We start from the raw sequence: 56,791 nt of genomic DNA, 5'->3' as shown, positions 1-56,791 counted from the left end.
CTGCTCCTGGGCTGCCTGGGGAGGGGGTTGATTCTTCGTAGGCGGTGGTGACTGGTGAGCCTCTGGAGTTGTCTGTAGCTGCGCTCTGGGGGATCTCTGACCTGGCTTCTGATGAGGCCGTGGTTGGGGCGCTGTCCTGTGGATGGCCTCTGGACGTTGAACTGAGCCCTCCTGTCGTGGCCGTCAGTCCCTCCTCCGTGGATGGGTAGGTGTGTGGGGAAGGCGAGCTGGCTGGGAGAGATGAGGAGGAGATGTGGTCCCGGCCAGTGGTTTTGGAGCTTTCGTGCTCCACTCCCGAGACCGTGGACATTCTTGTTGTTGCCTCAGTGAAGGCTGTGCCTGAGGAGCTGTCAGAGAATCCTGTTGTTTCTTGAGAAGGTGAACTACTAGGAGAGTCTGTGGACAGCACAGCTGAGGTAATGTCTTGGAACACAGTAGAGGGCATGGTTGTACCCAGTGGCTGTGAACTGTGTGGACTGGGTGTCCACCCTCCCTGTATGGAGGTGGTTTGGGGGCTCCCATTGGGTCCCGAAGTTTGTGCTGGATTTTCTGAGTCGGTGTTCGTTTGGGAACTTCCTTCCCCTGTGGTGCTGGGGAGGCTTTCGGTCGCCTGACTGGTGCGGGCTGAACTTGGCTGTCTCAGATTAGTCGTGGACCCTTCAGGCTGGACTGTAGTTGGGGGGACCTGTGGTGTCGTGGACACAGGTGTCTCTGAGGAAGCCGGCTGGCCTGAGCTGCTTATGGACGTGGCAGCCAGGCTCTCTGATGTCCCCCGTGCGCTGCTCAGGGGGTGTGTCGCTGTTGTGGACAGTCCTGTGTGGTGAGACCTCGTAAGTGGGTCGCTTGTAGTTTCTGTGTAGAGTGCCGCACTTGGGGAGCCGTGGGCTGTAACAGTCGGAGGAGAGGCCCACGCGCTGCTCGGGGGCGTGGTGGCTTCCCCAGCTGTAGTCCTTGAATCTGTGCTACCTGAGGTTCCACCCGAGGAGTCTGTGTTCCTGGAGGTATGGGGAGACCCAACGTCGGAGGTCCATCCTCGGCTGTCTGAAGGCTGGGAAGTGCTGCTTGTCTGTGTGGGCCCAGAACTTGAACCTCCTTCCTGTGGTCCCTGGCCTGAGGATGCTGTTTTTGTTCTAAGGGACGAGGTTTCGGCTGAGGCGGACACCAGCCTTGCTGACTGAGTGGAGTGGCTTATATTGTGTGGAGATTTTGTTATTTCACTGGTATCAGTTGATCTGGTAGTGGCTGCCTCTGCTGGGAGAAAAATCAGATGGTACGGTTGATCATTTTCTCATGGAATTGCCCACGTATTTGGAGGTGGGCTGGGAGACAGCTCGGTAAGCAAGGAAAGTGGAATTACACTTTTTCTTTTTCGCCAGTCCTGGGGCATGAACTCAGCATCTAAGCTCTGTCCTTGGGCTTTCTCAAGGCTAGAGCTCTGCCACTTGAGCCACAGCACCATTCCTGATTTTTTTTCTATGTATGTGGTACTGAGGAATCGAACCCGGGTCTTCATGCATGCTAGGCAAGCACTCTACCAGCAGGCCATGCTCCCGGCCTGGAATTATACTCTTTCCTTCCAATATCTAGGTTATCCAGTAGATTTTCAATAGGATCATACACGGTTTGTGGAACTTAATAACACTTTGAGCCAGACACTGTCTGCGCATGACTATAATTCTTAGAGGCTGAGATCTGAGGATTGTGACTTCAAACCAGCCAAGGCAGGAAAGTTATCTTCAATTAGCCAGCAAACACCAGAAGTGGAGCCGTGGCCCAAGTGGTGGAGTGCTAGCCTTGAGTGGAAAAGCTCAGGAGGCCCTGCACCTCAGTACTAGCAATAAACAAATAGATAACATTTTATCTAGTAGTTTTGCTGTTACTCGATCACTTCCTGGCACTAGATTGTAAGTTGTGACTTGAACTATTTGTAGTGTGGCTATGGGTTTTGACAAATCTGTGTGTGTGTGTGTGTGTGTGTGTGTGTGCGCGCATGTGCGCACGCCTGCCTATGTGTATGCATGCGGGTGTGTGCAAGCTGGTCTTGGGGCTTGAACTCACGGCCTGGGTTCTGCTTGAATTCAGGACCTGGGCTTTGTCTCTGATCTTCCTGGCTCAAGGCTGGCACTCTACCACTTGAGTCACAGCTCTACTTCCAGGCTTTGTTGGTTCATTAGAGAGAAGGGTCTCGAGGACTTTCCTGCCCATTCTGGCTTTGAACCATGACCCTCAGATCTCAGCTTCCTGAGTGGCTGAGATTGCAGGGGTGTGCCACACTGCCTATAAACCTGTGAGGTTTTATGGAACGCTATGGACTCAGGCTCCACCTGGGTCCGCCCAGGCCCTTTCCCCTAGTACAAGTATCTGTTCACTGCCTCGAGTGCTCCGGTGTGATTTCTCACGATGGGTGCATTCCAGGGTTCCGGAAACGCAGCTCACATTCTGTGATTTATATCTCACACTACCACTTCATATCCTCTGATTTGTACTCAATCTGACAAATTCCCCCCCCCCGCCTTTTTTTTCTCCCCACTAGGGGCCTTTAATCTAGGGCCCCACACTTGCTTGCCTCGCTCAACTCTGCCTCTTGAGCTGTGCATCTAGCCCAGCTTTTTTGTGGATTAACCGGCGATGAAGTCTAGCCTAGACTCGAAACCCAATCCTCTGGATCTCAGCCTCCTGAGTAGCTAGGATGGTAGGTGGGAGTTGTTAGTGCTCAGCTCCTTCCCATCTTCACATCTTAGATCCTCCCGCCTCCTGTCTCAGCCTCTCACACTCTTCACATGAATACATGAAGGTGCTACGGCACCCGGCCTGTGTTGCTTCTTGCTAGGGCGATTACCACTAAGATTCACCCCAGCCAGCGTCCGCTTCTTTGTTTAGAAATCATATGTTGGATTTGATCCAAATTGTTTCTCCCTGAGCTGCGTGCTGACTATAGAAGAAAGGCAGGGGGAGAAAAAAGAAAAGGAGAGAGAGAGAGAGAGACAGAGGAAGAAACAGAGGGAGAGAGAGATACAGACAGATGGACAGAAGAGAGAGACGGAGAGAAACAGATAGAAGATAGAGAAAGAGAGAGAGAGAGGTAGACAGAGGAAGTGACAAATACAGACAGATGGACAGGAGAGACAGAAACAGGAAGAGAACAGAAGAAAGAGCGACAGGCTGGTAGCTGTGGCTCATGCCTGTGACACTAGCTACTCAGGAGGCTGAGATCTGAGGATCCAGGTTCAAAGCCATCCAGAGCACGAAAGTCCAAAAGACTCTTATCTCCAATGAACCACCAGAAAACTGGAAGTGGTGCTGTTGCTCAAGAGGTAGGGTAGTAGCCTTAAGCTGAAGAGCTCAAGGACAACGCCCAGGCCCAAAGTTCAAGCCTCACAACAACAACAAAAAAAAAAAAAAAAAAGAGGGAGAGAGAGAGAGGAAAGAAAAAAGACATGAAATGGGGAAAGAGACCGAAGAGATAAAGGGACTGAGGGACAGAAGGGAAAGATAGACAGGAGAGAGCGTGTTCTGATTCACATAAGGTAGAGAGCAGCCGAGGGACCTGGGCCCCCATCTCGGTCAGGGGCCCTACCCTGTCCCTCTCACCAGCCACCTCTGCCTGGCACCCCCCTGCAACCCCCCTGCAGCTGCAGGAGGAAGTAATAACTAAATTAATCCCGTTTCCCTCTTGTTCTTTTTTTTTTTTTTTTAAGGAGTTTCTTTACTCATAAAATTTACTGGACTTTTTACATTGTAGCAGTGCCACATTTGCGGTGACCAATCAAGCAATAAAATGGAATATAAAGGCACTTTATGGCCATCACGCCAACGGACCAACACTGAACATGACCTGCTGCCCCTGTGGCAGCCATCTCTGCCCAGCCCAGGACACTTTCTCATGGCTTCCTGAGGGTCAGGATCCGCCCCCCCTCCTCCCCGTTGCGGAGATATATAAGGTTCAGCTGCCCCAAGGGAGACATTTAATTTTAAAAAACTGCCTTTTGTAAGTGTCAGTCCTGGGGCTTGAACTCAGAGCCTGATCTACACTTTTGCTCGAGGTGGGCACTCCACCACTTGGGCCAGACTTTTTTTTTTTTGGTGGTGGTTCACTAGCGATAAGAGTCTCTTGGACTTTCCTGCTGAGGCTGGCTTTGAACCTCAATCCTTAGATCTCAGCTTCTTGAGTAGCTGGGAAGACAAACATGAACCACACCACACCTGGCTTGGAATATTCTTGTGTGGCGCTGGGAAGGTGGCCTCCTCGAGTGCTCGCCTGACATGCATGAAGCCCTGGGTTCGATTCCTCAGCACCACATAAACAGAAAAAAAAGCTGGAAGGGGCACTGTGGCTCAAGTGGTAGAGTGACAACCCTGAGGAAAAGAAGTTCAGGGACAGTGCCCAGGCCCTGAGTTCAAACCCCAGGACTGGCAAAAAGAAAAATAAAAAGAACATTCTTGGGTGTTCCAGTCCACCTTGGCACACGTGAATTTATTGGTTGGGTTCTGCCTCCTGTGTCATTTGTGCCAGGCAGAGTGAGGGACGCAAGGCCACCCTAGCTCTCTCCCTTCCCTCTGCCCTTTAAGATGATGCAGAGCCACCTTGCCCATGTCCTTGAAAGCTGGAGCCTCTGACTGTTTCCAAGACATGGCTTGAAGCACCGTGCAGCCCCCCCCCCATTCCCCGCCCGGCCTGTCTGAGTCCTGGAATGACTGCCAGAGCGCAGGAACCTTGAATTGCCTATAAGAGTTTTGCAGGTGTAATTCATGATCAGATTTTGGGTGGGCCCTAAATCCAAATACTGATGTCCTTGTAAATGAATTCCATTTCCATCCCATGAAATCCGCTATAAACTTTTTATTTGCCTTTCCAGAGTACCTGCTTGCGTAGCCCACGTACATGGGTGAGGTTACACATACATACACACATACACACACACACACACACACACATAGAGTAAACTGAGGCAGATAGTGGCTTGGTGCTGCCATGAGCCAAGCAAGGGCTGCAAGGTGCTACTACAAGCTGCAAAAGGCAAGAAACTGTCCCTGTACCCTTGAGTCTTTGGGGAAGGGGTGCCCCGCAAATGATGCCTTGATTTCCATATTCTGATGTCCCTAATTTAGGAGAATACATTTTTGTTGATTGAGTTATCAAATTGAGATGATCTGAGATTTTAGTTATAAGAAATTAATAAGAAAAATAAAAAGCCGGGTGTGGTGGCTCACGCCTGTAATCCCAGCTACTCAGGAGGCTGAGATCTGAGGATCACCATTCAAAGCCAGCCTGGGCACTAAAGTCCATGAGACTCTTATCTTCAATTAACCACCAGGAAACCAGAAGTGGCACTGTGGCTCAAGGGATAGGGCAGTAGCCTTGAGCTGAAGAGCTCGGGGGCAGTGCCCAGGCCCAGAGTTCAAGCCCCATGACTGAGAAAAATGAAAAAGAATAAAGCAAATGTGGTGGCTCAGGAATGTGGCCTAGTGATAGTGTGCTTGCTTAGTATGCATAAAACCCTGTGTTGGAGTACTTGGTACCACATACGTAGAAAAAGCTGAAAGTGGTGCTGTAGCTCAAGTGACAGAGTGTTGGCCTTGAATTCAAACCCCAGGACTGGCAAAAAGTAAAAATAAATTAAAAGAATTCCAATTCTTCTCGAGTTCATACCCGACTTGTCCCATGACTGAGAATCATTACTTATCTCTCCTTACCACCGGGCCTGCCACCTCTCTCCAGGCCTTGGGGTCTGGGGGGGGGGGGGCAGAGAAGCCTCCAAAGCCTTGTCCGACCCTCCCTTCCCCAGGCTGAGTCACACCTTTCCGATCTTGTTAAATCATTTATAAGTATTTTATTTATCCTGCCTTCTGCACAGCTGTCGCTCTATCGAGTGTTTGCTAAGCAAGTTTACAACTCTGCGTAAAACAGAACTTCCTTTACCCTCCTCTCAGCTGACATTGGTGAGAAAGCTTGTCCCTTTGTCTATTGTGACAAATCTGTACACACACACACACACACACACACACACACACTGTCTAATCCTCCCTTTCTTTGCATCCACAAGACAGGACTCAAGCTTCAGCCTTCTTGTGTGGATTTCTAGCATTTTCTGGTCGTTGAGTGGAATGATCTAGACCGGGCCCCTTCTTGAGTTTCAGGCCTCCAGTAGAGCTCTACAGGAAACCCCATCATCACCCTCTAACTCAACAAGGCCCATTGGAAATGCTTGCCTTCTACCAGAAAGGTGCCTCTAACCCTCTTCCCCCCCCCCCCCGCCCAGGTTCATAGCCCCTCTTGGACCACCAGTGACCTTGGGATCCACTCTGAGTGAAGCCCCCACCGCCCACCGTGCTCCCAGTCCCCTCTGCCCCAGGCATCTTGAGCTCTGTGCAGGTCTAGAGCTTCCTGCAGGGCCCCCGCTCCCAGGATGGGATTTGCTCACCTGCCCTCTTAGCTGAAATCTGAGGACCTCGTTGGAAGCCAGCCCAGCAAGAAAGTCCACGAGCCTTTCATCGCCAATGAACCACCAAAACAAGCCACAGGTAGCTGTGTGGCTCACGCAGTAGAGCACCAGTCTTGAGCTAAAAATAAGTTCAGGTACAGCACCCGGGCTCCGAGGGTAAACCCCGGGACTGGCACACACAACGAAACAGTCGGGCTTCATTTTTCTGTTCTTCAAACTTAGGCCCTGCCCCGTCCATCTGTCCCCTCACCTTCCGGAGCCTTCTCATTCCTGGGTCCCCTGCACACCCCGGGATGTGTTTGCTCTGCCATCTCAGGTGGGTCTCCCTTCCTTCTCCCTTCTCATAACTTGTCCAAATCTCTCAGTCCTCATTGTCAGTTGATGTCAACAACAAGGAGGTCACAACCCCAGGAAAGACATCCAGTCAGACTGGGTGGTCCCCCGTCTGGTCTCCGAAATGCTCCCCAGAGACTGCTCCTCAGCCCGTCTTGCTCCCCTGTCACCGGCCTTGGCCCTGGCTGGGCTCCTTCACCCCATGTTTGTGCTTCTCCCTGGTTTCTGGGAAGCTGAAGGAAGGATGCAGTCAGGGCATCTTGTATTTGCTTCTGGTTGGATTTCTGTATGTGTGTGTGCATGCGTGTGTGTGTGTGTGTGTGTGTGTGTGTGTGTGTGTGGTGTGCCTGTGTGCGTGCCTGTCCTAGGGCTTGAACTCAGGGCCGCTCACCCTCACTTTTAGCTTTTCCACTCAATGTGCTTTACCACATAAGCCACATCTCTGCTCCGACGTTTTGCTGGCTCATTGGAAATCAGAGTCTCACAGACTTTCCTGTTCAGGCTGGGTTCAAATCTCAGCCTCCTGAGTAGCTAGGATTCTAAGCATGAGCCACCCTACCCAGTCACAGAGTCCATGTTGATGACTGGCCCATCTTCGTCATCGTCACCATCATCATTGTCACCGTCATCCTTCTCAGATAACCCAGAGGGTGGTCCCTGCTCTCCTGAGACCCCCAGGTCTGGGAATCAGGGACAAGAGGACCCCTCCTAAAGATGGAACCCCTTTATCACTCTTATCACACTGTGAATGGATCTGACATCGATATCAGATAATGCCCTCCCAAATCTCCCTAGCTCCATTCAGGGTGTCTGCCTGGGGAGAGGAGGCATGGGGGTCAAGAGCTGGGTGACCCTCTGAGCTCCTGCCTGAGGCCAAGAAGCTTCCTGTGGGGTTATGTGAGAACTGTCTCCCCAAGTCCCTCACCCCAGCAGCTCTGTTCCTGTCTGTCCTCCTCATACCCCTGGCCTTCAACTCAGTCTCCCTCCTCCTCCTCAGACCCCACACACACACATCCACACCAGCTCTTCCACGGCTCTCCTCTGAGTCAGGAGAATCTGATTCTGAATCTGTATGAGAGCTGAGTACTGCTGCTCATGCCTCTAACCCGAGAGACTCAGAATGCCAAGGACGGTGGCTCAGAATCCACCCAAGCAAGAAAGGCCTTGAGAACTTCGTCTCCAAGCAGCCAGCAAAAAGCTGGAAATAGAGGTATGACTCAAGTAATAGAGCACCAGCTTAGTGAAAAAAACCAAGCAAGAGCAGAGGCCCTGAGTTCAAGCCCCAGTGCTGGGGCACGCACAGACCCCCACACACATCAGCTGATACCCAGCCACATCCCAGATATGAGATGATAAAGCTTCCCAAGGCCCCTCAGAGCCTGCATCTCCCCACCTAGTCGCTCGGCCCTTCCTAACTGGAAGGCTGGGCATGGTGGCCCACACCTGGTGGCCCACACATCGTGGTACTCAGGAGGCTATGGCAGGAGCAGGTGTCACAAGTTCTAGACCAGCCTGAGCTACCTAGCAAGACCCTGCCGCAATCAACATAGAACAACAAGAAAGAAAGATGGGGAGGCTGTCCCAGCAGGCTGGGGCTGGCTTACCCTGTGTCGTCGCTGCCACGAGCTGGCCGGCCAGCAGCAGAAAGCTAATCACCAGCATCTCCCGGGGAGGGGGCCCTGGCTGGAGGGTCTGCCCTCTCCCAGAAGGGCGCACAGACTCAGGGCCTCCCGGAGAAGCACGCTGCTATATAAAGGACCCTGGAGACCTTTGCTTTGGGGAAGAGCAGGGTGGGGGGTGGCCTGATGTGAGGGCACAGTGACCAGGACCACAGATGGTTGGCCAAAGGGCGCTGGTCCACCCTCCTCCCCGCTCTTATCCCAGCCAGCCGTGGGTCATTGGCAGTCAGGTCCTGAGTGGGTGGGGCAAGGTGAGAGGGAGGGACCAGTAGACAGCTCGTGGTGGGTGGGGCCTGAAAAGCCAGGGAAAAGGAACTCTGGAAGGAGGGGTGTCAAGACCTCAAGGTGGGGGGGGGCACAGGCAGCAAGCCAGGGAGAGGAGCAAGGAGAACCCATCTCTCCAGGGAACCCCCTTTTTTCTGGTCCACTGCCCACCTCCAAGTAACCTCTGTAAAATTTCCATTGCTTTCCTGTCTGGTGGAGTGCCCGCTTTTCCTGTCAGGTGGGGTACCAGCTCACACCTCAGACTTTATGGTCTGCTATCCAGCTCTGGCCAGAGTCAAAGGTGAGGAAAGGCCACGGGCCGGTCCCTGCCCAGGACAAAGGTCCAGCCCCTCCCAAACCCCTACCACACAGGCTCAGAGCCAGCCAGGTCCCCAGCCGGCAGGACCCACACCCCGACAACTGCAGCAGGAGGGTCCCTGCGCCCCTGTGCCCACGGCTCTCACCTGTCATCCCAGCTACTCAGGAGGCTGAGATGTGAGGATCACAGTTCAAGGCCACCTGGACAGGAAAGTCTGTGACAGTCTTATCTCCAATTAACCACCAAAAAGCTGGAAGTGGTACTGGAGCTCAAAGTGGTAAAGTACCTGCCTCGGGAGCGAAAAAGCTCAGGAACAGTGCCCAGGCCCAGACTTATCTCCAGTGAACCACCAGAAAACTGGAAGTGGAGCTGTGGCATAAATTGTAAAGCACCTTGAGTGAAAAAGCTCAGGGGCAGTGCCAGGCCTTGAGTCCAAGCCCCAGGACTGACAAAATAAAAAGGGAAATGTCATGTAAGGGTTCTGTTTGGCTCACAGGACTGCTTTGCTGATGCACATGAATCTCTCCATTCACCGCCTTTACAGAAGGGGGCACTCAGGCTCTCTAGTTTGGGGTGTGGAAGAGGGAAGTGCGAGCAATACAGGGTGTCTGAGGTGCGTCTCTGGGACTTGTTTTCTGGGGAGCTGTCCCGGGTTCCTTATGCACTTGGATGGGGCTCTGTCAGTGAGTTCACCCCAGCGCTCGTCAGCCCTCCCCACCCCAGTCCTCCGTCTTCTGGGTTCTCCCAGCCCCAGCCTGGAGACACAGTGCCCTCCCCACTCCTCCCAGCCTGACAGCTTCCCGTATGACACAGTCATTTTCATAGCTGGAGACAGACATCTAACCATGGAAACACACAAAACTAAAGACATGGTTTCCATCTAGCTACTTAGCAATGACTCAGTGTACATCCAGTCAGCAAGGGCCATAGCAGGCTTAAGACTTCCCGCCCGACCCAGCCCAACCCAGCCAGCGCAGTGGAGAGGGGTTGGGTTCTTTTGAAAAGGTGATTGGAGCTGGGTGTCAGAGGCTCACCCGAGTTATCCCAGCAAGTCAGCAGCTGAGACCTGAGGATCATAGTTCAAAGCCAAGCCCAGGCAGGAAAGCCCCGAAGACTCTTACCTCACTGACAAGCCAGAAGTGGCAATGTGGCTCAAGTGACTCAGGGACAGTGCTCAGGACCAGAATTCAAACCCCAAAACGGACATAAATAAATAAATAAATAAATAAATAAATAATAACAGGGGCTGGGACTGCGCCTTAGCGGGAGAGTACTTGCCTAGCATGCATGAAGCCCTGGGTTTGATTTCTCAGTACCACATACACAGAAAAAGCCAGATGTAATACTGTGGCTCAAGTGACAGATTGCTAGCCTTGAGCAAAAGGAGCTCAGGAACAGTACCCAGGCCCTGAGTTCAAGCCCTAGGAGTGGCAAAATAAATAAATTAAATAACAACAGAAAATATATATGTGCAGGGCTGGTGGTATAGCTCAAGTAGTAGAGCACTAGTTGTGAGCAGGCAAGCCGAGTACATTTTCAAACTATTCCCATGTAAGATTTATCACAAACAAAGCTAATTCCCCTCCCCATACTCTCCTTCTCCTTCCTTTCATTTATTTATTTATTTATTTTTTGTTTCCTTGATCTTGGGGCTTGAACTCTGGGCCTGGGCGCTGTCCCTGAGCTCTTTAGCTCAAGGCCACTGCCCTACCCCTTCAGCCACAGTGCTACTTCCAGTTTTTTGGTAATTAATTGAAGATAAGAGTCTCACCTGTAAAGCCCAGGCTGGCTTTGAACCGTGATCCCTAGATCTCAAACCCCCTGAGTAGCTAGGATTACAAGTGTGAGCCACTGCGCCCAGCTCCTCTCTCTTATTTTATACATACGTAAGGCTAAAACTATAATAAATTCAACTGCCTAAGAGCCAAACTTCAGGACAGTAAGATCCCAGGGTAGTATTTCAGTAAAATCTCTTCTTGCCATTTTTCTTTTTCTAGTACTGACACTTGAACTCAGGACCTTACAGCTTCTGTATAGGTATTTTTTTGCTCTGTGCTGGAGCTCTACCACTTGGGCCACAACTTCACGTCTGGCTTTTCCCTGGATTGGAGATAAGTTTCACTGCTTTTCCTGCCCTGGCCGGCTTAGAACCTGGATCCTCAGATCTTAGAGTCATGTGTAACTGGGATTATAAGATCTGCACTGAGCTGATCTGGACTTTCTTTGGAGCCCTATCATTTCTGAGCACTGTGTAAAGCCAGTGTCTCTGCTTCCCCGGGGAGGGGCTTGGCACCAGTTAAGAGTACTGGCAAGCTGCTCTGCCAGGTTATGGCTCCTGATTCTAATGAGAGTTAATAACCTTGTAAATGTAAGTAGGAAAACAAACACTCTCATTAAGCGTCAGTCATTAATGGCATCATTTATGAATTTACAAGGCTAGGAAAAATAAAAAAAGCCCCAAGAAGGCTTGTGCAAACATTTCTCCTAGGGTTAATGGTTTTTTCCTTTTGTGTGTATGTGTGTGTGTTTTGTTTAACAATTGTGTAAAAGATTCCTGCCCTCATACCCCAGGTCTAGCACAGAAAAATCATACTGGGGAAACTTGGCCTTAATTTTCTCTGTTATTGACTTTCTTTTTCCTCTATGACTCCAACTTCTACTGAGTCTGGGGACACCAGCCTGCTCCAGCCAGCCTGTCTCAGGTGACAGGGCCACGACCTGAGCAATAAAACTCGTAGAACCAGCCAGGATAAAGTCATCAAGACCCTAGCTCAAAAAACAAAAACAAAACGAAACAAAACCAAGATGGGCTAGGAGTGAGGCCTAGTGGCAGAGTGCTTGCCTACCTGCACAAAGACCCAAGTTTGATTCCCTGGTACCACACGTGTAGAAAAAAAGGCAGAAGTGGTGCTGTGGCTCAAGTGGTAGAGCATTAGCCTTCAGAAAGCCCAAGGACAGTGCTCAGGCCCTGAGCTCAAGACCCAGGACTGGCGAAAAAAAAAAAAAAAAAAAAAAGTGAAGTAAACAGTTAGACAACAAAATTAGAAAAGCAATCCAATAAACCAAAATTTGATTCTATTTGTTGTTGTTGATCATAGGGTTTGAACTCTGGGCCCGGGCACTGTCCCTGAGCTCTTCAGCTCAAGGCTATCTCTCTACCCCTTGAGCCACAGCACCATTTCCAGTTTTCTGGTGGTTAATTGGAGATAAGAGTCTCACGGATTACAGACGTGAGCCACCAGCGCCAGCAAATTTGATTGTTTGCCTCATCAACAAATGCTTTCTTAGAGGTACTAAGTCACTAAAACCAGAATTGGAGACATAACAACTCTGCTGAACTCAAAAGGCTGATGAAAGAGTACTGTGAGAAACAGAATGCCAACATACTGGGTAACCTAGATCAAAATCCCACAATTCCAGATTCTACTGAAACTAAATTACAGAGCCAGACATCATAGCACACATTTTTAATTCTAGCATTCAGGAGGCCGGGACAGGATGATTACAAATTTGAGGCCAGGATGGGTTACATTGTGAAACTCTGACTCACGGTGGCTCACGCCTGTAATCCTAGCTACTCAGGAGGCTGAGATTTGAGGATCGCTGTTTGGTTCAAGGCCAGCCCAGGCACTAAAAAAATGTGAGACTCTTATCTCCAATTAACCACCAGAAAACCAAATGTGGTGCTATAGCTCAAGGGGTAGGGTGATAGCCTAGAGCTGAAGAGCCCAGGGACAGTGCCCAGGCCCAGAGTTCAAGCCCCATGACCCACAAAAAAGAAAAAGAAAAGTTATTTTTTTGTATGTTTGGTTTTTTTTTGCCAGTCCTGGACTTGGTATCAGGGCCTGAGCACTGTCCTTGGATTTTCTCAAGGCTAGAGCTCTACCACTTGAGCCACAGTACCACCTCTGGCTTTTTCTATTTATGTGGTACCAAGGAATTGAACCCAGGTCCTTGTGCCTGCTAGGCAAGCACTCTACCACTAGGCCCCAATAAAAAGAAAAGTTTAAAGAAAGTTAAAATATTAAATTAGAAGCCAGGTGGGGCCAGGAGTTTGGCCTAGTGGTAGAGTGCCTTCCTAGCATGTACAAGGACCTAGGTTCGATTCCTTGGTCCTACATACATAGAAAAAAGCTGGATGTGGTGCTGAGGCTCAAGTGGTTAGAGCTCTAGCCTTGAGAAAGTCCAAGGACAGTGCTCAGGCCCTGAGCCCAAGCCTGGGACTGGCCAAAAAATAATAATAATAAATAAAATTAGAAGCCAGGTGTCAGTGGTTCACCCATATAAACCTAGCTACTCAGGAAGCTGAGATCTGAGGAATATAGTTCAAAGCCAGCCCGGATAGGAAAGTCCATGGAACTCTTAGCTCCCACTAACCACCAGAAAGCCAGAAGTGGAACTGTGACTCAAAGTGGTAGAGTGTTAGCCTTGAGCAAAAGAGCTCAGGGACAGTGCCCAGCCCTGAGTTCAAGCCCTACAACCAATAACAACAACAAAAAGTGAGGAATTCTGACACAAACTCAAACTCCAGTGAACCCTGAGGTCATGAAGCTGAGTGATGTGCGAGTCATAAGACAAACAGTGCATGACGCCACGTGTGTGAGCTGTCCACTGGGGTCCTGAGCATCGTAAACTGCAAGGGTTATTGTCACCGGGGTGGGTGGGGGAGGCTGTCGTAGTCACGGCTTAATGAGTGCAGAGTTTCAGTCTTGTCACCATAAAAAGTCGCAAAGATCGGTAGCACGGTGGTTGTATACAATCTTTGGAGTATAATTCATGCCAACTAACAGAATGCTGAAAACGGATCAAGCCAGCCTGGCACAGTAGCTCATGCCTGTAATCTCCAGAGGCTGAGATCTAAGGATCTCGGTTTGAAGCCAGCCTAGGTAAGAAAGTCTGTGAGTCTCTTATGTCCAATAAACCACCAAAAAGCCACAATGGAAGCTGGGATCAACTGGCTTGAATGAAAAACAGCTCAGAGACAGCACCTAAGCTATGAGTTCAAGTCTAGAACTGACAATAGGAGCGGGGAGCAGAGAGAGTGGTGGGAGGGAGACTTGTGGTGTTAAGTTTGATGATGTATTTTAGCACCATAAAAACCTGGTGTGGAGGGTGAGATGCACCTGTTACCCCAGCCCCTCGCCAGCCCCCACATGCAGTTTGCTGTCTCTCGTTCCTGATACACTCAGGGCAGCTGACAGCAGTGAGTGAAGCCCCTGTGTGCTCACCGCAGTGACACGAGGGACACAGAACAGACAGGCGCCACCGCTCCCGTCCTCCTTGAGTGCCCGGGCTTCCGTGCCTCTGTGCCTCTGGCAGCCAGCTGGTAGGGGTGGAATCAATGTTTAATGAATAAATGAATAAGCTCGCCTCTGCTGTCTGAACTACTCAGGGGGCTGAGACCTGAGGATCATGGTTCAAAGCCAGCTCAGGCAGGAGAGTCTGTGAGGGCCTTACTTCTACTTACTTAACCACCAAAAGGCCAGAAGTGGAGTGATGGCTTACGGGGTAGAGCAACAGTCGCGAGCAAAAAACACCTCAGGGACAATCCAGGCTCTGAATTCAAGCCTCAGGACTGGCGAAATCATCATCATCATCATCATCATCAATCATCATCATAGTTCATTTGACAGGGAAAGAAGTTAGAAGGTATTTAAGTATGTAGCCTTTCTCTCCTTTGAAAGCTGATTAAGCAAGTAATAAATGCACTAAAATATTTCAAGTACAAAGGTAAATACTTGGCAAGATAATAAAAGTAGGTGGGAGGGAGAAGGAACTGGCACAGGAATGTGTGCTGGCCACATTATCACAGCAAGACTCAGCAGATAGTCCTTATAAAATAGGATAATTATTTAATGGATGATAACAAAAATAGAAGCCTAGCGCCAGTGGTTCACACCTGTATCCTAGCTACTCAGGAGCCCGAGCTATGAAGATCATGTTCAAAGCCAACTTGAACAGGAAAGTCCATGAGACTTTTATCTCAATTAACCAGCAAAATTAACCAGCCTTGAATACAAAAGCTAAAGGGATCACACTGAGGCCTAGAGTTTCAAGCCCCCAGGACCGGTACATACACACACAAAATAAAAATAGAATTAGAAAGAAAAAAAAAATATATATATATATATAAATAGAATTATAAGTCAGGAACTCGTAGCACATACCTTTTGCCCTAGCTACTCAAGAGGCTAAGATCTGGACGACCCAGATTTGAAGGCAGAAAAGTCTGTGGGATTCATGCTGGGAATGTGGCTTAGTGGAAGAGGGGCTTGCCTAGCATGCAGGAAGCCTTGAGTTCGATTCCTCAGTACCACATAAACATAAAAAGCCAGAAATAGGGCCGGGAGTTTGGCCTAGTGGTAGAGTGCTTGCTTAGCATCCACGAAGACCCGGGTTCGATTCCTCAGTACCACATACATAGAAAAAAGCCAGAAATAGTGCTGTGGCTCAAGTGGTAGAGCTCTAGCCTTGAGAAAGTCCAAGGACAGTGCTCAGATGCTGAGCTCAAGCCCAGGACTGGCAAAAAAAAAAAAAAAAAGCCAGAAGTAGTGCTGTGGCTCAAGTGATAGGATATGAGTCTTGAGCAAAAGAAGCTCAGAGACAGCCCTGAGTTCAAGTCCCAGGACTGGCAAAAGAAAAAAAATAGTGCTATCAAGAAAAAAAAAAAGTCAAGGGCAGAAAAATGCCTTCTGCTGCTAATCTGTATTTAATCACACAGCACCACAGACTATGTTATAAAGAGATTTATTTTGCCGGGTGCAATGGTGTAATCCTAAACTACTCAGGACGCTGAGATCCGAGAATCAAGGTTCAAAGCCAGGCTGGGCACTAATGAACGTGAGACTTTTATCTCCAATTAATCACTAGGAAACGGGAAGTGGGGCTTGGCTCAAGGCTACCCTTGAGCTGAACAGCGCCCAGGCCCAGAGTTCAAGCCCCGTGACCCACAAAAAAAAAAAACAAAAGAGAGATTTATTTTTGGTCAAAGTTCTGCTCCACAGGACTGTGTGTGTGTGAGAGCACGCCTGAGCCCTGCTCTTAAGGGTAAGGGTGAGAAGTGGGGTGAGATCAGTCATTCCTCTCACCAGGTACCCGCATTCCCAGAGGGGGTCCCACCCAACCCATGAGAGCCATGAGTCCCAGGAAGCGGTGCATTGTGGGTGGAGGACAGGGGCTGAGGTGAGGTTTAGGGTCAGGAGGACACAGGAGGTGACAGCTGGTCGGTGGGCCCAGGACAGGATGTGGTGACCGAGAGGGCCAGCAGCTAGTGGCCTCGGCCATGGAAGCCTCTGGGTGCCCTGCCGTCGGCTCCCGGCCCACCCTGCTGTCCAGAGGATCTCTGGTCTGGGGAGAGGAAGAGACTGGGAAGCTGGAAAGCCTCAGCCTGTCCTTTGGTACCTAGAACTGGGGATCCTGTGCCTGCTCCCCCATGATGCACAGGAGCCCCAATCTCCCCAATCCAGGATGGCTGGGCTCCCTGCCACCCCCCCACTGAGGCCTGAAAGAGGGAGAGGTTGATGGAGAGACCGGCAGAAGGGCAGGAGGATGTAGGAAGGAAAATAAGAGGAAGGAAAGGAGGGAGGGAGGGAAGAAAAGGAGGAAGAGGAGATGGGAAGGGAGGAGAGAGGGGGAGGAAAGGAAGTCCCAGAAAGGCTTAAGTGAAACCCACGCAGGGACCCCCACAACCCCTCTTTAGGAGGGTCTGGGGACTTGGGGAGATACTTCTCTGAAGTCAGTAGGAGGGGGGTGCATGGCTCTCAAACACCCCATCATTGAAATCAAAGTTCACCTCCAAAGTCCAGGCCCTCCCAGGAGCAGGCAGGGTCTCTGGCACCCTGCCTGCTCCCTGGCCATGATAAGACAGCTGACCTTACGGGAGCTAATTGAGCCAGAATCGGGAAATGAGAGTGCAAGGTCCTGGGTGTGGTGAGCGAGTGTGCACAGGCACCCCCACCCCCCATCTTATGGGGAAGTTACACTGGACCCGGATCCGGGCTACTCATCACTCCCATCCTGGTGTCTGTCATTCCAAGGCAGCCAGCCACTCCAGCTGGCCCCATGGCCACTCACAGCAGGTCTGCAGGATCCCCAGGCCAGGTGGGGGCTCCCACATAGCCCTCCCACTCTGTGCCACCCTGGCCATAGCCGGAGTCCCCGGGCACTCTCAGGACAGCAGTCAGGAAGGAGTGTTTCAGACCAGCCTCATCCAAGCTGCTGCAGCCCGGCAGCCCAGCGGGTAGAGGTGACAGAGAGCCCAGTTTTCCTGAGGGGAGCAGCCTGGGGGCTGCTGAGAGCTGGGGCTCCCGCCTGTCATCCTAGATGCCCGGGAGGCTGAGATCTAAAGACTGAGGCGCGGAGCCAGCAGGGGCAGAAAAGTCCGTGAGACTCTCATCTCCAGTGAACCACCTGAGCAAAAACAGAAACAAGAAAGGCCAGATGTGACATGTGGCTCGAGTAGTAGAGGACCAGCCTTGAGTTAGTAGGCTCGGGGACAGCGCCCGGGCGTGTGCACACACACACACACACACGCATGCGCGCACGCACGCGCGCACACACACACGCACACACACACACACACTGTGGGTTCAATTCCTCAGTACCACATAAACAGCTCAAGTGGCAGAGCACTAGCCTTAAGTAAAAAGTGTCCAAGGAGGGCCGGGAGTGTGGCCTAGTGGTAGAGTGCTTGCCTAGCATGCACGAAGACCCGGGTTCGATTCCTCAGTACCACATTGCCGGGGCGAGCCGGCAGCAAACCAGGGTTCGCAGATTGGGGTTCCTGAAATAGGGGGCAAGGACTAGGAAAAAATAGGAGACAGACACACCGGGTCCGGGATGTCTGTAGTCCAGGTAAAGACTGCCCCGTTTATTTTCCACTCCAGCTTCTTCCCTTCTTGAGACCCAGGGAACTTCCAGGTGTCACATTCATATGGTAAATCTCAGGTCATTTAAACAGAATAAGGCCAGAAAACAATAAGACAATAAAGCCATTGTCTGATGCAAATCAAGGTACAGTTTGATTCCACTCTGGCTCCCAACACCACATACATAGAAAAAAGCTGGAAATGGTGCTGAGGCTCAAGTGGTAGATCTCTGGCCTTGAGAAAGTCCAAGGATAGTGGTCAGGCCCTGAGCTCAAGCCCAGGACTGGCAAAAAAAAAAAAAATCAAAAAGTGTCCAAGGACAGTGACTAGGCCTTGAGTTCAAGTCCCAGGACTGGCAAAAAACAAAATCTTGGGAGTTGAACTCAGAACCTCATGCTCTCTCTTGCTTGTGTTCTCATGAGTGGAGCTCTGCTGCTAAGCACACCCCAGCCCTAAATGTTAGAACAACTTGACTCAGGGCACACAAGAAAGGGTCACCAGAGAGAGAGGTGGTCAGTTTCCCCATTGACCTAGGGACAGCCCAACAGACGGGCCTAACCCCAGGACAGACAAGGGCATGAGCCAGTTTCGGGTCGCCCCCTAGAACTGTCAAACCCTATCCAGGATCCTTCCCCCTTCCTCTCACCTTCCCAGGGCCCCCCACAGCCCTCTCTGGGACACTGTTCCTCCCCTGTACCCATGGTGCCCTTTAGTTGATACGCGCGCGCGCGCGCGCGCGCGCGCACACACACACACACACACTCCATTGACAAAGGGTTGAAATTCTCGGTTTTCATGACCAAGGTGAAATTCTGAGCCACCTGATGTCCTGGCTGGTTCTACTACCACAGCCCCGCTGTTGGTCTCAGCAGCCTGTGACCTGCGGGGAGGGCAGCCCTGGACTCCCCTGACTATACTGTGCAACAATTCTCTTCTGTAGTCTCCAAGGGCCCCCTCCTGGGACGCCCTGAGCCCTTGCTAAGAATGCAAGTGTCAGAGCCAGGTGTGGTGGCACATGCCTGGAATCCCAGAATTCTGGTGGCCGAGGTAGGAAGATGGTGAGATCAAGGCCTGCCTGGCAACACAGAGAAAGACTCTTTCAAAAAGAAGAATTAGAAGGAATGCAGACTTCAAGGCCGGGAGTGCTTGCCCAGCATGCACAAAGACCTGGGTTCGATTCCTCGGTACCACATACATAGAAAAAAAGCTGGAAGTGGTGCTGAGGCTCAAGTGGTAGAGCTCTAGCCTTGAGAAAACCCAAGGATAGTGCTCAGGCCCTGAGCTCAAGCCCAGGACTGGGGAAAAAAAAAAGGAATGCAGACTTTCACCCAGCCAGGTGCTGGTGGTTCATACCTACAATCCCTGCTATAAAGAGGCTGAGATCTAAGGATGGTGCTTCCAAGTCCTGGGGACTTTCCAGAAACCCAGGGGTGGACCTGTGACTCCAATGGTAGAGCGCCAGCCTTGAGCTAAAAAGGTCAGGGACAAGCAGAGGCGCAGAGTTCAAGCAGGAGCTCACGCGCATGTGAGTGTGTACGTGTGTGTGCATGTATGTGCATATGTGTGAGTGTGCGGGCACGCGTGAGTGTGCATGAGTGCGTGTGCATGTATGTGAGTGTGAGCGTGCATGAGTGCGTGTGCATGTATGTGAGTGTGAGCGTGCACGAGCGCGTGTGCATGTATGTGAGTGTGAGCGTGCACGAGCGCCTGTGCATGTATGTGAGTGTGAGTGTGCACGAGTGTGTGTGCAGGTATGTGAGTGTGAGTGTGCACGAGCGCGTGTGCATGTATGTGAGTGTGAGCGTGTACGAGCGCGTGTGCATGTATGTGAGTGTGAGTGTGCACGAGCGCGTGTGCATGTATGTGAGTGTGAGTGTGCACGAGTGCGTGTGCATGTATGTGAGTGTGCACGAGTGTGTGCATGTATGTGAGTGTGAGTGTGCATGAGTGCGTGTGCATGTATGAGTGTGAGTGTGCATGAGTGCGTGTGCATGTATGTGAGTGTGAGTGTGCATGAGTGCGTGTGCATGTATGTGAGTGTGAGCGTGCACGAGCGCGTGTGCATGTATGTGAGTGTGAGCGTGCACGAGCGCGTGTGCATGTATGTGAGTGTGAGTGTGCACGAGTGTGTGTGCGTGCGTATGCGTGCACGGTGCATGCGCGTGTGTGTACCCACGCACAGGTGCACACACCTCCACCAACCTCCACGTCTCGCGGCCCCCACGACAGACCCAGTCCGTGGCGGGGCCAATGGGGAACCGAGGCCCGGGCAGAGGGTGAAGGGATTCCGGGAGTCTTTCAGCCAACTGGAGGGAGCCGGAGCCAGGGCCGGCCGCGCCGTGTCTCCGTCCCAGGGCAGGGCGCCTCCTCCTCCCGCTTTCCCTTCCCGGGCTGGCTTCGAACCTCCGCCCGCCGGCCTCCGCCTCGGGGGCAGCTGGCGCCCCGCGGCCCTGGTCCTCACGGCGCCTGACGACCCTCCGGACCCCGCCGGGACCCGCTGCCCAGCCCTTCCGACTTTCCGCGCCTCCCTCGGGCCGCAGCAGCCGCGGGGCCGGACAGGGCCGGCTCTGCGCCCCCGCCCCGACCTCCGAGGCCGGGCGCCCGCCTTTGGCTCCACCTGGCGGCGGCGCGGCGCAGGCGGCCGGGGAGCCGCGGGCGAGGCGGGTGTCCGGTGCGGGGCGCGAGGCGCGGGGTCAGAGCCCGGAACCGCGCGGCCTGGGACTCCGGACGCCCGCGGACCCCGCCGCCCGCTTCCCAGACCCCGAGCCGGCCGAGCCGGGCGGGGTCGCCACGCACCGGGCTCCGCCTCCCCCGGGGCTCCGGAGACCGCATCGCCCCGGCCTGGGCCCCGGCGCCTCCGCGGCCACGCCGTCCCGCGTGACCCCCACGCCGAGCCCAGGGGCGCCGGGGCCGAGCCGCTGGCCGTGGTGGCCAATGACAGCCCGGCCCGGTGATGTCATGGCCCTCCGGACGCGGGGGACGGCGCCCGTGTCCCGTGTCCCCCGTCCCGCAGCCGGCGCCAGCCCCCCGCGGGGACGGGGCGGGGCGGGCGGGGTGCGGCCGGGCCCCGCCGCCCGGCGCGTGCTGCCTCCTGGGTCTTCCCTCTCGTGTCCCCGCGTCACCCGGGTCCCCGCAGGTGTCCCGCACCCGCAGGGCGCCCCACGTCCTCTCGCCCGCCGGAGGGCGCAGCCCCCCCGGACTTGGGCCGCGTCCTGGCCGACGCCGACGCGCACGGCCCCGGCCCCAGCTAAAGCTCTCAGGCAGGGCGAGTCCGTCCCCGGACGTCGGAGTGGCCGCGGCGGGGTGCGGGGTCGGCGGGTCGCGTGGGGTCGGCCCCGCCGCCGCCGCCGCCGCTCGGCCTCGGGGCCTCGTTCGGCCCTGCGCGTCTGCGCGTCCGTCCGTCGGCGTGGGTCACCTGGGGCGCGTCGGGGTCCGGGGTCCCGGGCGGGGGAAGGGGGCGGGCCGGGGCGGGGCGGGGGCGGGGCGGGGGCGCTGCGGCCCGGGGCGTGCGCGGGGGGCGGAGGCGGCGGCTGTCACAGTCGGCTCCGCCTGCGCCGGGAACACCGGCCGCCTGCAGCTCCCGGCGCGGCCCGGCGCGGCCCGGCCCGGCCTCAGGTGAGTCCCCCGCGGCACCGGGACCCTGCCCGGGCCGGCGATCGCTCCGCGCGTCCCGGAGGACGAGCAATCCGAGAGCGACGTGCGCCCCCAAACCGGGCGCCCCGCGGCCTCCCCGTCCCCGCCGCCTCTCCGCACCGCCGCCGCCGCCGGCTGCGCACTCACCGCCACTGGGACCCCCGTGGGGACCCCCGAGCGCCCCCCCCCAGTCTGCGGCTGCAGGAAGACTCCCTGGGCCTGGAGCTGCACCCACACGGTGCAGGCTTCTGGCGCCCGGCTGAGCCCCGCACGCGCGCGCCCCGCCGCGCCCCGCCGGCCGAGACCCCCTCCCGCCCCGGCGCGCCCGCCCGGTGTTTGGGCAGGGGGGCTGGCGGAAGCCCCGAGCTATAATTAGCCCCCGCTCGGGTTTCCTGGTTCACCTCCAGCGCTGTCCCCGGCCCGAGGCGCGGGGCCTGGGAGGTGGGGGGTGGGGGGGCGAGGGGCGCCGCCCGCCCGGAGACGGGGAGTTCCGACCCGGGGAATGTTGATCCCTTGGCTGGAGATGCCGGAACCGCAGCAGCTGTCGCCCCCAAAATAGCGGCCCTCCCCCCCCCCCCCGCAGACGGGGATCTCCGGAGCTCGGGCACACGGGCGTCCTGGCCCGCCCTTCAAGCCCCGGCGATGCCCGAGCGTCCCCGACCCCCGCCCCAGCCCCGGGGCCGCAGGGCGGGGATCGCGTCCTCGCCTCGGCCTCCACCGCCCCCTGCCGGCGGCGGCGGCCCTGGCCGGGGGGAGGAGGGGCGCGGCGCGGCGGACGGGGACTGGCAGGTACCAACGCGCCTGGCGGCGGCCGAGCGCGCGCAGGGCGTGGCCGCGTGTGGGGTGGGAAGGTTTTGGGGTGCCCCAGGACCTAGAGTTGCCACACCTCGGACTCCCGCTGCCCCAGGCTCCGCACGCCCGCCGCAGAGCCGGGGGGGGGGGGTAAGGGGGGCGCCCCGCGTGTGTGTGTGTGCGTGCGTGCGCTGGCACGTCTGCTCGGTCCCCTGCTGCCTGCGCCCCGGCCCCGGCCGGTCCCTCCCCGCCTCCCTCGCTCCTTCTGCATCCCCGCAGCCTGCTCCACCCCGGCTGCAGCCCCACCATAACCCCGGGCGTGCCCTCCGCTCCCCGCTGGCTGTCCGCAGCCTGCCTTCACCGGCCTTCTCTCCCCGGCAGACGCCCGGCAGCCATGCGGCCCCCGTGGAGTCCCCCGCGAGCGCGCTCCCGGCCTCGCCTCCTGCTCCTGCTCCTCCTCCTCCTCGCCCCGCTCCTGGGAGGAGGGCGCGGGGTGGAGGGCCGCGAGGACCCCGAGCTGCTGGTGACGGTCCGCGGAGGCCGGCTGCGGGGCATCCGCCTGACGGCGCCGGGGGGCCCGGTCTCCGCCTTCCTGGGCGTCCCCTTCGCCGAGCCACCTGTGGGGCCCCGGCGCTTCCTGCCGCCCGAGCCCAAGCGGCCGTGGCCCGGGGTGCTGGACGCCACGGCCTTCCAGAACGTCTGCTACCAGTACGTGGACACCCTGTACCCCGGTTTCGAGGGCACGGAGATGTGGAACCCCAACCGCGCGCTGAGCGAGGACTGCCTGTACCTGAACGTGTGGACGCCGTCCCCGCGGCCCGCGGCGCCCGCGCCCGTGCTCGTGTGGATCTACGGCGGCGGCTTCTACAGCGGGGCCTCCTCGCTGGACGTGTACGACGGCCGCTTCCTGGCGCGCGCCGAGGGCGCCGTGCTCGTGTCCATGAACTACCGCGTGGGCAGCTTCGGGTTCCTGGCCCTGCCCGGCAGCCGCGAGGCCCCGGGCAACGTGGGCCTGCTGGACCAGAGGCTGGCTCTGCAGTGGGTGCGGGAGAACGTGGCGGCCTTCGGGGGGGACCCCGCGTCGGTGACCCTGTTCGGGGAGAGCGCGGGCGCGGCGTCGGTGGGCCTGCACCTGCTGTCCCCGCCCAGCCGGGCGCTCTTCCACCGGGCCATCCTGCAGAGCGGGACCCCCAACGGGCCCTGGGCCACCGTGGGGGCCGGCGAGGCGCGGCGCAGGGCTACGCTGCTGGCCCGCCTGCTGGGCTGTCCCCCCGGGGGCGCCGGCGCCAACGACACGGAGCTGGTGGCCTGCCTGCGCACGCGGCCCGCTCAGGACCTGGTGGACCACGAGTGGCACGTGTTACCTCAAGAAAGCATCTTCCGCTTCTCCTTCGTGCCCGTGGTGGATGGGGACTTCCTCAGTGACACCCCCGAGGCCCTGACCACCACCGGAGACTTCCACGGCCTGCAGGTGACTGGGGTGGGGGGGGGCGCGACTGGCTCCTCTGGGTCTCACCCAACCCTTCCCCTCGCCCCAGGGACCCCTCCAGAGCCCTTCTCAGAGGTTCAGGCTTAAGAGCCCCAGGGCCACTCCCACTCCCCCAAAAAAGTCTCAGAGTGGGGGGGGGGGCCAGGAGGGACCTATGGGTATATTTTCTCTTTTTCTCCCCATCCCTCCCCTGATGCGTTCTCTGCCTCCACGGTCCCAGGGCTATAACTTCATCTCTCTGGCTCTGTGTCTGTCTGTCTACTTGTCTGTCTGTCTGTCTGTGCCCCCACACTTCCCATCCTGTCCTTAACCCCCAGGTGCTGGTGGGGGTGGTGAAAGATGAAGGCTCCTATTTTCTGGTTTATGGGGCCCCAGGTTTCAGCAAAGACAACGAATCTCTCATCAACCGGGCCCAGTTCCTGGCTGGGGTGCGGGTCGGGGTCCCTCAAGCGAGTGACCTGGCAGCGGAGGCTGTGGTCCTGCATTACACAGACTGGCTGAACCCCGAAGATCCGACTCACCTGAGGGAAGCCATGAGTGCTATCGTGGGAGACCACAACGTCGTGTGCCCCGTGGCCCAGCTGGCTGGGCGGCTGGCTGCCCAAGGGGCCCGCGTCTATGCCTACGTCTTCGAGCACCGTGCCTCTACGCTGAGCTGGCCTCCTTGGATGGGGGTGCCCCACGGCTATGAGATAGAGTTCATCTTTGGGCTCCCCTTGGACCCTGCGCTGAACTACACCATAGAGGAGAGAGTCTTTGCCCAGCGGCTGATGAGATACTGGACCAACTTTGCCCGCACAGGGTCAGCAGCACTCGGAGTCCCAGGGCGGGCAGGGGCAGCCCTTGGAGAGAGGCAGAGAAGACAAAGAAAGATTCTACAAAGGAAAGAAAGCAGGGAACCGAGAAATGAGAACCAGGAAGGCAGGATGGAGAATCCTGAAAAGACAGGAATGGCCTTAGTGGAAATCTCCCAGTACCTGGGGGACCTGGGTTCTGTCCCCAGGAGCAAGGGAGAAGAGAGGTGGAGGAGGAAGAGGAGATGGAGGAAGGCAAGAGAAGAGGCAAATGAAAAGAGTCTAATCAGTCCTAGCTATTCAGGAGGCCGAGATTTGAGGATTAAGGTTTGAAGTCCCTGGGACTCTTTATCTCTGAATAACAAGCAAGAAGTCAAAAGTGGAACTGTGGCTCAAGTGGTAGGGCATTAGCCTTGGACAGGAAAGATGAGGGACAGTGCCTAGGTCCTGAGTTCACAACCCCGGGACCAAAAGAGGTGTGTGGGGGGGGCTGGGAGTGTGGCCTAGTGGTAGAGTGTTCACCTAGCATTCATGGAACGCTGAGTGTGATTCCTCAGTACCACGTACACAGAAAGGCCGGAAGTGGTGCTGTGACTCCAGTGGCAGAGCACCAACCTTGAGCAAAGAAAAAAAAGTGTCCAACGACAGTGCCCAGGCCCTGAGTTCAAGTCCCGGGACTGGCAAAAAAAAAGAGAGAAAGAGAGAGAGACACACACACACACACACACAGTGTGTGTGGAGCTGTAGTTAGGAGTGGGTGTGCAGCTGAATGAAGTGTTGGTCATTCTCTACCCACATCCACACCGACTGAGCCGGCCTTGTCCAAAAAGGGGACTGATAAAGGCAGCGTCAGATGGATATCACCCCAAATAAGGGCGATGTCTAGAGGGACCAGACAGCACCTGGTTTACACTGTAAGGGCTCCGCTGAAGCTTTTTTAAGTTTTTGTTGGCACTGGGGTTTGAACTCAAAGGAGTTATGCACTTGTTAGATAGGAATTCAATTGCTTCAAGCTACACCTTTAGCCCTGGGGATTTAAAAAAGAAAAGAAAAGCGGGAGGAAGAATAAAAAGACCAAGGTGAAACACCAAGGAAGGAGAGGAAGAGAGAGAAGGGACCGAGATGGGCGGCAGGAGAGGAGACCCCGCGGTGAAGGGCGCCCCCCCCTCCCCGCCGCACCTCCATCCCCCGGGGGGCAGGGCCCAGGGGCGGGGCTGAGCGTTCCCTCTCCTCCCGCAGGGACCCCAACGACGCCGGGGACCCCCAGGCCGCGGCGTGGCCGCCCTACACGCCGGGCGCGCAGCAGTACGCGGGCCTGGGCCTGCGGCCGCTGGAGGTGCGGCGCGGGCTGCGCGCCCAGGCCTGCGCCTTCTGGAACCGCTTCCTCCCCAAGCTGCTCAGCGCCACCGGTACGGGAGGGAGCCGGGGCGGGGCGCGGGCGGCCGGGAACCCCGCGCTCGGCCCCGCGCTGCGCCCCGCGGGGGTCTAACCGCCCCGCGCCTTCTCTTCCCGACCCCCCCGCCGGCCGCAGACACGCTGGACGAGGCGGAGCGCCAGTGGAAGGCCGAGTTCCACCGCTGGAGCTCCTACATGGTGCACTGGAAGAACCAGTTCGACCATTACAGCAAGCAGGACCGCTGCTCGGACCTGTGAGGACGCCGGCTGTACATACTCTATTTATTGACGGTCTGGGCTGTAGCCCTCCAGGCCCAGGCCGCGCCGCCCCGCCCAACCCCGGGCTCCCGCCCTCTGCATGTCCCGGGCCGAGCTCCCTCCCCCGCGGTGCCTTCGCCCCACCGGGCTGCCAATAAACTGTTAGAGCCACGGCGCGTGCGCGACTGGGAACCGGGCAGGGCACCGGCGAGGAGGGAGGGGGGCGCGGAGGGTGGGGAAGCGCGCAGAGCGCAGGCGCACAGGCAGCCGCCCCGCCCACCCGCGGAGCCCGCGCCTGCGCAGTGGCGCGCTGCAGCTGCGCATGGCGGGAGCGCCGGCTCGGCGGGTCGGCGAGCTCCTCCCGGGTCGGCGAGCGCCATTCCCTCCACTCCCGGCCCTGCGCCGGTCTCCACCGCCCGAGCCCAGAGCCTCCGATCGCATGGGCGCCGCCGCGCCGCTGCGGGACGTCCACCGGGGCCTGGCCCCGCCGAGCGGCGGCCCCGCGCGCGTGGCCCTCCTGTCGGGCCACTACCTCTACTACCACTACGGCTGCGACGGCCTGGACGACCGCGGCTGGGGCTGCGGCTACCGCACGCTGCAGACGCTGTGCTCCTGGCCCGAGGGCCGCCCGGCCGGCGTGCCCGGGCTGGACGCCGTGCAGGCCGCCCTGGAGGCCATGGGCGACAAGCCCCCGGGCTTCTGCGGCTCCCAGAGCTGGATCGGCTGTGTGGAAGCCAGCCTCTGCCTGGACCACTTCGGGGGCCCCGTGGGGCGCCTGTGCCACGTGCCCCGCGGGGCTGGGCTTCGAGGAGAGCTGGAGAGGCTCTACGCCCACTTCTCCGGAGGCGGGGGCCCCGTGATGGTGGGAGGGGACGCGGACGCCCGCTCCAAGGCCCTGCTGGGAGTCTGCCTGGGGCCCGACGCCCAGGCCTACGCGCTGATACTAGACCCGCACTACTGGGGCACCCCGAAAAGCCCCAGTGATCTACAGGCTGGCGGGTGGGTGGCCTGGAGAGAGGTGAGCACAGCCTTTGACCCCCACTCCTTCTACAACCTGTGCCTGACCAGCCGGAGCCCGGAGAAGCCACCCCCACCCCTGGACTGAGGGCCTGGGCCCAGGACTGAAGCGCCCTCACGTGCTCCTACTCTGCCCTCCCCACAGAGCCCACCCTTCCCGGTCAGTAATAAAGTGGGCCCAGCAGGCCCAGGCCTTTGGGCTGATCAGGGAAGGTGGCGCAGGACGCGGAATCACTACTTGAAGTGCTTTTATTGGCAGTAATGCTAACGTACAAAAAGTTCTCGGCGGATGGGACGAGGTGGTCACAGTATAGACTAACACTAGTAGGGGAGGGGGCTCAAAAGAAATCCACATCATCAGGGGCGTCCAGGTCCCGGTACTCCACAATGGCCCTGGGGTCTCCTCGAACCATCCTGTGAGGTTTGAGAGGCAGATGAGTGAGGGCCCCCGAGTGTGAAGGAGGCAAAGACAGACATCTGGGCTCTGCTCACCTGTTGCGAGGTTTTCCAGGGTAACCTCCCTGGCCTCGGAAGGCGTCATAGTTCCCGCGGCCAGCACCATAGGGAGCGTGGGGATACGGAGGCCCTCCTGTGGGGACTGCAGGCCGCACGGCTCCTGTTAGGAGAAAGCCACAGCTCACCCACAGCCTTGCTCAGCCCCTTCCTCCAAGTCCCCTTTCACACAACCACCAAGCCCCTTCCACCTCCCTCCCGAACGTACCTCCATAGCCCAAGATGGGAGGCCGGGGCTGGCCATAAGGCATCAGGCCCTGGGGTGTCTGGTGTGGGTAGGGGAGTCCCGGGGTCAGGCCTGGGGGGAGTACAACATGGACAGGGACATGAATTACTGCGTGGGGGGGATGGATGGATGGATGCACAGCACAGTTAACATAGGCTGGGGAAGCCTGCCAGCCCCCCATGGATCGTATCTTACTCTGGGCAGGGCCAGGAGGCTGAGCTGGCTTGATCTCAGGGAGAGCGGGGCGCTTGGCATCCGTGAGGAAGTTGTTAAAAAACGCCACCTCCTTTTTCACTTCCTCAATCTTCTCGGCATGCTTGTTGAAGATGTGTTTGCGCACAAACTCTGGACCCTGGGTGCAAAGGGGAGGGTCGGTCCAGGGCAAACCATGTGGGTTTCCCGCTCCCATACCCCACCCAGAAGGCCCCGCAGCCCCTCCTCCTCCCACACCACCATCGAGCCCACCAATTCTCCCAGGCATCCCAGACCTTGAATTTCTTGCCACTGAGAGGACATAGCCACTTATCCTTGCCCAGCTCCTGGGTGTTGGAGGTGACAAACTTTTCCACTTCCTGTTCGGGGTCTTTGCGCCCCATCTTCTGGGCCTCCTCCTCTGAAAGGGATTCCCGCACGCTCAGCAGAGGAGTCAGCTTCTCCTCAAAGGTCTTCTGCCACTCCAGCACTGGATTGGAAAACAGAAAGCAGGTTGGCGGAGGGAGCGGGGGACTAGCCAGCAGAAAGGAGGTTGGTGTGGGGACGGGAGCTCACCCTCTCCATGACTGATGCGGTTGGGAGGCATGGGTCCCCGCACGTGGATGATGCCACAGCGGTTGGGCATCTCATCCTCATTGGGGTACTCGCAGGTGTTGTAGTAGTCCAGGGAATGCACAATGCGCAGGTAGAGGAGCAGCTTGTCCAAAACCTACAGGACACGAGAAGCCTGTCACCACCCCGCCAACCCTCCTGCCAAGCTTCACACGCCCCATGCGGGACCACGGCTGGTACCTTGATCAGCTTCTCATCACGCTCCACGTTTATCTCAGCTGGGTTCCCTTCCTTGGGCGGCTCCTCCGGGGGGGCCCCCCCGCTGCTGCCCAGCAGCTCCTCCTCCTCAGCACTAACCTCCTCTATCAAGTAGTCAGTGATGTTCTTCAGGATTGGGTTTTGCGAGGGCAGACTCTGGTGACGAGACAGGGAGCTGAGGCAGAGCCCTCGGGCTAGGCAACCCGAGCCCTGCATTTAAGGCACAGAGTCTACAGTGGTGTGTGGTTCCCCTCCCCCCCCCCCCCCCCCCCCCCCCCGCCACCCAGACAAGACAGGGAGGACAGGTCGTGTCCCAGGAGACTGACTGTGGGCAGAGATGGCGGTGGAGGTGTGCTGGGCTCCGAGGCCCAGAGCTGCGTCCTGTCATCCAGCGTGTGGATCAGCTTGGCGGCCAGCTTGATGTCATTGCGCACGATCTGCTTGTGCTGGGTGATGCCATTGATGTTGCGGACGCGCCGGGTCAGGTCCCTGTTTACACCGGGGCTCAGCTCGCACTCCCGGAGCTAGAGGAACACAGGGCACGAAGCTGACCACCTGCCCGGGAGCAGAGCTCCGTCCGTGCCAGCAGGCCTCGGCAGGGACAGGAGAGGCCGGGCCACACGCCGCCCAGCCAGCACTTACTCGAATGTTCTGCAGGTTCCAGCAGATCTCCTTAATGTTAACACTGCGGTCAAAGGTCACCCAACCACGTCGGAAAAACCTGGGTGAGGAAGGGACGTGAGCACAGTCCTGCGGGCCACCCCCCCACACCCCCCCCACACCTTCCCTCAGCACCAGTGTCCAGTCTCACCTCCTTTCCGGCTGCGGCTCAGACAGGGCCACACGCATAAAGCCCGGGTACCTCTTACACAGCTTTGAGGAAGGAAGCACATCAGCCATGAGTGATTCCAGAACCAACCTCCTCCTCCCATCCGCACCGCCCTCGGAACCCTGAAGAAACGGTTTCTTTTTCGCCCTCTTTTTTTGATGATCGTGGGGCTTGAACTCTGGACCTGGGCACTGTCCAAGCTCTTCAGTTCAAGGATAGTGCTCTACCACTTGGAGCCACAGCACCAACTCTGGTTGTCTAGTGGTTAACTGGACTCTCATGGACTTGGGGCTGGGCCTGGTGGTAGAGTGCTTGGCTAGCATGCAGAAAGCCCTGGATTCAATTTCTAGGTACCACATACACAGACAGAAAATGCCGGGAGTGGTGCTGTGACTCAAGTGGTAGAGTGCTAGCCTTGAGCAAAATGTGTTCAAGTCCCAGAACTGGCAAAAAAAAAAAAAAAAAAAGTCTCATGGACTTGGAGCCAGGCTGGTTTTGAGCCATGATCCTCAAATCTCAGCCTCCTGAGTAGCTGGGATTACAGGTGTGAGCGGCCAGTGCCCGGCTCTTTTCTTTTTCTTGGGCTTTCTTGAACCCCAGGCTTCCATGCAAAATGCCATTTAATTTTCCATGCTGGGTCAAGCAAAAGCTGATGAGCTTAACAACAGTATTGCCCAAGGACCCTCTCCAAATGTGGGGTGATGGGAGTGGACCCCTGCCCACAGGACCTCTTCCCCACTCACAGACGTGATCTCTGCCCGGGAGATGTTGGGCGCGATATTGCGCATGAAGAGGGAGCAGGTCTTGTGCAGCGGCCGGGGCTTGCACTCCAGCCCCGCCGCATCCTTGGGTTTCTCCTTCTCCTCTTCCTTAGGCTTCTCCTTCTCCTTGACGGCATCTTCTGTGCATGAACAAAGTGGTATGTGTTCAGTGGCGGCTCGGAAGCTGGCACTGGGCCATGGACACAGCTCCACATCCTCCCTTCCCCAGCCCACGCAGCACAGAGACTCACCGGCCTCCTCCTTTTCCTCCTCTGCCTGGCCATTCTCGGACTCGGACTCGGACTCGGACACGCTGCCCTCATCAAAGCTGTCGCCACCACTGTGCTTCCGGTTCCGCTTCTTGCTCTGCGGCGCCATAACAGTGGGCAGTGTTAGGCTTTTTCCATGGCCTGGCCCCCAAATGCTGGCCCCGGATGCAAGCAACCAGATCATTACCTTTTTGGCTTCCTTCTCAGAGTCTTCTTTCTTCTCCTCGTCTCCATCCCCTTCAGACTTCTTAGTTTTGTCATCACTTGAATTGTCATTTTCCGCCTATAAGTGGAGACAGTCACTGGACCTGCCTTTGGGAGGTTCCCCTCCTGCCACCCAGTAAGCCCAGCTCCTGCTCCTTGGAGCCATCAGACCACCTGTTTGCCATCCTCTTTCTTATCATCCTTCTCATTGGCCTTGCGCTCTCCGTCCCCCAGGCCTGGGCCTGAGCGGCCTTCCTCCTTTTTGTTGGGCTCTCCGGGCTTTCCGGCCTGCTCCTCCTCCTCCTCCTGCTCCAGGATACGCAGATCGTTCTCTGTGCCTCCTTCCATCTTAATCACAGCTGCCAACAAAGACAGGTATGGTCATAATCCCAGGATCTATCTCACCAACCCACAGGCAAAGTCTGGGGAGCACTTTACCTGCATCCAGCATCTTCACAATGGCATCGGCCTTGTCTATATCCAGAAGGAGATGATCAAACCAGCCAGTCTCCATGAGGGACAGGAAGACCCTCAGCCGGTTCTGCAGGCCCCCCCGGGCCTCCTGCCGACGTTTTCCTACCTCATCTGGGTGGTACTTAGACCGAAACCTAGGAAGGAAGCAGGAGGCAAAGGCAGCAGTCACCAGAGGCCCAGGCCAGGTTGTGGGGAGGGGCCCAGGAAAGGAAAGGCAAAGCAAAGGTCCCATCCTCTCACACCCACAAAAGACCATAAAAGCAGAGATTAGGGGAGAGGGGTGCATTAGAACCACCCCACACCCCAAAGGGAACCACAGGTTGTGCTCCGAAGTGATCTGGGAGAAAACCAGGAGCTAAGAATCTGGGTGAGGGAAGACAAACAACCACAGGGTGGGCCAACCTCTGGGGAGCACCGACAGGAAAGTTGTGGTCCCCCAGAGCTCGAAAAGCAAGGAAACAACAGGCCCCAGAGAACCCCCTCTCCTAGCCAACCCCACTACAGTCACCAGAGGTGCTCCCGCCAGCTCCCTCCACCCAGGTGGAGACCGAAGGAAACCTGAAGTATACTGGATAGAAAACCAAAGGCAGAGTGCCTTCCCCTTGGGAAGATAAGCAAGAGGTAAAGGGACAGGAAAGACAGAAGTGCCCAGAGCCTTGGGGACTGCCCACAGAGAAGAGAAGGCTGCTAGGTCAAGGTGGAGGGTGAAAAATGGACTGAGGCATCGGTGCAGAGTGTTGGGATACCAGAAGCATAAGAAAAAGAGGAATGGGGAAGTGTGAAAAGACCCACAGATTTAAAACGAAAGGAAAATCAAAAAGACCAAACAGAATAAACAACAGAGAAGGGTTAGGCAGAACAGGAGCAGGGGCCAGAGAGAACAACAGGAATGTGAGAGATCCAGACAGACACACAGAGTGAGCAGAGAGGGGACAGGAGGACAGAACAGAACCACAGTTGAGAGAGGAAAGGAAGGCCGCAGGCGTCACCTCCACGATCTTTACCTTGGCTGCTTGGTCAAACAGAGCTCAAGATTTAACTAGTGGCGCCCAGGGCCCATGCTGGCTGGCGAGCGGGCGCCGGCTGGCTCCTGGCTGGGACTCCCGGCCCAGACGCCCCAGCCCCGCGGGACTGCGCGGTGGGGGCCCTGACTGACTGACTGCCTAAGTGATCACATTCAGCTAAGCTGCTGCATTGTGCACAGCAGCGCCCTGCCTGTCTGCCTGGCCGGGGCCCAGGGGCTCATGTTTGGGCTGGGTATGGTGGGGGTGGAGGTGGGTTTGCTCCGAGCTCCGTCGATGAGCGGGTGTAGTTCCCAGTTCTGGCTCTTTTCAAGGAGGAGGAGCAGAAAGAGGATGAGGAGGAGGAGCAGGAAGGGGGGAAAAGATGGTTGATTAAAATTAAAACATCCACAAAAGAAAAAAAAAACGTTTTCTTTTTCTGTCAAACGGCCCTGAGATCTTTGCTTTTCTTGTCTGGATTCACTGGTTGCCGTTGGGAGGATGCCACAGCAAACAGGTCCTGGCGATCAGAGATGGCCCAGTACCAGCAGGTGAGAGGCAGACTGCCTGCTGCCCCAAGGGGCCAGCGCCTGGAGGTGTCTCAGTGAGGACAGTGGAGAAGGGAGATGGCATGGGGGCCAGGGCAGTCACTGAAGCAAGGAGACCCATCAGCCAATGCTGCCCCCGCCCCCTCCCGCAGGAAGTCCAGGACTGGGGGAGGGAGGCGGACAGGGCTGCAGCAGGGGTAGGCGAAGGTGACCCAGGAGGAGAGTGCTCACCACTCCTCGTCTTTGTGAGCCAGGAAGAAGTCCTGCATCTGCTGCCTGCGGAAGTCCAGCTTGTAGTCGTTGTAGCGCTTCACCGCTTCCGTCTCATCCACAGAGTCATCCAGGGAGAGCAGAAACTCCTTGAAGCTCTTCATCACCGGCGGTGGCACGCCCAGGTCGATCTCGGCAATGCTGCCCAGCCTGCAGGCAGCGGGCGGGAGTCAGTGGGGGGGAGGGGGCACTTGTGCCCACCCCACTCCCTGGCTCCAGTTCGCAAGCCTGGCAAGCAGGTCCCCGTGCCCAGAGCCCCGGTCTTTACCTGGCCTGGATAGGCAGTACGTGGTGCTGCATGATGTGGACATCCGGGTGGCCCCAGGGCTGAGGGGGGCCATAGGTCGGGCCCCCACCCCCCCCAGCATATGGCATCTCATAGCCACTGTGGTAAGGGTCAGAGCTGTGCTCATCCCTGGGGGTGAGGAACACAAAGGTCAGGAAAGTACACAGCAAGGGCAGAGGAGGCAGGCCTGCAGCCTCCAGCGTCAGGCCTGAGGGGACCAAGGAATGCGGGGTGGAGGGGAGGCAGCTTTGGGTGGAGGGAGGGAAGCATAGAGGCCAGGCGCCCTCACCAGTCTCGCCGCATGCGCTTCTGTGGTGGGCTGAGCTCGTGGCGTGGGGGAGAGAACCGCTCCCGCCGATTCCGGTCGTAGTCTCGATATTCACCCCGACTGCGGCGCTCCCGGCCTCGGTCCCACTCCCTGAGGAGGGGCAGGGGCAGTAATTATCACTATAGCTGAGTCGGAGGGCGGGGGGCGGGGGGGTGTCTCAGCCCCAGGAGGCTGAGGGAGGACTGGGGAGATTGGGCTCTGCAGCAAACCCGTGTACACAAGCAGCTCCTTAGCCTGTCCCCGGCCACCAGACCTCAGCCCCACAACTGAAAACGCAGCAACCGAGCACAGCCCACGTGGCTCTGGTGGGAGAGCATGCACACTAAAACAGCCTGAGCCAGCTCCCACCAGCTCGGCCCTGACCCCCTGCCACTTCCCATCACAGCCTCGCCTCCCCCCCCACCTCTCTGGACAGCACCTGTACTGGCCCTGTCAGCTGTGCTATTCCCCCCTTCCGTGCTCTCAAGCCATCCACCCCAAGCAACATGAGCTAAAATGGCAGCAAATAACACTATTCAACACTCTAGCTTCTCCTGGCAGAGCAGTGGGCAGCAGCCTCATCGCCCCTCACCCACGTGAGGCAAGCACACAGCCCCACTCAGAAACTGCTTAAGACTGGACCTAAACAGTAGCAAATCATGCTATCCATATTTACTGTACTCCAAATTAGGACAAAATCTTACCTATTCATCTTAAAATATGAGTCGATCCAAGTTACATGACTTCAAGCTGAACTGTTTTGTTTCTGTAATTTTATAAATTGCTTCAAAGCCTGCCATGATGGGGGCTAGTGGCTCACACCTGTAATCTTAGCAATTTAGCAGGCTAAGATTTGAGGATAAAGGTGCAAAGCCAGCCCAGGCAGGAAAAGCTCTCATCACCAATTAACCACCACTCTTCCTCAAAAAGAAGTGACACGCAGAGCTATGGTTCAAATGATAGAGCACTAATCTTGAGTAAAAGCAGCTCAGGGTAACAGCTCAGGACTAAAGCCCCTGCACTAGCATCTAAGAAAAAAAGTTTTCCGTTACAGAAGACAGCCCTACATTTAATTTGTTGACATCATTTATTTTCTGAAGACTTGAAAAACAGTTGAACCTAAAACTGCACCAGTGACATCTCGTACTAGCCACCGTTCTACCTTACTCTGTGAACAGCATCAAATTACACAGTAGGGATTAGTGTTCTACTTATCTCATCAGAAGTCTTCAAGCACTGAGAAACTGCTACAGGCTTTCACTGGAAATATTCTGAGTCATCACCAGCAAAAAACACTGAGGACTCTCCCCAAAGAAACAGGGGTGTGACCTAGTAGTAGAATGCTTGCCTATCACGCACCAAGACCTGGGTTCAGGGTTCTATTCCTCAGTACCACATACACAGAAAAAGCTGGAGCGGCTATGGCTCAAGTGGCGTTAGCCTTGAGAAAGCTCAAGAACAGTGCTCAGGCCCTGAGTTTAAGCCCCAGGACTGGCCAAAAAAAAGAAAGAAAAAGAAAAAAGAAGTGAGGTGTGTGAAAACAGTCAAGACCCTATGGCTTAGAAAAAAGTACTTCTAACTCCCCACTCCAAAGTAGTCCACATAGAGAAAATGCATGCCTTCTGCACACTTCTTTCCTCCTGGCACTGGCTAGGTGGACAGTGGGATGTAACTGCATGTACCTTGTGCAGCATGCAAAAGGGCTCTGGTTCCATCCTCAGCACCACACTATGACAGGGGTTATATCCATCTACGACTCCGTTATATCTACCTACAGACTCAAGCCTGCAATCCTGGCTACCCAAGAGGATAACTGATGCTATCAGTCTGCAGCCAACAGGATCAGGAAAAGTCTGATCTCTTCGTCTCTAATAAGCTGCCAGAAAGCCCAAGTGATAATAAGCAGAGTCCCAGCCTATAGTGAAAAAGCAGAGCCAGAACAAAGCCCTGAATTCAAACCACAGTACTGGGGGCCTGTGTGTGTGTGTGCGCGTGCGCGTGCGTTGTGTCCCCGAGACGTTGGGCAAAACAATGACAAGAAACGAAATCCCGTCTGGCCAGGGAAAGGCACCAACTTTTTTGTGTTCTAGAAACCTCGTGTCGGCCGAAAACAAGATGAGGACGTTCCGCGCCCGTGCGGAGTCGTAGGGGGACCCCCCGAACTCGTACTTCTACCGCTTGAAGATGAAGGACGTTTCAGAAACGGATCCCGCAGGCTCCTTCTTTCCCCGAGGCCCGGAGCGGCTGCGGGGCACTGCCCCGTGCCGACCCCACGCAGGCACCGAGCCGGCGAGGCGGGGCGCGACCCGGCCGGGGGTGGGGGACGAGGGGGGCGGCGTGCTCGGTACCTGTCGTTCCAGTCGTCGCCTCGCCGGCGCTCGTCTCTCTCCCGGGACCGGTCGTAGTCGCTGCGCTCTCGCCTGAACTTGTCCCTGCGCCGCCGGTCGTACTCGTCGTCGCTGTCCCCCATGGCGCGGTCTGCAGAGGCCTGGGGGCCCGGGGACCTAGCAGTCGGCGGCGGCCGGTGGCGGACTCAGGGCTCGGGGGGGTGGGGGTCGGGGTTCCGGGCTCCGGGAGGCCCCGCCGCGCCCGCCCGCGCGGCCCGCTGCCCCTCCCCCGCCCGGGGCGGCCGTTAGCCCCGCGCGCTGGCGGGCGGGCGTGTCTCCGGGCACCCTCGAGGGCGGGGAGCCGCCGAGGGGGCGGGCACAGGGCCGGCGGAGACCCAGCGACGCGCGCGCGACGGCGAGGCCGCACCACGGCGTGGCCGCAACGACGGCGAGGCCGCACGGACGACTCCCACTGCGAGCCCGGGCGCGCGAGGCCCGCAGGAAGAAAAGGAGGGAAGCGCGCGCGCGAGGGGCGGCCGGAAGGGGCGGGGCCACGGAGTCTCGCGCGCTTGAGAACGGAACGACGGGAGCCCGGCGGGGACAGGATCTCGCGAGGCCGGCAGCGAGTTCTCGCGATCCTGGGCGCTCTTTCCCTCGGAGGTCGAGCGCACCCCGTCCTCTCTTCTCCTGCCCGTGTGCGTCCGGGGCCGCGCGCCTGGAAGCGATCGCCGCCTCCTCCGGGCGCGGGGTCCCGTATTTAAGGAGGAGGAGGAGGAAGGCGGGGCGCCACGGCCCGCGCCTGTCAGCCCAGCCACTCAGGAGGCTGAGATCCGGGCGTCGAGGTGCAGAGCCAGCCCGGGCACCCGGGCTTGGCTCAGGGGCGGCGCCCAGGCTGAGTTCAAGCCCCAGGACCCCCCCACCCACACACAAAGAAAGAACACGACTCCTTCCCTCCATTTTCTACCCCGTTCAGGAAACCAGCGACTTGTTGTTTCAACTCAGGGCCTGGAGGCCCAAGGCTGGCAGGTCACTGCCTCCAGCCACAGCGTCACTTCTGCAACCCCCCCCTCCCCCAGATCTCAGCCTCCTGAGTGGCGGGGATGACAACCAGGCTTTATTGGCACCGCACCTATTTGCAAAACCCAGAGTGCCCGGTGTGCATGCGGGGACTAGCAGTGCTCTCATGACAGGCCGTGGGGTCCAGGCCTGAGCCACAGGGGCGTCTGCAGCCTGGGGCTGAGTGTCTCAGGGTAACACCACATCCCTTGGCTGTGAGATTTGAGGATTGGGGCTCAAAGCTGGCCTAAGCAGGTATTAGTTAGTGTGGGTCATGGGGCTTGAATTCGGCCTGGGCGCTGTCCCTGAGCTCTTCAGCTCAAGGCTACGCCCTACCCTTGAGCCAAACCCCACTTCTCATTCTCTAGAGGTTAATTGGAGATAAGAGTCTCAGGTCCCTTTGTGCCCAGGCTGGCTTAGAACCTTGATCCTCAGATCTCAGCCTCCAGAGTAGCTAGCAACAAGTCTGTGAGATTCTTATCTTCAGTTATCCAGCAGAAAACCAGAAGTGGTGCTGTGTCTCAAAGTGGAAGAGTGCTAGTCTTGAGCATTTAAAGAGTTCAGGAACAGTGCCCAAAACCTGAGTTCAAACCCCACAACTGATTTAAAAAAAAAAAAAAAAAGTAGAGAACCTTGGGTTTATTCATCCCCAGTACTGAATGACAGAAACAATATGTAACACCAGAACAAAATTTTAAAAGGCCAGAGCTAAGAAGACTGAAGTCATGATCTTGCTTCCATCATTTGAGAAGTCTGCAATCTGGCAGACTGTAACAGTATCCATTGAGTTCAGCTGAGAGGAGTCTTGTAAACACTTGAGGGGTTATTATTTCATGAGTGGAGAAGGAGAGACACACTGTACTGGTAGCTGTCAGGAAGGGTGACAGCCAGATGGGGCAGCAGTGCTCCCTGGAGGCTCAGCAGTCTGTGGTGACCGTGGCTGACAGCTCCTGGATGCGCCAGGCACTGCAGGCCTTGCAAAGAATGTGTCCGTCCAGCGGGTAGCAGCCCTGACACTCGCCCTCCGAGGACAGCAGCAGCCCACACTCCTGTGGCGAGAAGCGACAAGCTTTCCACCCGTGCCATTCCCGAACTCCAGGCCCTGTACACCTCGCTCTGACCCCCAGCCTCCTCTCACCTCACACTTGTAACAGCCAATGTGAAAACTGCGGTCCAGAGCCACAATTCTCACCGTCTCCTCTTGACCTGGCTCAGGCATGATGGCTCTACCACACACAGAGCATCTTGGGGCAAACTTCCTGGGGTACAGAAGGGAAGCAAGGAAAGTGTGAGGCTCCACAGTGGCAGGGACCCACAGCAGAGCCCTGAGGAGATGGGAGGGGGGGGCAGAATGTGACATCTTGGACCATCACAAAGATAGTGATGTCATATCAGAGCGGACGCTACTCAGGAAGCTGGGATCTGATGATCTCAGCTCAAAAACCAGCTAAGGCAGGAAAACAAACAACAACAAAAAAAACCCTGAGTCTCTTACCTCCAATGAACTAGCAAGAAGCTGGACGAGGAAATGTGACTCAAACAGAAAAGCACCAGATTTGATCAGAAAAGGCCAACTGAGAGTATAAGGGCCCAAAGAGAGGAGGTAGGGGGATAGCGGATCAGGGACTGAAAACGAGAGGTGCCATTGGGACATGATAGACAGGTGAAATACAGTCTCCATCTACAATCCCAACTGCATGTGAGGCAGCAGTCAGGAGGATCACTGTTCTAGACTAGCTTAAGCAGAGAAGTTCCTGAGACGCCCTCACTCATCTCAGCCAAAAAGCTAGATAAGGTAGTGCAAGCCTATGATACCAGCTACAAGAGATTAATACAGGATTAAAGCATAGGCAGGAAAAAAAGAAAAGCTCTTCAACTCAAGGCTAGCACTAAACCTCTTGAGCCACGGTGCCAGTTCCAGTTTTCTGGTAGTTAATTGGAGGTAAGTCTGACTTTCCTGCCCGGGCTGGCTTTGAACAGCAATCCTCATATCTCAGCCTCCAGAGTAGCTAGGATTATAGGCATGAGCCACCAGCACCTGCTCATGCCTATAATTCTAATTACTCAGCTGAGATCTGAGGATCATGGTTCAAAAGGCAGGCTGGGCAGGCAAGTGTGGGAGCTTCTTATCTACAGTTGGCCACAAGTAGAGCTACAGCTCAAGTGGTGGAGAGCCAGCCTTGAACAAAAAGGCTCAGGGACAGTGCCCAGGCCCTGAGTTCAAACCCAAGGACTGGCACCACACATACACAAAAAGAAAGTGAAAAGGATTGTGGGCATAGCATAATGGCTCAAGTAATAGAAGGAAGGAAGGAAGGAAGGAAGGAAAAAAATCGGGCCAGGACTGTGGCCTAGTGGTAGAGTGCTTGCCTAGAATGCACGAAGCTCTGGATTTGATTCCTCAGTACCACATACACAGAAAAGTGGTGCTGTGGCTCAAGTGGTAGCCTCGAGACAATCCAAGGACAGTGCTCAGGTCCTGAGCTCAAGCCCAGGACTGACAAAAATAAAAAGAGAAAGGAAATGAGACATTGTGAGAGCAGGTGAGGCCCCCGGCAGGACCTGTGGAAGTCTTCAATGCAGTGGATCTGGCTGGTGGCATCCACGGTGAAGGGAATGCCATCCAGGCTGCGGTGGCATACCACGCAGGTGAAACAGCCGGGGTGGTAGGCCTTGCCCATGGCACGGAGAATCCTGTCCAGGATAGGCTGGGAACACGTGGAACATTTCTCCAAGGTAGCCTGTTGAGAAAGAAGACAGGAAGGTGAGAGGGGAGTGCCCATCCACCTGCCCTGCCATCTGCCTTCTGTACCCTCTGCCCTGCCCAGGCACATGGGTCCATTCACAGCCCAGCCCGACAGCTTCCCAAAGAAGCTCCACATAGCTGAGCTGCTATACAAATCACTAGTGCCTGGCCCGTTTGCTCCTAGAAACTTTCCCGTCCAAGCTGGGAATCCAGCCAGGAATCCAGGTGTGAGCCGTCAGTGCCCAGCTTTTAGCTGCTTATTTCCTCCCCACCTCTCCCTTCCAGCCCTCTTTGCTCCTTTGGCCTTTGTCTATCTGGGTCCCCCCTGGAAGAAACCCTTTGTGCCCCCACCCATCCAACCACTGACCACATAACAGCCCTCGCAATAGGCCCTCCTCTCCACAGCGTAGAAATGCTGGCCTCGGAGCTGAGCCCGGCACGTTGAACACACGAAACAGCCAACATGGAAGACCCGATCCAGGGCCACCACCCCAGCCCCATCCCCTACCACGACTTCTCCACAGCCTCCACACCGACCTGGGGACAGGAAAGGGCAAGATCAGCCCGCAGAGCCAGGGCAGCAGGGCCCCACCCCTCATGCCCACCACGCCGACTCACCGAAATATTCCCCAGAGGGTGGGTGGCTCATGTCCTGCACCAGCTTCTTTGTGAGTCTCTCCAGCTCCTCCTCTGGAAGCTGGCTCAGTGGGCCCTGGAGAGTGAGACCATCAATAGGGATGTGGCTTCCCTAAAAATCCCTCAGGGGTGGCCAGGCAAGTCTGCCCAGGGGCCCGCCAGTGAGCAGCTCCTCTCTCTGAACCCCCCGGCCCCTTGACCTCTGACTCTACTCCAAAACCAAGACTTGGTGGCTCCCGCCTCTCATCCTGGCTACTCAAGAGGCTGAGATCTGAGGATGGTGGTTTCAAGTCAGCTTGGACAGAGCAGCCCGTGAATGCTTATCTCCAATGAACCACCAAAAAAGCCAGAAATGGCTCTGGGGCTCAAGTGGTAGAGTGTTAGCACAAAAGCTAAGGGACAGTGCCCAGGTTCTGAGTTCAAGCCCTAGGGACAGGCACAAAAATAAGTAACAGGACCTTGTAGCGTCGCATCTGTCATCTTAGCTACTGAGGAGGTGGAGATAGAAGGATCACAGTTCAAAGCCAGCTCAGGCAGCAAAGTCCATGATTCTCATTCTCTCTCTCTCTCTGGACTTGGACTCTGGGCCTGGGCGCTGTCCCTGAATGCTTTAGCTCTAGGCTACCATCCTTCCCCTGGGCCCAGGCACTGTCCCTGAGCTCTTCAACTCAAGGTTACCACCCTACCCCTTGAGCCACAGCACTACTTTCCATTTTCTAGTGGTTATTTGGAGATAAGTGTCCCTTGGTCTTTAGTGCCTGGGCTGGCTTTGAACCACGATCCTCAGATCTCAGCCTCCTGAGTAGCTAGGATTACAGGCGTGAGCCACTGCGCCCGGCTTCTTTTTCTTTTCTTTCTTTCTTTTTTTTTTTTTGTGGGGGGAGGAGGGTGGTCAGTCATGGGGCTTGAACTCAGGGCTTTGGCACTGTCCCAAAGCTAGCACTCTACCACTTTGATCTCGACTTCCAGTTTTCTGGTGGCTAATTGGATGTAAAGAGTCTTGTGGACTTTCCTGGCCAGACTGGCTTTGAACTGTTATCCTCAGGTCTCAACCTCCTGAGTAGCTAGGATTACAGGTATGAGCCACCACGCCTACCCATGAGGTTCTCCAATTAACCACCAGAAAACCAGAAGTAGAGAAGTGGCTTCAAGTGGTAGAGAACTAGTCTTGAGCAAAAGAGATGGGGGATAGTGCCTAGACCTTGAGTTCAAGACCCACCAACTAGACAGGATCTTAAGCCCTCCTCCAGTTCCCCCACCCAAACAATCTTTTCTTGTTTCTGACAATGCCAAGCCAGCCCCACCCCCCCCCCATGCCCAGACTTACCTGATGCCCATGCCCGCCTCCTCTTCCTCCTCCTACATGGCCTGAGACTCTGGTACCTTCCTCTTTGCTTCCTGGACCTGGCTCACGGTGATTCCTGTAGCCAAGCCCCCAGACGTCACCTCGGCCTGGGAGAGGGAAATGTGGGCCCAAGACCGGCCCAGAGGCCTGCGGAGCCCCTCGCCTGGGGGGGCCACAGCCTCTCACGGGTTGAGCTACTTTCACTTGCACTGGGAAGGCAGGCCCCGCTGGGGTGCTGGCGGTAGCATAGGAGGCTGGAGTGGGGCCCCCATAAGGGGTTGCTGGCAGCAGCGGGGATGGGCCAGTCCCTCCATTGGACTTCAGGGAGCCGGGGCGGTAGGCAGGGTGTGGAAGAGGGTCATAGGCCTGGGGAGAAATGCAAAGCAGCTGCTATGAGCAAAGTTTTCAAGCCAGTGTGGCAAGTTTCCCAGGGAAGCTGGGGCCATTCTGTGTGTGTGTGTGTGTGTGTGTGTGTGTGTGTGTGTGTGTGCGTTTTGGGGGGCGATCCTGGTCCAGGGTGTGAACTCAGGGTCTGGGCTCTGTCCCTGAGCATCAAAGCTAGTGTTCTAACTCTTAGAGCCATCGCTCTACTTCTGATTATTTTCCAATAGTTAATTGAAGAGTCTCACAGGTTTCCCGCCCTGGCTGGCTTTGAACCCTGATCCTCAGATCTCGCCCCAGGTCTGGCTGAAGGCCAGGGAGGACCTATCTGTTTTTCCTGGAGGGCAGAAGCCACCGCGGAGCCGGAGGAGGGAGCAAAGCCGGGGCAGGGCGGGCAGGGCGGCGTCACCTGTCGCTCTGGGCGCCGCGGGGGACCGTGGCAGCGACCCCCATCCAGCTCGGCCAGCATGCAGGTCAGCGAGTCGATCTCGGCATCCAGACTCCCGGGGCGCAGGCCGGCCCTGCTGTCGGGCGGGAGCCCCTGCGAGGACGCGCGTTACCCGAGTGCCGTCCGCCCCGCGGCCCGCGCGCCCCGGCCACCCCGCGCTCGGCGCTCACCTGGAGACGCTGCTGGGGGGCCCCGGGGGCCCCCGCCCAGGCCGCACCCCGCTCCTCGGGTCCCCCGCAGGGCTGGTAACACTGCTCAGACGGGAGGGGGCCGAGCTGGGCCCTGGGATGGGGCTGGAGCGCTGCGGGGAGGGGACGGGCGTCGGAGGGGCCCGCGGGACGGGCAGCCCCGGCCTCCCGGCCCGGCCTCCCGCCCGCGCGCCCCGAGGGCGAGGGCGGCTTACCTGCTCCGGGGGCGCCCCGGGGAAGCGCCCTCCCCGGCGGGGCCCTGGCGGGCTCCGGCTGCTTCGGGGGGAGCCAGGTGGGCCCCGACATGGCCGCTCCGGGACGGCCCTCCCGCCCGCCCGCCCGCCGGCCCTCGCTCCGCCGGGAACTCCGAGGCCAGAAACTTTCCCTGGCTTCTTTTTTTTTCTTCCTCCTTCTTCCCCAATTTTGGGGCGGCCACGCCCCCGGTGACGTCACCGCATTCCTGGGCGCGGGTCACGTGGTCCGCCCGCCCTCCTCCCCCCCCCCGCAGGCCCCCCTCCCCTTCTGCGTGGGGTGGGGCCGGGACTCCCCCGCCCTGCACGCCCTGCGCGCGGCCGCCCCCCCTCCCCGCCCGCCCCCCCCCCCCCCCGCGCCCTCCCACCCCGCCCCAGCCCCGCCAGGCCCGCAGCCAGAGCCGGGTCGCGGTCTTTTATTGGTGATCAGCAGTTAGAAAAAGGAACACAGAACACCGTGGGGCGCGGAGAGGGGTCCCCGGAGGCCGGGCGTGGAGAGGGGTCCCCGGAGGCCGGCCACGGCCGAGGGGCGCGGAGAGGGGTCCCCGGAGGCCGGCCACGGCCGAGGGGCGCGGAGAGGGGTCCCCGGAGGCCGGGCGTGGAGAGGGGTCCCCGGAGGCCGGCGATGGCCGAGGGGCGCGGAGAGGGGTCCCCAGAGGCCGGTGATGGCCGAGGGGCGCGGAGAGGGGTCCCCGGAGGCCGGCGATGGCCGAGGGGCGTGGAGAGGGGTCCCCGGAGGCCGGCTCCGCGGGCAAGGCACCAGTGAGGGAGGGAGGGAGCCCGCCGGGCTTCGCGGTCCGTCCGTCGGTCGGGGTCTCCGCCGCACCCTGCGCGTCAGAGGTCGGTGCAGGTGACCGGGGTGACCCCGTGGGCGAGCAGCGTGGGCCCCAGGTCTCGGCTCAGCGTCTCCAGCAGGGCCAGGTAGCGGGGGTACCGGGCCGGGTCGGCGGGCGGCCGGGGTAGGTAGAGGAAGGTGAGGGCGGTGGCGGGCCCGGCCCGGCCCTCGCCGCCCTCGGGGCCCCCGGGCCCCCCGCCGCCGCCCCGGCCCTGCTGGGCCCGCACCAGGGCGTTGGCGCTGCCGGCCAGGGCTTCGGCCTCCGCCTCCCCGCGCCCGCCGTTCACGAAGTCCCCCTCCGCCTCCTCTCCCGCGGGCTCGCCGGCCGCGGGGCCCTCGCCCCACACAACCTCGCGCACCTCGGCGCGGATCCGCAGCTGGCTCAGCAGGGCCCGCAGACGCCCCTCGGCCGCCCCGGGCGCCTCCCGGGGCCCCAGGCACAGGAAGATCCGAAGGCGGGCGCTGTGCCAGGCGGGCACCATGCCCAAGATAGTGGCCATCTGGAGCAGAAAGAGGCCGCAGACGTCCACGTAGCCGGGCCCCCCGCGGGGCCGCAGCAGGTTGAGGGGCCACACGTCCACGTGGTGGACCTGCGCGGCGCTCCCGGACCCCCGGCCCAGCCTCTCGGGGGGCAGCGCCCCGCAGGCCCGAGCCAGAACCACGTTCTTGTTCATCTTCAAGGCATCGGCCACGGTGGCCACGTAGTCCTGGGGGCTGAGCGCCCGGGGGCTCCCGGGAGCCCGAGGAGGGGGGAACAAGGTGCTCAGCGCCGGGGACCCCCCCTCCCCACTGCCGTCTTCGGGTTCGGAGAAAGCCGGGTCTGTCAGGAAGTGGTCCTGAGGAGGGGAGTCGTCGTAGAACCCCAGGACCAACGTGTTGGGCTTCATGCCACCTGTGGGCAGAGAGCACGGGGACTCACAGTCGGGCTGAGTGGACTCCACGGGAGACTCGCACACTGGTGCCGGCGGGGAGATGGGCACCCTCCCCCCAACACTGTATACCTTTGCACAATCACACGGTTTTTCTCAAACATTCACACATGCATTTACTTATCTCTGTGATCTATCTCAGAGCTCAACTGCAGACACTCTCCCCACACCCCTCCTCTCTCTCTGGTGGCCATACTGGGGCTTGAACTCACTGCCACCCAAGGCTTGGCAGTCTACCATTTTTTCTAGTTTGTTGGTGGTTAAGTGAAGATTAGGCTTGTGATTTTTTTTCTTTCTTTTTTGCCCTGGCTAGCCTTGAACTACAATCCTTAGACCTCAGCCTCACCTAGTAGCTAGGATTGCAGGTATGAACTATCACACGTGGCATAATTTAGGATGCTGCTAACTCTGCCACTGTCAGCCTTGCGCAGTGCACCAGTTCCATGACAGGGAGATGAGTCTAACTATGTATCCTGACGGATGAAGCCCGCGGCCTTGGCCAGCTGGGAACCAGCACCCAGACCCTGCCTGGGAAGAGCAAGAGGATGGGTTAGGCTTGCCAGCTGTGGTGAGGACAGCGGACCGAAGCCTGCTGAGCAAGAGGAAACAAGTAGCAGCCGCACAGGCATCTGAGGCTGCGCCCTGCAGAAATCACTCCGGCATGTTATCTCATTTGAGGGCACGCCATGAGATAAGTATAACTTACATCTCCCCCTTTATAGATAAGGAACTAGACGCTCCACCGAGTGAGGTCACTGGCCTCCAGCCCCAGATCACAAGTAAACAGTCTACCCACACCCAAACTCGGGGGACCAGACTTCATGTCCCAAATCCCGAGAGCCACAGCTCCGAGAGAGCGAGAGACAGAGACAGAGAGAGAACACACACACGGGTATGTGTTAATGCCAGGCACCAGGAGCTCATGCCTATAATCCTACCTACTCAGGATGGTAGTTGGAAACCAGACCAAGACAGGAAAGTTCAGGAGACTCTTAAATAACCACCAAAAAGCTGAAAGTGGAGCTGCTCAAATTAGTAGAGCACCAGCTTTGAGCACAAAGCTTGGTGGCAGGACCCAGGCCCTGAGGTTAAGCTCTAGCACTGGCACAGAAACCATCCAAAACACCTCTCAGTAGGCTGGAATTACAGCCGATCTTGCAAATTACGCTAAGGCAAACCCCTGCTGGCACTTTCCAGGAAGGCAAGGACTAGTGTTGAACTTTGGTCTGTCTCTAAGTGTAAGAGACATTCAGGAGACACTCTATCTTAGGATTAAGAAAGTAGGAAGGGGGTCGGGAGTTTGGCCTAGTGGTACATAGCTTGCTTAGAAGACCCAAGTTCAATTTCTGGGTACCACATACATAGAAAAAGCTGGAAATAGTGCTGTGGCTCAAGTGGTAGAGCTCTGGCCTTGAGAAAGCCCAAGGACAGTGCTCAGGCCCTGAGTTCAGGTCCCAAGAAAGAAGAAAAAGAAAAAAAAAAAGAAGAGAAAGTAGAAAGAGGGAGGCTGGAGCATAACCTAGCTGTAGAGTGCTCATCAAAAAGAAATGTACTCTTTACCTATGTAACTGTGACACCCCTCTGAAGAAGAATGGGAAGGAAGGTGAGGGAGAGAAAGAGGAGGGAGGAGGGGTGGAAAGGGAGAGAGGAGGAGGAGAGTAGGTTTGGAACAGCCTGGGTTTCAAGGCTAGAGGCCACTGTGCTAAGAATCACAGAGCTGATAATGTTCCATTACAGAAACGTCATTCTCCCCACACCCTTGGGCATCCTTTGGGGGTGTCAGGCCACATTCTACAGCTCCCTGATGTAGGAGTCTTTTCAAGCCTGGCTTTGGTACCATCTCACCCACAAAAGCTTTCAACAAAGCTGAAAGACCACATCAGTCCTTTGTGGTCTTGCTATCTCTGAACTCCAGTGGTCAGAAGATAGATGTTTCAAGAGAGCCCCAGGCTTGCATTCTCCCACTGCCTCTTCTAGAAAAGCACTCTTCAGACCCCAAATGCTCTCTTGATTTGGGAGGAGGAGGAAGAGGAGGAGAAGACGAAGAAGAAAAAGGAGAAGAAGGAGAAAGAGAAGAAGTGGAGGAGAAGGAAGAAGAGGAGGAGGAGAAAAAGAAGAGGAAGAGGAAGGAGGAGCAACAATAATATAGCAAGATGCAGGAGGTTCAGACCTGTAATCCCATCTACTCAAGAGGCTGAGATCTGAGGATTGCATTCAAAATCAGCCTGGAGCTGGCACTGGTGGCTCACACCTGTCACCCTAGCTACTCAGGAAGCTGAGCTCTATCTGAGGATCACAGTTCAAAGCCAGCCCAAGCAGAAGTGTCCATGAGACTCTTATCTCCAATTAACCCCTCAACAACTGGTAGTACTGTGGCACAAAGTGGTAGAGTGCTAGTGTTGAGCAAAAGATCTCAGGGACACCATCCAGGACCTGAGTTCAAGCCCCACAACAAACCAAAAAAAAAAAAAAGCTAAAGTGGGGGACACGGTGGCTCATGCTTATAATCCTAGCTAAGATCTGAGGATCAAGGTTCAAAGCCAGTTGGGGCACAAAAGAACCTGAGACTCTTTATCTCCAATTAACCTCTAGAAAACGGGAAGTGGGGCTTGGCTCAAAGGTAGGGCAATAGCCTTGAGCTAAAGAGCTCAGGTTCAGGGCCCTGGCTGAGTTCAAGCCCCATGACCCACAAAAAAAAAAAGCTAGCCTTGGGGTCGGCAGTTTGGCCTAGTGGTAGAGTGTTTGCCTAGCATGCAGGAAGATCTGGGTTCAATTCCTCAGTACCATACACACAGAAAAAAGCCAGAAGTGGTGTTGTGGCTAAAGTGGTAGAGCTCTAGCCTTGAGAAAGCCCAAGGACAGTGCTCAAGCCCTGGGACTGGCAAAAAAAAAAAAAAAAAAAAGCATGCAAGAAAAGAAAAGAAAAAAAAAGTGCATGAGACTTATCTCCAAGTAACCAGTGAAAAGCTGGAAATGGGGCGGGGAGAGTGCTCGCCTAGCATTCACAAAGCCCTGGGGCACTTGGTTAGAATCCTTGGTACCACATACACAAAAAGCCAGAAAAAGTGGTATTGTGGCTCAAGTGGCAGATCACTTGGCAAAAAAAAAAAAAAGTGTCCAAGGATAGTGCCCAGATGCCTAATTCAAGTCCTGTATTGGTGTATTGGCATGAAAAGAAGAAAGGGAAGGAAGAAGGGAGAGAGAGCGAGAAGAGAGACAATGCAAAAGCAAGCAAACAAGAAAGAAAGAGAGGAACAGAGAGGCAAGGCAAGGTCTCTCCTAGTCCTGTCCTGGGCATATCCCAGGGAGCCTTTATCACCCAGTTCGAGGTCTGTTATTTTTCTTATCTAATCTGTGCCTCCAGCCATCAGCATTCTGTGGTTGATGGCTTGGGGGGGAGGGGGGGCAGGGATTTAAAGGGGCCCTGAGAGGACTTGAAGGGACCTAGTGGAGTGGCTCACCAAGGCCGGAGATTCGTAGCAGATGCTGCGCCCCCTGGCGCACGGAGGATGATAGGGTGAGATCCACAAAGGCCTTAACTTGGGCCCGGTCCACCAGGCTCAGCCACGCCCCGTACTGTGGCTGCACGGGATCAGAGGGCAGGGAGTCTGCGGGAGAAGAGAGGAAGCAGTGATTGTAGCCACAGCTCATCAAGCTTTTGAGAAGCCAAACGCTAAGTGGGGCTGTTCATCAGAGAAGCAGCAGAGCTGGGCGCAGTGGCTCACATCTAACATCCTAGCTTCTCAGGAGGCTGAGTTGGGAGGATTAGGGTTCGATGCCAGCCTGGGCAGGAAAAACCTGTGAGACCCCTCCCCCCCTTTTTTTTTGCTAGTCCTGGGGCTTGAACTCACGGCCTGAGCACTGTCCTTGGGCTTTCTTCATTCAAGACTAGTGCTCTACTACTGGAGCCACAGCACCACTTTCTCTTTTTTTTGAGGGGGAGGTCATAGTCATAGGGCCTGGGCACTGGCCCTGAGATTTTCAGCTCAAGGTTACTGCCCTGTCCTTGTGCCACAGCCCCACTTCCTGTTTTCTAGAGATTAACTGGAGATAAGAGTCTCAGGACTTTGTAGTGCCCAGGCTGGCTTTGAACTGAGATTGTCAGATATCAGCCTCCAGAGTAGCTAGGATAACAGGTGTGAGCCACTACACCGGCTTTTCATTTTTCTACATATGTGATACCAAGGAATCGAACACTGGCCTCTACCACTAGGCTGAACTCCCGGGCCCCCTGAGACTCTCACCTCCAATTAATCACCAAAAAACTATACGCGGTATGGTGGTTCAAGTGCTAGAGCACCAGCCTTGAGCGTGAAAAGGCTCAGGGACAGCGCCTAAGACCTGAGTTCAAACCTCACAACTGACCTTTGTTTGGAAGTGGAGGAAGACAGGGAGGTAATAGGAGCGTGACTCACCAAGATCCCCCAGGGTGACATGGCCGAGCACATAGAGCCCCCCTTTCTTGAGCTGGTTGGCCAATCGCAGGAGAGGCAAGGCACCCCTCGGGTTCCCCACCAGGAGCAGCAGCTGGGGACGCCAGAACTTCACGTGTTCCTTCCGGACGTCCAGCCTGAGCAGATACTTTCGTACCTGCAGTTAGGGATGGGCGGGGTGCAGAGGGACAGCTTGATGGCACAGCCCCACTCCACAGGCAGCGCTTTTGAGGGCTCTTCCCTGCTGCCTCCCCACCCTCCATTCCTGCGAGCACCCCCAAACCTGGTGGAAAAGCAAAGCCTGGCTGACATAGCCCCAGCTGCTGGGACCTCCCCGTGCAGTGAGCAGGGCTGAGAGCAGGCCCATGAGAAGCAGAGAGCCACCGGCGGCCCCCGGGCTGATGAGAAACATCATGAGCAGACACGACGCCATGCCCAGCAGGCAGGTGTGCCAGGAGAACAGGTGGAACGTGGGGCTTCAGTGGGCAGAGGGAAAGAAGGGAAGAAGGGACTCAGGGAGGCTTTGAACAACTCCCTGTGGGCCCCAGCTCCCAGCATCCTTCTCCCCAAGTGACTCCATTTCCCTCCTTTTCCCCAGGGCCCCAGACATCATCTGAGTTTCTCACCGGAAGTTGGGGGCTGAGGCCCACTCCAGGCTTAGGCAGGACAGGTCCACCGCAGCGTAGGCCACCAAGTAAAAAACGGTGACCACAGCAGCCAGCGTGTTCAGCTTCCCTGCCAGGAGCACCAGCTGCACAAGAATCGACAAGTGGCCCATTGAGAGGCAGCGCCAATGCACCCCTGCAATACCAGTGTCCCCACACCCCCACCCCTGCAAAAACACCCTGGCAGCCTGGCACTGGAGGCTCACACCTGTAACCCTAGCTACTCAGGAGGCTGAAATCTGAGGATTGCAGTTCAAAACCCACCCAGGCAGGCTTAATACAATGAACCAGCAGCAAAAAGCTGGAAGCCACACTGTGGCTCAAGTGCTGAAGAGTGCCAGAGCTGAGTGAAAAAGCCAAGCAAGAAAGGCCCTTAGCCGGGTGCCCAGGGGCCCAGACCTACAATCCTAGCTATTCAGAAGGCTGAGATCTTGAGGATCATGGTTCAAACCCAGCATAGGCAGGAAAAACAATCACCAAAGAGCCAGAAGTAGAGATGTAGCTCGGAGTGGAAGAGCACTAGTCTTGAGCACAAAAGCTCAGGAACTGCATCCAGGCCCTGAGTTCAAACCTTAGGATTGGCACAAAACGTGTGTTCACGCCCCAGTACTGGCACCAAAAAAATAAGTAAATAAATAGTCACTGTGCTTCTAGAAGTGCCAGTACCCCATCCTTCTTCATATAAAGCATCCCGGCCTGGGCCGAGCCCGACATCTCACCTGGACGAGGCCCCAAGAATACAGCACCGCTCCCCAGGGATTGCCGCCTCTCGACACCAGCTTGGCTGGGGCCAGGATCACTCCTGTCAAAGCAAAATTGTATGCGAGCTGTCAGTGCTCACCATTTAGGGGCAAGAAAGACCCAAAAGTTCGTGCTCTGAATATGGTGGAGACGGAAAAGGACACACCAAAAAGGTCATCCTGGGCCAGGGCGTGCAGGATGCGGGAGGCACCAATGAGAGAGCTCATGGAAGCTGAGATGGCCGTGGCATAAATGCCAATCAACACCAGCGGAGGCCACAGGCTGATGGCACGGAAGAAGCCATAGTCTTCCTGCAGCAGAGTTCTAGGAGGGAAGAGGAAGACAGGGATCACGCACGGGTGTCTGCCCAGGGTTCTGGTGAGGAAAGCACTCGTCACACCATGTGGGTAAGAAGATGACGTGGTGGTACATGCCTGTAATCTCAGCCACTAGGAAAATGGAAGTAGCAGATTCACACTAGGTAGCCAGTCTGGGCTACATGGATATTCTGAGGTGAGCCAGGGTTATCTAGAGAGACTCTATCTAAAGAAAAAAAACAACAAAAATCCAAAGCTAGCTGGGCACAGTGACTCATGCCTATAACCCTAGCTACTCAGGAGGCTGAGATCTGAGGATCAAGGTTCAAAGCCAGCCACAAGGACCTGAGGCTCTTATCTCCAATTAACCTTTAGAAAACGGAAGTGGAGCTGGGCTCACGGGTAGGGTGGTAGCCTTGAGCTGAAGAGCTCAGAGACAACACCCAGACCCAGGGATAGGGTGGCAGCCTTGAGCTGAAGAGCTCAGGGATAGCACCCAAGCGGAGTTCAAGCCCAATCACATTAAAAAAAAAAATCCAAAGCTGGGTACTGGTGGCTCATGCCTGCCATCTTAATTACTCTGAGATCTAAGGATCCAGGTTTGAAACCAGACAGAATAAGTAGCTTTTATCTCCAGCTAGCTGGTGGCTCTTACTTGTAATCCTAGCTACTCAGAGGGCTAAGATGTGAAGATCGCAGTTCAAAGCCAGTCCAGGCACAAAAGCCTGAGAGACTCTTGTCTCCAATGAATCACCTGGAAACTGGAAGTGGCACTGTGGCTCAAGGGGCAGAGTGGTAGTCTTGAGCTGAAGAGCTCAGGGACAGCAGGCCCAGAGTTCAAGCCCCATAACTGACCAAAAAAAAAAGAAACTTTTTTTTTTTTTTTTTTTTTGCCAGTCCTGGGCTTGAGCTCAGGGCCTGAGCACTGTCCTTGGACTTTCTCAAGGCTAGAGCTCTACCACTTGAGCCTCAGCACCACTTCCGGCTTTTTTTCTATGTATGTGGTACCGAGGAATCGAACCCAGGTCTTCATGCATGCTAGGCAAGCACTTTAACCACTAGGCCAAACTCCCGGCCAAGAAAGAAATTTTTATCTCCAGTTAAGCAGGGGGAAAAATCTGGAAGTAGAGGTGTGGCTCAAGTGGTAGAGCACCCATTTTGACTGGGGGAAAAAAAACTAAGGGACAGGGACCAGGGTCAGAGTTCAAGTTCCAGTCCTGGTTAAGCTCCTTCCCCAACCTAAGCGCTCACAACTGGCCACAGGCTGGCTCCCACAGCAGGCAGCAGCTCCAGCACTCTCCACCCTAACCAGCACCACACAACCTCAGGGACCCAGGGCCAGGCACCAGCCCCCCACCAGGTACCTGTCACAAGTGAAGCTGGACAGGAAGAAAAGCAGGACGTAGATGAAAAAGGTATAGACCACAGCAATAATGGTGCCCAGGGGTATCGCCCGGCTGGGGTCCTTCAGTTCCCCTGAAGGGAGGGGAGCAGAGGGAGAGAAGTCAGCCTCCTGCCACCCCCTCCAGCGCTCGGGGGACAGCCTCCCCTCCCCAGCAGGAAGGGCCTCTCACCTGACATGTTTGCCCCCGCCATAATGCCCGTGCAGCCGTTAAAGAGTACTGCAAACACACTGGCAAAGGTCATCATGGTGCCTGTAGTGTAATCCCGGGCGTAGCCGGCTGTGCAGGAGGGTTCCCAGAAAACAGAGTCAGCACCCTCTCAGGATGCAGGCATCATGGCCCCCTCACCTCCCACAATGCCCCTCACCTGCCCATTGTCCTCACCAGGACCCTGCCCCACATTACCCATCCCCAGTCTCGCCTTTTATCATTATGTCTCGGCTTCCTGCTCTGGTTCAGCTCTGGCCACACCAGGGGACTCTTTACCCTCTCTATGTATTTTTTTTGTCAGTCCTGGGTCTTGAACCCAGGGTGTGGGCACTGTCCCTGAGCTCCTTTTCCTCAAGGTTGGCACTCTACCACCTGAGCCACAGTGCCACTTCCGGCTTTTTCTGTGTATGTAGTACTGAGGACCAAACCCAGGGCTTCATGCTTGCTAGGCAAGCAGTCTACCACTAGGCCACACTCCCTTCCCTTGAATACCATTTTGTCTCTCCATGTTGTTTCTTAACTCCTCATCTTCTCTCTCATACGAGTATATCATTTCCTCATCAGAAATAGGTCTTAGGCTCCCAGTAGCAGTTGGAAACCAGTCCAAGCAACAGATTTCAAGGGAGCTGGGTGCAGTAGCTCACACCTGCAATCCTAGCTATTCAGGGATCTGAGATCTGAGGATGCAGGTTCAAAGCCAGCCTGGGCAGGCAAATCTGTAAGAGTCCTATCTCCAATGAATGCAAAAAAAAAATCTGGATCTGGCACTGTGGCTCATGTGGCTTTGAACAACAACAACAAAAAAGAAGCCAAGCAAGATCATGAGACCCTGAAGTAAGTTCAAGCCCAGTGTGAGTGCACAGGCATACAGAGGTAACAGATCCTCTAATACCCCACAGCCTGATGGTCTCTGCCTGCTGGGGTAAACCCACACTGGACAGATCCACATTTACCAGCATTGTTCTGGGATTCAGACCCCCCGCCCCTGACACTGTCTGACACGTGTTCACTCTACTGATGTAAGGGTCCAGCCCCCACCCACAGAGGCCACCAGGCCCAGCTCACCTCCCAAATTATCCTTTAGGGTGCTGCTGTTGAAACCTGTGAAGTGACCAAACCGAGGCGGTAGAGAAGAGCCATTGGCGCCATGCTGAGGAGTGATGGCGATGTCCCTGGGCCCCACTGCCACAAAGCTGACAAGGACAGAGGCCAGGGAGCCGGACACGAGCAGAAATGTAAGGAAGGAAGCACGGGCGTAGAGACCGGCTCCGAGGGTGCACACCCCACCCACAAGGCCCAGCAGCAGGGAGCCGTAGAGCAGGTTCCAGCCGTAGCCCTGGGGGAGGACCTGCAGTCCACTCGACCTGGTGTCATCTAAGGACAGAAAGGCAGGGACAGGGTTAGAGAGCGGCGGCTCACGCCTGTGATCCTAGCTACTCAGGAGGCTGAGATCTGAGGATTGTGGTTCAAAGCCAACCCCAGCAGCCCCTCCAATTAACCACCAGAAGAGCCGAAGTGGCTGTGGCTCAAAGTGGTAAGGCTGAAGAGCTCAGGGACAGCAGGCAGGGCCAGAGTTCAAGCCCCACAAACAACGATAAAAATAAGTTGAGAGACAGCATGCAGGCCCAGAGTTCAAATCCCAATACTGGCACACACCCATGCACAAAATAAGCTCCTCATGGCAGGCATGGCCTCTGGGATGTCCCCATGATGCAGACACACAGGGGGGAAGAACCAGCAAATCCATGTGAGGGTTCCCTCCCTTAGGAACCCACAATCTAGGACTCCATAAACCCAGCACCACCCAGACCCCCCACCACATCTCCCAAAGGAAGAACACAGACCAGCCCCGAAGACATCGAGCACAGACTCCACCAGCCCCAGCAGGGAGACGGCGCAGCCGCACACGTTGGCCAGGTAGAACATGAGACCAATGCTGCCCCCAACCTCAGGCCCCAGTGTCCGGCTGATCATGACTATGAATGGAAGCAAAGGGCAACAGTTAAGGAGAAAGACATCGAAGGTGGACCTGGGTAACTCACAACCATCATCCTAGCGACTCAGGAGGCTGAGATCCGAGGGTCTAAGAAAACCCAAGGACAATGCCCAGGCCCTGAGTTCAAGCCCTATAACCAACCGGAAAAAAAAAAAAGGAAACCAAAATGGAGCAAGGGAAAGGGGCCAAACAGAAACCACTGCTGCTGGCCTTCGGGTCAAGCCTTATCTTTGTTCCCTGTAACAATGTATTCAGGGCTTGCTCCTGTAAGCCACCGATCTCTCTACCTATACCTAGCTTTCCTCCTCTCAAAGATGACCTCAGCCCATCGGAACTTGCCCCTTCCCAGCACAGGGAGGACACAGACCCCCATCCAGGATTGTTGCAGGATACAATACGCCCCGCCTCCTCGCACAGCTCCATTGGTGGCGATGGCACAGACGGACAGGACAGTGAGTGCCAGGATGAAGTAGGCAACCAGAAGCATGGCCAAGGCCTGCAGCAGCCCAGCGTGACCCACCACGAACCCTGGGTGAGAGAGCAGAGCAGGTCACCCGAGCGCTCCCACCCCTCACATCCGACCCCCACTCCGCCTCAAGCCCTCCTCCCCCCCCTTCTCCCGCCTCAGCCTGGCACCCTGGCACCCCCCTCCTCCAACTTCTCCCCGAAACTCACCGATCCTCAAGAAGACGACGATGCTAAACATGGACAGGACCGTGGGCACCACGACGCCCAGGAAGGTGGAGAGCTTCCGGGCGGGCGCCCCGCCGGGCCCCCCGGCTCCCCCCGCAGGGAAGGCAGCCCCCTCCTCCCCCAGGAGCCGGTAGGCCAGCAGAGGGGAGTTCTCGCTGGCCATGGCCGAGCGCAGGCAGAGGGAGCCCCAGAGAGGTCAGTCCGGCGGCCTGGAGGTGAGATCGCGGCGTGGATGGGAGGACACGGTGCGTGCAGCACGCACGCCCAGGGCCAGGCGGGGCGGAGGAGCGCCGGGTCCGGCCTGGGGACCCGGGCCACCCCGCCCCGAGTCCCTGCCCCCTTGGCACCCAGGGGGTTTCGACAGCCTCCCAAGCCCTGCAGCACCAGAGGCGTAGAGGAAGCAGACCTTCCAAGAGGGAAGTAAGTTACCGGCAAGGCCTCCCCACCCCCGCCCGCACCCCAAGCGCCCCCGCGCGCCCCCAGACCACCTCCCAGCCACGGGCCACGAGCAAACTTCCACGGCGCCGCCCCCTCCGCCCGGCGTCCCCTCCCCGCTCTCACAGAGCGGCGCCCCGCTCCGCCCACCCGAGCACCCCTCAGCGGCCAGCCCGGGCCGCCCGGCCCCCTCCACGCTCGCGCCCGGCCCGCCCCCCGTCGCCGGCTCGGCCGCGGCCCCGGCCTCTCCCCCCCGCAGGCGCCCCCCGCAGGCGCCCCCCGCAGCCGGGCGCGCAGGGCGCTCGCTCACCCCGCGGAGGCCCGTCAGGCTCGGGGCGGTCCCCGCGCGCCGGGGGACCCGCTACACCCGGAGGGGGCGCGGGGCCGGAAAGGGAGACCGGCTGCCGGGACGCCAGGCCCAGAACCGCCCACCTCCCGGCCAGGCGCCCCATTGGCCCCGGCGCAGGCCCCGCCCACGGGCGCGGCCGGAGTGTGGGCGTGGCGCGCGCAGGCCACGCCCCTCGCTCCCCGAGCGGGCGCCGTTCGCGCTCCCGGCGGTGGTGCCCGGGTACAGATGTCTCCGTGGCCAGCCCCGACGTACCCCCGGGGAGGAGCAGCCACTGAGAGGGACTGGCGGGGCCGGAGGTAGACAGTCGGCGGGGAGCGCGGCCGGGACACCTGGCCCAGGTGCAAGGCGAGGAACTGCGGGTCGCCGCCGAGGTCGCGGTCGCTCGTTGCCCTCGGAGCCGGACTTTCTCAGCC

At 57.0% G+C, this 56,791-nt stretch overlaps 5 protein-coding genes across 10 annotated transcripts; 2 read left to right on the top strand and 3 right to left on the bottom strand.

Moving 5' to 3' along the window:
• The first annotated feature begins 21,449 nt into the window (after positions 1-21,449).
• On the top strand, positions 21,450-26,432 carry Ache (acetylcholinesterase (Yt blood group)). The gene is made up of 5 exons (XM_090324193.1): positions 21,450-21,520; positions 22,712-23,801; positions 24,137-24,621; positions 25,853-26,022; positions 26,145-26,432. Exons 2-5 carry the CDS (start codon positions 22,725-22,727, stop codon positions 26,264-26,266), a joined length of 1,854 nt encoding a protein of 617 aa, XP_090180319.1. The 5' UTR covers positions 21,450-21,520; positions 22,712-22,724; the 3' UTR covers positions 26,267-26,432.
• Positions 26,433-26,597: 165 nt separating this feature from the next.
• Positions 26,598-27,521, top strand: Ufsp1 (UFM1 specific peptidase 1). Its single transcript, XM_090324194.1, has one exon. The coding sequence runs from the start codon at positions 26,706-26,708 to the stop codon at positions 27,369-27,371; it is 666 nt and encodes a 221-aa protein (XP_090180320.1). The 5' UTR covers positions 26,598-26,705; the 3' UTR covers positions 27,372-27,521.
• Srrt (serrate, RNA effector molecule) lies at positions 27,515-36,550 on the bottom strand. Of its 5 annotated transcripts, none has more exons than XM_090324192.1 (19): positions 36,343-36,550; positions 33,977-34,105; positions 33,670-33,816; positions 33,363-33,551; positions 31,547-31,716; positions 31,283-31,467; positions 31,092-31,187; positions 30,887-31,001; positions 30,618-30,775; positions 29,857-29,918; positions 29,688-29,766; positions 29,372-29,569; positions 29,028-29,201; positions 28,791-28,944; positions 28,511-28,704; positions 28,218-28,374; positions 28,005-28,110; positions 27,776-27,899; positions 27,515-27,697 (listed from the first exon to the last, which is right to left on the bottom strand). In XM_090324192.1, the coding sequence occupies exons 1-18, from the start codon at positions 36,462-36,464 to the stop codon at positions 27,821-27,823; spliced, it is 2,514 nt and encodes an 837-aa protein (XP_090180318.1). In that variant the 5' UTR covers positions 36,465-36,550; the 3' UTR covers positions 27,515-27,697; positions 27,776-27,820. The 5 variants fall into 5 exon arrangements, with proteins under 5 accessions (XP_090180318.1, XP_090180314.1, XP_090180316.1 ...); XM_090324188.1 differs by having other exon boundaries at positions 28,005-28,106; XM_090324190.1 differs by having other exon boundaries at positions 28,005-28,094.
• Positions 36,551-38,001: 1,451 nt separating this feature from the next.
• Trip6 (thyroid hormone receptor interactor 6) lies at positions 38,002-43,609 on the bottom strand. The gene is made up of 9 exons (XM_090324054.1): positions 43,337-43,609; positions 43,104-43,234; positions 42,895-43,026; positions 42,087-42,470; positions 40,742-40,835; positions 40,491-40,660; positions 39,940-40,118; positions 38,516-38,636; positions 38,002-38,426 (listed from the first exon to the last, which is right to left on the bottom strand). Exons 1-9 carry the CDS (start codon positions 43,425-43,427, stop codon positions 38,295-38,297), a joined length of 1,434 nt encoding a protein of 477 aa, XP_090180180.1. The 5' UTR covers positions 43,428-43,609; the 3' UTR covers positions 38,002-38,294.
• Positions 43,610-44,190: 581 nt separating this feature from the next.
• Slc12a9 (solute carrier family 12 member 9) lies at positions 44,191-56,407 on the bottom strand. Of its 2 annotated transcripts, XM_090324093.1 has the most exons (14): positions 56,340-56,407; positions 55,577-55,803; positions 55,295-55,429; positions 54,750-54,881; positions 53,971-54,279; positions 52,867-52,974; positions 52,657-52,768; positions 51,142-51,299; positions 50,954-51,036; positions 50,196-50,320; positions 49,853-50,045; positions 49,552-49,726; positions 48,598-48,744; positions 44,191-45,099 (listed from the first exon to the last, which is right to left on the bottom strand). In XM_090324093.1, exons 2-14 carry the CDS (start codon positions 55,755-55,757, stop codon positions 44,207-44,209), a joined length of 2,751 nt encoding a protein of 916 aa, XP_090180219.1. In that variant the 5' UTR covers positions 55,758-55,803; positions 56,340-56,407; the 3' UTR covers positions 44,191-44,206. The 2 variants fall into 2 exon arrangements, with proteins under 2 accessions (XP_090180219.1, XP_090180220.1); XM_090324094.1 differs by lacking the exon at positions 48,598-48,744.
• Positions 56,408-56,791: the final 384 nt, after the last annotated feature.

The sequence above is a fragment of the Megascapheus bottae genome, chromosome 34, assembly GCF_031878675.1.
Source record: "Megascapheus bottae isolate mThoBot1 chromosome 34, mThoBot2.hap1, whole genome shotgun sequence".
In the NCBI taxonomy this organism is placed as follows: domain Eukaryota; kingdom Metazoa; phylum Chordata; class Mammalia; order Rodentia; family Geomyidae; genus Megascapheus; species Megascapheus bottae.
This window is presented reverse-complemented; position numbering and strand designations above follow the sequence as displayed.

Excerpts from the sequence above, each read along its gene's own strand:
- Ufsp1 (XM_090324194.1), top strand. The coding sequence starts at position 26,706 with ATGGGCGCCGCCGCGCCGCTGCGGGACGTCCACCGGGGCCTGGCCCCG.
- Ache (XM_090324193.1), top strand. The coding sequence starts at position 22,725 with ATGCGGCCCCCGTGGAGTCCCCCGCGAGCGCGCTCCCGGCCTCGCCTC. Across the intron at positions 24,622-25,852 it reads ACCAACTTTGCCCGCACAGG|GGACCCCAACGACGCCGGGG; the intron begins GTCAGCAGCACT and ends CTCCTCCCGCAG. Across the intron at positions 26,023-26,144 it reads CAAGCTGCTCAGCGCCACCG|ACACGCTGGACGAGGCGGAG; the intron begins GTACGGGAGGGA and ends CGCCGGCCGCAG.
- Srrt (XM_090324188.1), bottom strand. The coding sequence starts at position 36,464 with ATGGGGGACAGCGACGACGAGTACGACCGGCGGCGCAGGGACAAGTTC. Across the intron at positions 34,106-36,342 it reads GGCGACGACTGGAACGACAG|GGAGTGGGACCGAGGCCGGG; the intron begins GTACCGAGCACG and ends GCCCCTCCTCAG. Across the intron at positions 31,188-31,282 it reads AGAAAGAGGATGGCAAACAG|GCGGAAAATGACAATTCAAG; the intron begins GTGGTCTGATGG and ends CTCCACTTATAG.
- Slc12a9 (XM_090324093.1), bottom strand. The coding sequence starts at position 55,757 with ATGGCCAGCGAGAACTCCCCTCTGCTGGCCTACCGGCTCCTGGGGGAG. Across the intron at positions 52,769-52,866 it reads GGCGGGGGCAAACATGTCAG|GGGAACTGAAGGACCCCAGC; the intron begins GTGAGAGGCCCT and ends CCCTCCCTTCAG. Across the intron at positions 50,321-50,953 it reads ATTCTTGGGGCCTCGTCCAG|CTGGTGCTCCTGGCAGGGAA; the intron begins GTGAGATGTCGG and ends ATTCTTGTGCAG.
- Trip6 (XM_090324054.1), bottom strand. The coding sequence starts at position 43,427 with ATGTCGGGGCCCACCTGGCTCCCCCCGAAGCAGCCGGAGCCCGCCAGG. Across the intron at positions 43,235-43,336 it reads CCGGGGCGCCCCCGGAGCAG|CGCTCCAGCCCCATCCCAGG; the intron begins GTAAGCCGCCCT and ends CCCTCCCCGCAG. Across the intron at positions 38,637-39,939 it reads TGCATTGAAGACTTCCACAG|GAAGTTTGCCCCAAGATGCT; the intron begins GTCCTGCCGGGG and ends TCTGTACCCCAG.